Source organism: Mytilus californianus, unplaced genomic scaffold (genome assembly GCF_021869535.1).
Source record: "Mytilus californianus isolate M0D057914Y unplaced genomic scaffold, xbMytCali1.0.p SCAF_6, whole genome shotgun sequence".
Lineage (NCBI taxonomy): Eukaryota > Metazoa > Mollusca > Bivalvia > Mytilida > Mytilidae > Mytilus > Mytilus californianus.
This window is the reverse complement of record NW_026262712.1, coordinates 36,149,524-36,221,612: the sequence shown is the minus strand read 5'-3', so window position 1 is coordinate 36,221,612 and position 72,089 is coordinate 36,149,524. Positions and strand designations below refer to the sequence as shown.

Sequence of the window (72,089 nt, the reverse complement as noted above, 5' to 3'; positions counted from 1 at the left end):
GCGGAGGGGACATTAAGTTTTACCCTTGTCCGTCTGTACGTACGTACGTCCCAAAATTGGTTTCCGTTCTCTAACTTTAGTTTGCCTCAACCAAATGTTATGAAACTTATACACAATGCTTATTACCACAAAACACAGATCAAGTTTGAATTTTGGTGGCGTCACTTTTACTGTTCTAGAGTTATGCCCCTTTACAAATGGAAAATTGCTGAATTCATAGTTTCCGTTCTCTAACTTTAGTTTGCCTCAACCAAATGTTATGAAACTTATACACAATGCTTATTACCACAAAACACAGATCAAGTTTGAATTTTGGTGGCGTCACTTTTACCGTTCTAGTTAATCATGTTAATAACTAAATGAAGTTCAGCGTGGCATATTGCTCTCTCTTAACACGGTCAGCCATTTATCGTCCCCTTCCGACAGACTATCATCGTTATTTGTTTCAAAACTTTAAAGGGGAGGGGATGTATATCCTTCAGGCAACGTGAATCGTTTTATAATAAAGGAATGTGCAAGAAGTTCATATATGAATGTAAGATTAATTTTTTTTTCAGAAGCATGGCACAGCAAGAAAAAGATATAAGACACTACAAGACATTCCAAGTGATTTTGAATAAGACAATTGATTGACTTTTTCAATGTATTATTAAATAAATCAAATAGTGGATGTAAAATGGTGTTTTGTTCTCATCCCTTCAGCCAATTATCAATGATTATTGACTTAAGATGTAACCCTATTAGAAGTGTAGCGTTTTAGTTTAGAAAGAGAAGGTATATTGAAAAATCTGAATTTGGGACACAAGTTTTAGTCAATGTAACTTGAACTTAAAAATGTGTATAATGTTTGCATAATGTCCAATGGCATATGTGTCATGCATGTTCAGGTTGACATATGCATGATGTGTATAAGATAGGTAATAAAAGTTGAGAGTGAAAAACTTAACATTATTCCATTGTAGTTGGAATGTGGGCTTTCTTGCACTGTCTGTCGTCTGTCCACCTATATTTGTCGATTTTGTCCAACAAATATTTTCATCACTGTTTTTCCCAAAACTGCTGATAAAGATGAGTTCATATTTAATGAGCTGCTTGATAGTGATGAACTGTGATGTGTGAACATTTTTATATCTGGCACCTGTTTCCTGTTTGCTTATACATTGTATTTCAAAATGTTGAATGTTCTCAAATTTTTCATTACTTTAATTAGTAATGCTGATGAACAGAATGACTTCATATTTGGTAAGTGGCTTGACCATCATGAGTTGTGTCTGCCATTTTGGATGTGTCAAAATTTGTAGATACTTCTTGTTTTTAGAGACTTTGAATTGTGAATTTCATATGCTTAGCAAAACAACTGATTTATTCTTGTTTGTATATATAGAATTAATCATTGTGTATAAATTAATTTAACTAATGATTTGTTATTTAAAAAAGCAGGAAACTCAATCAAAAGTACAGACATTTTTATATTGATATGATCTAGATATCAACCAAAAACATCTTAAAACATTTTGAAAACATTTTTTAGGCACAGTCTGACTTGCAAGAAAACATCCAAAAAACATTTTTATAACATTATTTGATGTTCATGATGTTTTTCAAACGTTCAGAAAATATTTTTTAAAAGATTATCAAAATGTTTTATACGCCATTGTTTTTCACATTATCATGATATTTCTTTACAACATTTTAATTATATTATGCAAATATTTTAGAAAATATATTAGAAAACGTTTTAGCGATAAATATTCTACCATACATTTAATGTTTTTCTCACGTTTTTTTGTGATATTTTCATGACATTAGACACAACATTTTAAAAACATTTTAAAGATGTTTTTGTGTTTGCTGGGATGCCAGCTCCAGACTTCAATTAAACTGATTGAAAGATTAGGTCTTCATCATATGAATATCAGGCACAATCCTTCCCGTTATGGGTTTAGTATCATACCATCAATATATATGAGAAGAACATAACCCGTGTCATGCCAACAACTGGTTTTTAAATAAATGTGTTATAGTTCCGATGCAAAGACCCTATAAGTGAATCAATATTAACACCAAAATATGCAATCTTTAATGACCTGACAACAGTATCGTAACTATATCCCTTCTTAATAAGTCTATTTAAAGGTTTTGTTAGCTTCTGAGGTGAATACTGACATTTTTGTGCTTTATAAAGAATATTTCCATAAAAAATTGGATGTGAAATACCTGAACGTATAAGAATTCTGCATGTTGAGCTATATTTACGAATGATGTCCTTATACCGATGATAAAATTTAGTAAATGTTTTGACTAGTTTGTGATATCGAAAACCCTGGTGTAATAATTTTTCAGTAATACATAAATTTCTCTCGTTAAAATCTAAAACATTGTTACATACACGAGCGAATCGTACAAGTTGAGATATATAAACACCGTAAGATGGTGACAAGGGAACGTCACAATCAAAAAATGGATAATTAACAATAGGAAATGAAAAATCATCTCTTTTATCATACATTTTAGTATTAAATTTTCCGTTAATGATATAGATATCAAGATCGAGGAAAGGGCAGTGGTCATTGTTAATATTAGCTTTATTTAAAGTCAGTTTAACAGGATAAATTTCTTTAGTATACATACTGAAGTCGTCATTATTGAGAGCCAAAATATCATCCAAATATCTAAAAGTATTATTAAATTTGTGTATCAGATGTTGTTTCGATGGGTCTTTGCTGATTTTTGTCATAAATTGTAACTCATAGCAATACAAAAACAGGTCCGCAATAAGTGGTGCACAGTTAGTCCCCATTGGAATTCCGATAACCTGACGATATACGGAATCTCCAAAGCGAACAAAAATGTTATCTAGTAAAAATTCAAGGGCAGATATAGTATCAAAGCATGTCCAATTGACATAGTTTTTTTGTTTATTGCTACTAAAAAATGACCTAAAAGAGTTTGAACATATATATTCACATTCTGACTGTTTAAATGCCCATTTAATTAGGTGTGTAAATTTTTTCTGAATGAGAATGTGAGGCAATGTGGTATATAGGGTAGAAAAATCAAAACTTTGAACAGATTCAAAATCACCAATATAAGCATGCAATTTGTCAAGAACTTCCAACGAGTTCTTGACGCTCCAAAAGTAATTAATTCCGCTATTTTCGAAGGCCTTATTTGAACAATTTATTATCAGGTTTTTGATTGTACCAAGTGTACTGGTAAGAAAAATAGACAATTTAGTAGTTGAACAATGGCTTGAAGACGAAATAAATCTATATTTGTAAGGTGTTTTGTGTAGCTTCGGAAGCCAATACATAGTTGGTACCTTCATTGTATTTGGTTCTGCTTGTAAAGCGGTAGCTAAAAGTTAATGTTTGTTACAGATGTCGTTTTCTGAAAATGGAGTCAGTTGGAATGTTGGTGAATTGGTGATTTCTTTTTGCAGAATCTCAATGTAAAATTTACGTCAAACAATACTAATATTATTAGCAGCTTTATCGGCCGGGACAAAAACAAATTCCTTGCATGGTTAATTCTTTTAGTTTATGTTTGATACGAGAAATAGGTTTATTATGGTTATTGTTAAGAGTAAAATGCTCTTTAAAATGTTGAATACGTATATCAACTATGTTCATTACTGAATTAAAAAAAAAGAGTCCAAAGATTTTTTGTCAGCTTTTTCCCGTTTTATCCATTTCGAACAGTAAGTACGGAGTGAGTCGTGGATGATATTACGACACTCATTCCAATTGATAATTGACGGGGGACGATATTTAGGTCCTTTACTGAGGAATGATTTTAACTCTCGGTTTTGAACGATGTTAAGATCTCCTGTTATAACATGGGAAATGGGTCCATAAATGTATTCGGAATTAATGCAATTACATGAAGTAGGTGTATTTTCACTGATATTAACATCTTTACACAATTGGCTATAATTAAACACAAATTTCCGGGTAGATTCCTTGTAAATATAACTAAATAAGAGGGAGCTCAGTATTATCAAAATATCCAGGAATTTGTTCTTTAACAGACTGGTCGTTAAAAATACCGGCAATATTTACAAAATCAAAACCTTTATTTACATAATTTATTTTAATGAAATGTTTTTTGTGATCTTCAGGGCGATCAATTTTGGGAAACAGTTTAGAATAACAATATGCCATTATAATTTGAACGATTTCATACTTAGGACTGCTATATGAAATTGTGTTGCAATCCTCTAAAACTTTATTTAACTTATTAACCGGTAATGAACACAGCTTTGTTAACAGATAATGTCTGCCGTTGTTTTTTGAAATAGAAATTAGGTCCGAAATATTAATTGGTATGATTGGTCCGAAATTTTCTTTGATTGCGATTTTTTCTACGACCATGAGTACGGTTTTTACGAACAGTTTTAGAAACTATATCCAAAATGTTAACAGAATCGGTTCTTGATATATAACCAATTCCCATGATATTATCATTAAGACCGAGAGGGTAGACTGTCTGTAATTTTTTAATCCAATTTAATTCAATTATTTTCCGTGATCGTACAAACATTGAATGAGATTCACCAGGCTGCTTATTAACTACTTCTAAAGGTTGACCTGCTAAATATTTAATAGGATGATTGTGCTTCTTAAGGTGTTGATAAATGATACTTTTGAATTTATTGGGTCTTTTAAAACGATACAGATGTTCTTGTCAATGAGTGCGTTTTGATAAATATCGTCCAGTTTCACCTACGTACTGAATACCGCATCCCGGTTTGTTTCATATGAGTAAATAAATAATACTGTTTGTTTTTCAAGTTATATCAGTTTCAATATTTAAATTACTTTTAAAAGAGGCTAGTTACAACCAAACTTTAATACTATGTATGTATGCAATACATGCATGACATGTATATGCAGTTGGCAATATAGAAGATTTATTTCTGCAGAGGATGATGATTAATTCTGATTAAATGGTACATAATCACTTGACTATACATGTATTATTTATAATAAACAAATAATTTAAAAATTGTATGTTTTCGAATATCATAAATATAGTTGTGAAAATGAATAATCAGTCCCTTGCTTCAATGAAAATGAAAAATCTTGCTTTAATAGTGCAGAAAATGAATATTCTGTCCTCTTAGTTTACAAAAATAAATAACCGATCATAAACGAATCCTCCTGCCCCCCCCCCCTCCCCCACCCAGAAAATCAAATGGTCGTCCCCTAACAGGTCGAACAACTTATGTTCTTAAACCCTGCTGACTGCCATTGACGATTGCCAAATAAATGGATTACAAGATGTAACAAAGACATAAGTGGATCTTTATATGCTAGTAATTAATTTAATACAAAATGGAAAACAATAAACTAGCGGCAAAGATGGTAAACCATAAACATGAGGGGCTAAAATTTGTACACCATATCCGGATTTCGACAACTCTTCACAATATAAATACCTGCTCAACTCGTTGATAGATCTTTTAGCAGGAGTACAACTATATTTATTGTATGGAATGATTGTAACCTATAATCAAAGCAATGATGTACTGAACATCGGATGACCGCAAGTTCTTGTGTATGGTCTGACAAGCACTTGTCTCAGAAAAAAATATCACATCTCTATACCAGAATGTGAGGTTAATGTACAGATATAATTTTTTTCTCAGACAAGTATACGTGTGTATGATAAATTAATGACAGGGAATTCAACCTAACCATAATAACTATTATATTGTAGTGATACAAATCAGTATACTCAGGTTTTATGATTTCTGCGTATTTATCATGTTTATAGATCGGTTAAAAACTCAACACGAAAGTTACGTAATGTAAATCTAGGCGACAGCAATACACTGGAATGCCCTCACGGTCATCCGCTGTAAAAATCACTGACTGAGACATTAATTGATCTCTTATCAATACAGAAGAGTTGTCAAATTGTCAATCATACCACGTCTTCTTTTTTGTAAATGGAATGATTGTAAGCTGCATGTATATATGTCTTTCTGGCAGCCAGCATATGATCTTGGCTTCATGTACAATGTTCAAATGTCAGTGTCAAGTTTCCGTAGTTCAGTCATTTTCCAAGATACTATAAGCAACATGTCAACTTTACTATGTATACATATCTGTCTGGGAGGGTTAATCTCATTTTCATGGTTGATTGGTCAATGTCGAGTATTCCTGGTTAAGTTTGTTTCTCAGATATTGTAAGCAATATGTTAACTACTTTTGATATATGGAATGACTGTAAGATGTACATTTATGTCAAGCAGATATTTTTTTACCCCGATCCCATCTTCATGCATGGTTCTTGGGCCGAAGTTAAGTTTGCATGGTCTGGTTAGTTTTCCCCCAATACTATAAGCAATAAGAAAACTAAAGTTAGTCTATAGAACGACTGTAAAGCGTAATGTCTGTCCGGGAGGTATCCATTTCGTGGTTCATTGGTCAATCGGTTAAGTTTTCGTGGATAGGTCCACAACTATATTTATTGTATGGAATGATTGTAACCTATAAAATCACTGACAGACACATTAATTTTTTGGGTGTCGTAAACTAATCATAGACGTGTACGTCTGAGATATCATTTGACCTTGACCTCATTTACATGGGTCATTGCAAATGTTTAGCGCATATGATTATTGTAGTAAAATCTTTCAACTTGTAACATAAAAACAACCACGACCAGTTAAGCAGGTAAAAGTTGTCAGCCTGTGCGCACTTGTTTTACACTTCATACATGTAGATTTAAAATGTCCATTCATATAAATTGTTTACATTCAATCTTTAAACACAGCTTTATTTACAATTCATTTGTCATGATAAACATTCAAGTGTGTGAATTTTTTTTAACTGTAAGCTATATGTTAACTACATATCTGTCTGGGAGGGTTAATCTGATCGTGACTTATTTTCAAAGTTTATTGGTCAATGTCGAGTATTGTCAGTATTCCTGGTTAAGTCTGTTTCTCAGATATTGTAAGCAATATGTTAACTTCTTTTGGTATATGCAATGACTGTAAGATGTACATTTATGTCAAGCAGGTATTTTGTGACCTCGATCTAATGTTCATGCATTGTTCTTTGGCAAAAGTTAAGTGTCAATGGTTGGGCTAGTGATTTCCCGATACTATTGTCAGTAGGTCAACTACTTTTGATATATGGAATGACTGTAAGATGTACATTTATGTCAAGCAGGTATTTTGTGACCTCGGTCTAATGTTCATGCATTGTTCTTTGGCCAAAGTTAAGTTTAAATGGTTGGGCTAGTGATTTCTCAATACTATTATCAATAGGTCAACTACTTTTGATATATGGAATGACTATAAGATGTACATTTATGTCTAGCAGGTATTTTCTGACCTCAATCTAATGTTCATGTATGGTTCTTTGGCCAAAGTTAAGTTTGAATGGTTGGGGTAATGATTTCCAAATACTATTATCAAAAAATCAACTACTTTTGATATTTTATGACCTCGATCAAATGTTCATGCAAGGTTCTTTGGCCAAATTTAAATTTAAATGGTTGGACTAGCGGTTTCCAAATTAAATTATCTATAGGTCAACTATTTTTGATATATGGAATGACTATAAGATGTACATTTATGTCTAGCAGGTATTTTCTTACCTCGATCTTATGTTCATGCATGGTTCTTTGGCCAAAGTTAAGTGTCAATGGTTGGGCCAGTGATTTCCCAATACTATTATCAATAGGTCAACTACTTTTGATATATGGAATGACTGTAAGATGTACATTTATGTCAGGCAGGTATTTTATGACCTCGATCAAATGTTTATGCAAGGTTCTTTGGCCAAAGTTAAGTTTAAATGGTCGGGCTAGTGGTTTCCAAATTAAATTATCTATAGGTCAACTATTTTTGATATATGGAATGACTGTAAGATGTATATTATGTCTAGCAGGTATTTTCTGACCACGATCTAATGTTTATAGATATAGAAAGATGTGGTGTGAGTGCCAATGAGACAACTCTCCATCCAAATAACAATTTATCAAAGTAAACCATTATAGGTCAATGTATGGCCTTCAACACGGAGCCTTGGCATAGTTCTTTGGCCAAAGTTAAGTTTGAATGGTTGGGGTAATGATTTCCAAATACTATTATCAATAAATCAACTACTTTTGATATATGGAATAACTGTACATGTATGTCAAGCGTGTATTTTCTGACTTCGAACTCATGTTCATGCATGGTTCTTTAACCAAAGTATAGTTTGAAAATTGGGCTAGTGATTTCCCAATACTATTATCAATAGGTCAACTACTTTTGATATATGGAATGACTGTAAGATGTACATTTATGTCAAGCAGGTATTTTATGACCGCGATCAAATGTTCATGCAAGGTTCTTTGGCCAAATTTAAGTTTAAATGGTTGGACTAGCGGTTTCCAAATTAAATTATCTATAGGTCAACTATTTTTGATATATGGAATGACTATAAGATGTACATTTATGTCTAGCAGGTATTTTCTTACCTCGATCTTATGTTCATGCATGGTTCTTTGGCCAAAGTTAAGTGTCAACGGTTGGGCTAGTGATTTCCCAATACTATTATCAATCGGTCAACTACTTTTGATATATGGAATGACTGTAAGATGTACATTTATGTCAGGCAGGTATTTTATGACCTCGATCAAATGTTTATGCAAGGTTCTTTGGCCAAAGTTAAGTTTAAATGGTTGGGCTAGTGGTTTCTAAATTAAATTATCTATAGGTCAACTATTTTTGATATATGGAATGACTGTAAGATGTACATTATGTCTAGCAGGTATTTTCTGACCACGATCTAATGTTTATAGACATAGGAAGATGTGGTGTGAGTGCCAATGAGACAACTCTCCATCCAAATAACAATTTATAAAAGTAAACCATTATAGGTCAATGTATGGCCTTCAACACGGAGCCTTGTCATAGTTCTTTGGCCAAAGTTAAGTTTGAATAGTTGGGGTAATGATTTCCAAATACTATTATCAATAAATCAACTACTTTTGATATATGGAATGACTGTACATGTATGTCAAGCAGGTATTTTCTGACTTCGAACTCATGTTCATGCATGGTTCTTTAACCAAAGTATAGTTTGAAAATTGGGCTAGTGATTTCCCAATACTATTATCAATAGGTCAACTACTTTTGATATATGGAATGACTATAAGATGTACATTTATGTCAAGTGGGTATTTTCAGACATCGACCTAATGTTCATGCATGGTACCTTGGCCAAAGATAAGTTTGAATGGTTGGGCTAGTGCTTTACCAATACTATAAGCAGTTGGTCAACTATATAGTTAGGGAGCTACCATTTGATTTGTAGGGGGCTAGCTAGGATGACAAATTTTGTCCTGCTTTTTTTTTAGTTGTTATCTCTGTTCTGCCTTTTTATTTTTTACTGTATTCGGTCCTGCCATTTTTTACTTGTTTATCCTGACTTTTTTTACACAAATTGTCATCGTGACTTTTTTTAACAAGTTGCCCATCCTGCTTTTTTTTTTCTCAAACTCCTGTTCTGCATATTTTTTTCCAAAATTCATTCTTCAATTTTATTGTATGGAATGATTGTCGGATGGATATGTCCGTCTGTAACATTGCTTTTGACCTTGACCTCATTTACATTGGGTCAATGTTAATGTTTAGTGTATGTTATTATTTTAGGTAAGCATTTAACTTTCAACTTCGAACATAAAAACAACCATGGTCAGTTAACTAGGTAACAATTGTCAGCCTGTGTACTCTTGTTTTACACTTCATACATGTAGATTTAAAATTCGTTTCATATATATTGTTAACATTAAATCTTTCCATACAGCTTTATTTACAATTCATGTGTAACAATAAACATTCAAGTGTGTGAAAAGTTTTTTTTACTGTAAGCAATATTTTTACTACATATCTGTCTGAGAGTGTTAATCTAACCTTGACCTCATTTTCAAGGTTTAATGCTCAATGTCGAGTATTCCTGGTTAAGTCTGTTTCGCAGATATTGTAAGCAATAAGTTGGCTACTTTTGGTATATGGAATGACTGTAAGATGTACATTTATGTCAAGCAGGTATTTTCTGACCTCCCTCTAAGATCATTTAATGTTCATGCATGGTTCTTTTGCCAAAGTTAAGTTTGAATGGTTGGGCTAGTGATTTCCCGATACTATTATCAATAGGTCAACTAATTTTGATATATGGAATGACTATAAGATGTACATTTATATCTAGCAGGTATTTTCTGACCTCGATCTAATGTCCATGCATGGTTCTTTGGCCAAAGTTAAGTTTAAATGGTTGGGCTAGTGGTTTCCAAATTACATTATCTATAGGTCAACTATTTTTGATATATGGAATGACTGCAAGATGTACATTATGTCTAGCAGGTATTTTCTGACCACGATCTAATGTTTATGCATAGTTCTTTGGCCAAAGTTAAGTTTGAATGGTTGGGGTAATGATTTCCAAATACTATTATCAACAAATCAACTACTTTAGATATATGGAATGACTGTACATTTATGTCAAGCAGGTATTTTCTGACTTCGAACTCATGTTCATGCATGGTTCTTTAACCAAAGTATAGTTTGAAAATTGGGCTAGTGATTTCCAAATACTATTATCAATAGGTCAACTACTTTTGATATATGGAATTACTATAAGATGTACATTTATGTCAAGCAGGTATTTTCTGACCTCGATCTAAGATCGTCTAATGTTCATTCATGGTTCTTAGCCAAAGTTAAGTTTGAATGGTTGGGTTAGTGATTTCCCGATACTATTATCAATAGGTCAACTACTTTTGATATATGGAATGACTATAAGATGTACATTTATGTCAAGCAGGTATTTTCTGACCTCGATCAAATGTTCATGCAAGGTTCTTTGGACAAAGTTAAGTTTAAATGGTTGGGCTAGTGGTTTCCCAATACTATTATATATAGGTCGACCACTTTTCATCTATGGAATGACTGTAAGGTGTACATTTATGTCAAGCAGGTATTTTCTGACCTCGATCTAATGTCCATGCATGGTTCTTTGGCCAAAGTTAAGTTTAAATGGTTGGACTAGTGGTTTCTCAATTAAGTTATCTATAGGTCAACTACTTTTGATATATGGAATTACTGTAAGGTGTACATTTATGTCAAACAGGTATTTTCTGACCTCGTTCCAATGTTCATGCATGTTTCTTTGGCCAAAGTTAAGTTTGAATGGCTGGGCTAGTAATTTTCCCAATACTATTATCAATAGGTCAACTACTTTTGATATTTGGAACGACTGTAAATAAAGGCAACAGTAGTAGTATACCGCTGTTCGAAATTCATAAATCGATAGAGAAAAAACAAATCCGGGACACAAACCAAAACCGAGGGAAACGTATCAAATATAAGAAAACTACGACACAACAGAAACACAACATTAAAATGTAACACACACAGAAACGAACTATAATATAACAATGGCCATTTTCCTGACTTGGTACAGTGCATTTTAAGAAAAAAATGGTGGGCTGAACCTGGTTTTGTGGCACCAAACCTCCCGCTTTAATGGCAATGTTAATTATAACATTAAAATGACAACATTACATGACAGGACTACAATACAAATAAATGGGAGTAAATATAGGACAGAGAAACAAACGAATAATAGACAACAAAAGGTACCAGGTTAAAAATTCAATATGCCAGACGCGCGCCACGTCCACACAAGACTTACCAGCGACGCTCAGATGAAAAAAGTTTGAAAGCCAAAACAAGTACAAAGCTGAAGACCACCGAGGACCAAAAGTTCCAAAAAGTTGTGACCAATACGGCCAGGGTGTAATGTTCATAAATGGTCCCTTGGCAAAATATAAGTTTGAATGGTTGGGCTAGTGCTTTACCAATACTATAAGCAGTTGGTAAACTACATAGTTAGGGAGCTACCATTTGATTTTAGGGGGGGGGGGGGGTCTAGCTAGGATGACAAATTTGGTCCTGCTTTTTTTAGTTGTTATCTCTGTTCTGCCTTTTTGATTTTTTACTCTATTCGGTCCTGCCTTTTTTACTTGTTTATCCTGACTTTTTTTACACAAATTGTCATCTTGACTTTTTTTTTACCAAGTTGCTCATCCTGCTTTTTTTTAACTCAAACTCCTGTTCTGCCTTTTTTTCAAAATTCATCCTTCAATTTTATTGTATGGAATGATTGTCGGATGTACATGTCCGTCTGTAACATTGCTTTTGACCTTGACCTCATTTACATTGAGTCATTGCTAATGTTTAGTGTATATGATTATAGTAGTAAAACCTTTATCTTTCAACTTGTAACATAAAATCAACCATGGTCAGTTAAGCAGGTAAAAGTTGTCAGCCTGTGCGCTCTTGTTTTACACTTTAAACATGTAGATTTAAAATTTCCTTTCATGTATATTGTTAACATTAAATCTTTCCATACAGTTTTATTTACAATTCATGTGTAACAATAAACATTCAAGTGTGTGAAAAGTTTTTTTTACTTTTTTACTGTGAGTAATATTTTTACTACATATCTGTCTGGAAGGGTTAATCTAACCTTGACATCATTTTCAAGGTTTATTGGCCAATGTCGAGTATTTTGAATGGTTGGGCTAGTGCTTTACCAATTCTATAAGCAATTGGTAAACTATATAGTTAGGTAGCTATCATTTGATTTTGTAGGGAGGTTAGCTAGGATGACATATTTTGTCCTGCTTTTTTTTTTGGTTGTAATCTCTGTTCTGCCTTTTTATTTTTTACTCTATTCGGTCCTGCCTTTTTTTAATTGTTTATCCTGACTTTTTTACCCAAATTTTCATCCTGATTTCAATCTAATTAAAATTAAATATCTCACTCGCTCATTTTTTTATGCTTGGTCGCTGCGTGGTGGCACGCAGCGACCAAGCATAAAAAAAATGAGCGAGTGAGAGATTTAATTTTAATTAGATTGATAGAACCTCGATAGAACCCCCTGATCTCCCTCTCCCAACTCAATCACTGGCTACAGTTGTATATGATATTTTATATATGATTTTACATGAGCGATATATATGTTTATATTTCTAATAACGAAGTAAGTCATAAAGGATAACAAAGATCAACAAAGGTTAGATTTTTACATTTCCGGAAATATTTACACATTGCTCGTTTCAGTTTCATTTTTAGAAAATTAACTTCCGGTAATATTAGTTTAGCACTATTGTTTTTCAAAATAGAAATTTGGCAAAACAATTAACTCAAGGAGACCTTTATATAAAACAAATAAGCATTATTCTTACGAAAGAGTCGGGGATTGTATTCAAGTGCATGCATGAGAATCTTCTATAGCAGAAAAGGGTTTCGGTAATTCATTTAAATGGTGAAGGAGGCAGAGTCTGCATGAAGCAATTTGCTGATTTTGGCTAGTACAAATAATTATGACGTCTGGCAAGGATTGTCACTAGGAAGGCGTCCCAGAAAAAAATTAAAATAGCCTTGCCAGACGTCATAATTATTTGGACTAGATTTTGGCATGCATTGATCTGATACTGCAGAGTGCAGACCCAAAATCCCCCAAAAGAACTTGGTATCAAAATTAAGAGTGTGAATAATTTCATCTTCTATCCAGATGAAATTGGTTTATAAAGTTGGTCTGTTTCTAGAAAGAAAAAAAAATTCTTGTCATCACAAAAGAGTCATTTTCCTATCCCAGTAATAGATTACCTAAGCCGTGTTTGGCACAACTTTTTGGAATTTGGGTCCTCCATATGCTCTTCAACTTTGTACTTGTTTGGCTTTATAACTATTTTGATCTGAGCGTCACTGATGAGTCTTACATGTATCTTGACGAAACGCGCGTCTGGCATATTAAATTATAATCCTGGTACCTTTGATAAGGCCAAATAAAAATATATGTGTGGTTCCAGTTACCCGACCGACCCTAGTCTAAACCGCCCGACCCTAGAACCTTTTTTTTCATTTCTAAAAAATAAATTTTCAAAACGATCAAATTTTGAGGATTGTGAATTTATATAATTAAATTCATAGATTTCTGTCATCCAGAATGCAACAAAATCAACTAAAACATGACATGACTGTTTATTTTACAACCAAACACATGTAAAAATGGCAAACTTCCAGTAGGGGCGTGTATAATACTACAATCAATTTCGGTAAACACACAATTTTTTTCCGAAATTTGGAAATCCAAAATAAAAATTAAAAAAAAATTTATTTTGGATTTCCAAATTTCGGAAAAAAATTGACATTTTATTGCCAGTCAATAATTAAAATATCCCCTTGAGCCATCGGTATAAATGAACTAATATATTTTCCCCCAAATCCAACATTTCACGAACTTTTATTCCCAATTGCATGGGCCCTGGCCAGGATATGGGCCCCTTCCCCTAAATACTAGGAAAATCACGGATTTTTTTATAAAAACTGGATTCATTATTGTTCATTGGACAACAATTTCATTGGTATATACTGCAGGTAAACCATGAAATTAACTGATCAATGAAGAAGAAATTTTAAATTGGCATTTATACAGACTTTGTCAAAACCATGAAAACAAATATCCACAAAAATGCAATTTAAGGTAGATTCATGGTATACCGCCATCTTGGATTGTACAATCCCAGTACAAAATCGGTCTAGTTATTTGCCTAAATCTGCAAATTTGGAGACAGATTTACAATTTATTGGTTAGACTGTTTATTTATGTAAATAAAAATTGGTGATTTATTGTATAACTCAAAATATTTAAACAAATATCAAATATTGTGTTTTTAGAATCAATTTTTTCAAATAACCCATTTCAGGGAAGATAACTCTTTTAGTAAAAAATATATACTGGACTGATAGGGAAATTTTTACTTGTAGCAAGAAAACAAGTTCGGTGACACCATTTTTTCTTTTTATTTTCTTAAAACATATTATAAAACCTATCTTCTCACAATTTATTTCAAAATTCTATCTCATAGATTTTTTTTTATGCACACAAATGTGTTTTTTCATGAACAATCTAACCAAATTTAGGCAATTTTCAACGACTCAAAGCTTGGAAAATAGCACAGTGACCCATACTTTTTATTATATTTTTGAAAAAAGCATAGTAAAATCTTTATTTTGGCAAAGTATAAGAAAATTCTATCTCAAGAAATATATACCTATGATCTACCTTAAGCTCAATTCACGAAAAAATTGAAATTCACGAAAATAAATGAATCCACTGTAAATGATCGATGAAAGAAAATAAAATTGCTACCAATAAACAAACATACACACATGATTTTAATGGTTCCTATCTCCTGGCAGAAAAAAACGGTAATGGCAGGTAAAAGTGTTTTATTTTATAACACTATATAACATGTACAATTCATGGAGAATTTTGGGACTTAATCATTGTAAATTGTGCTCAAACAATAGAATGTTCATAATATCTGTTAGGGTCAGCATAAAAATTAAGGGAAGGGATAGCGAGGCAGATAATATAATTATATTTTGTTCAGGCCTTATCAGGATTTTAACCAGAAATGCAAAATGTATATCTTCTATGACTTGTAATAACTCAAGACTAGATGAATCTGATTGATTTATTAAAGCTATTTTCTACATTTTTAATTGCAGATAGACACAAAAGATAGCTACAATGTAAATAATGGCTTAAAAGAACGGAATGGAGATGTTGATGTAAATGTTGACGAAGATACTGAAGATAGAGGACAATGGGGCTCCAAATGGGAGTTTATTCTGTCATGCATAAGACTTTCTGTAGGATTAGGAAATGTATGGCGTTTCCCTTACCTGGCCTATGAAAATGGAGGAGGTATTACTGTTATTCATGTTTATAGCTGTTAAAGCTTATGTTAATTAAATGATAAATAGAACTATACCATTGAATGACACATTAATGCGTGATTTAAATTAACATAGTTAAGTGAAATATATCTGAGCGCTTATTTTACAATACAAGTTGATAATCAATGATCTAGATAGTAAGATATTGCATGGCCACTAGGCTGACTAGCCCAATGTTCATTTTTACGAACAAGTTACCACAGTTGACTGAAGGTCAATCAGGGTAAATTGTCATTGTCAATTTGAAGAATCTACTCTTACCTATTAATTACAATCATTTTAACAGCTGAAATGTATGGGAAAAATTAATGAATGCAATAATAGTTTATCACTGCATGTATCTCATATACATGTAAGGACAAATTAAAGGAGTTGAATATTTTAAAGAATAAATGTACTGGCAATAGGTAAACGGACAGAAAGTCACAGGACAAAAAGTCACAGGACATAAAGTCACAAATTTGATAGGACAAAAAGTCACAGGACAAAAAGTCACAAATATTTTTTTGACAATTGTTTAAATATATTTTGAAATATTTTCTTTTTATTACATATGTTCATTTTTAAGTTGAGGAAATTACTCATAAACCTTGATAAATGAGAATTTTTTTAATTTTAATCATGCCAATGATATATTTTTGGCAAAATGAAGCCAATTTAAGTACCAAGCCACTTTGACATTTTGTTTTCATAACAATTATTTGATCATTATTGATATTTATTAAATAAATTTTAATTACAAAGTTGCTTCATATATAAAACTTCAAGAAATATAAAAAAAAATAATTTCAAAATAAGTGTTTTCTGGTTCAAAGAAAAATAATCTCAAAACTGAATTGTGACTTTTTGTCCTGTGACTTTTTGTCTGTGACTTTTTGTCCGTGACTTTTTGTCCTGTGACTTTCTGTCCTACATTCTGGCAATAACTGGTATAACAGGTTTTGTTTGACTAAATCATTTAAGTTGATTGGTTTTTATGGCGTTGTTTTTTAAAAGACAATCATGTTTTACCCAAATATTTAAAATCTGATCGATCTTTACTGCTTCTTAACTGGCTGTATATTTGTACATTGTATAATTATGACTCACTGAAAGAAATCTTTGGAAATGATTTGTAAATTGAAATGTAGACAACTTAATGACATGTCTTTCAAGTACATGTGTTACCAATGTGAAAACTGATTGAATTTAAACATGTATTAAAATTATTTCATATGTTATAATGTAAAGATTAATTTTAGTCTGAAATTTAGCATAATATTAAATGATTTGACAAGAAAACAGTAAGAACATGTAGACTAGATGCATGTATGTAAATTATGGTTAACACCTTCACACTGCAGGTTTTTCATTAAATTTCTAGCTTGTAATAGATACATAGACAGAATCAAGTTATTCTAACCAAAAGTCTGACTCAAAAGTTTTTATTGTTCTGAATTAGTAAATTGCAAATTTACATTGTCTGACATAACTCTTTTTAACCCTTTCACAAAGCCAAAATTTAAAGAAGAAAAGATTTACTGTTAGTCTGCAGAGATGGGTCCGATTACTTTCAATGTAATTGATTTAATTACAATTACTTTGTCATTTGTACGATTAAATTAAATTAATGATTACATCATTTCTGAAAGTGTCTGATTAAATTAATGATTACATCATTTCTGAAAGTGTCTGATTAAATTAATGATTTCATTGGCAAAGTAATCATGATTACATCTGATTACAATGAATTTAAAAAAAAAAAAACATTTTGAATGATGTGAATGAATTACCGTTTAATATATCAAGAGCATTTTAGAAAGGATTTTGTTTGATATATTATAAAATGATAACTTCAAACTTCATCTATTTAATAAACCACAAAAGTTCACTACATACATACATGAACATTGTGTCACTGGTTATGACCCATTACACTTTATCATCATTGATCTCTGAATTATTTTGACTTCAATTGAATATAGCTTTATAAAGAGTTTGCTGTTTACCTTCTGACCTCTTCCAGACTTTATATGTATTTCAAGGTGCTGTTTATGGAAGTTAAAATATGGATGAAATAAAGTTGCCAGATAAAAACTATGTAAAATGTTAATAGAATTGTTAAATCAAGTTGTAAACATAAACAAGTACTAAAATCATTGAATTTTACATGTCCAGTCCAAATACATACAAAAATTTGCTTGTTTGAAACAAAATATTTGTCCAACTTTTAATTTAGTTTGTGCTAATGAGATAAATTTCCACCATGTCCACATGTCTGATTAATCTCTTATCATATATATTGTCCTATAGCTATACTCAATTGGTAATTGCAATTAAAAAAAACCTTAATTGGTTTCCTACCTGTCAATTCAAAGTTGACAAATATCACAATATTAACAAAAGATTATAATTCAGGGTTAAAGAAAAGTATACTTAAATATAACAGTTATTATCAAATATATATATGTACATCTTTAAATTGTGAATATATGTACAATATCTTTTACTAAGGCCAGAGACATATAATTGTATTAAATATCTGTTCTTAGGCTTATGATGACTTTTCAATACTGTAACAGTTTATTTTTTACTGAAGTATAATAATCAATTAACATGATTTATAAACATGATAAAGTAAACCAAACTATTTAAACGTATTAAATATTTATTAAATAAGAATAACAAAAAGGTTCATTTATTGACCATAAACACAGTTTAAGATTTTTTTCATTGTAATCAGAATGTAATCAAAAAGTAATCAGGATTACAGGGTATTTTGAAAAGTAATTGATTAAATTAAATTACATGTAATCAGATTTTTGGCTAATTAATGATTACAATGATTACTTGAAAAATTGTAATCAATTACAGCTGATTAACAATTACCCCAAGTCTGTTAGTCTGTAAGGAAACTAAACATGTTAAATGATTAAAGTGTCATAAGCTGCCAGATTCATGCTAAAAAAATAGAAATTTATACTCTAAAATTTTTATTTATTAAGTATTTTAAGTTTTTTCTATAGGCAACAATGCATAATGCATGGAATCATTATAAAGTATCAGCATCTCCTGTTTATCATGGTATTGTATGCCATTCACATATTAAATGTCTAATTAACCATCATCACAAGTCGCATCACACCTAAATATTTCTAATGAGAATGTGACACAAATATAAATAGAGACAAGTTCTAGTTTTGGATTTCATATCATAGATAAAACTATATTGTAAATTGTTTTATTGTTTTATAAGTAAAAAGATTTTGGTGGAAGAATTCAATCAGTCAATGAAAAAATCTTCCAACTGCTTTAACTGTTGCAGATGACAATCTTTTCAATATTTGATCTCTGCACAAACGGTCCACAACTGTGGCAGCAGGGTCCACAACTGTGGCAGCAGGGTCCACAACTGTGGCAGCAGGGTCCACAACTGTTGCAGCAAGGGTCCACAACTGTGGCAGCAAGATGGGTTACTTGCATACAAATTTTCAGTCCAATAAACCAACAAACAATCATATATCTTAATATTTGAGAATTTTATTCATATTATTTTTCTTAATTTCAGCTGCCTTCCTGATTGCTTATTTAGTCCTACAGTTCCTGATAGGAAAGCCCATGTACTTCATGGAGTAAGTAATGGGTCAATTCTCTGGTTTAGGACCAACAGGGGTTTGGAAAATGAACCCAAGTGCTAAAGGTAATAGTGTTTTTGTAGTAGTATTTGTTAACTGATATTTCATGGTTTGAAGAAAAAAATCATTGGTTTATTATTTGTTTAATTTATAATTAGTGTTTCAATCTTTGAAGTTTGAGATAATGATGGAGAGACATTTTTCAGATATGTGATGTTTGAAAGAAATAAAAATAGGGTTTTAATCCACCTACAAAAAACGTTTCATTGTGGAATTTGGCAACCTAGAATTATTTTTTTTTATTTTGATCTTATTTTGCCTAATGGTCCGAGTACACAGTTATTTCGTAGTGCATTTCTTTTAGACAATAAATGAAAATTAAAAAAATCCCACCTGCGCTTTCTCAATAATATTTTTACAGTGTGTTGTACTACTTTTGGGACAAATTATATCAAAATTATAGAAAACTTCATCGGCTCTAACTCAAAATATGGACAATTTTATGTTAAGGGGGTCTTCAAATCTTTTGACAGCTTCTGAAGTGCTAATTTTTAACATTTTTCAGCTGGACCAAATCACTACTTTACTTTAAAATTCATGACCCAAATTTTTTTACAGTGTCATTTCACCCCCCTACTTGCTATTTGAGTCATAAAACATGGAGAAATAAATTTGGAAGGGGTAAAAAAAATTGGCAAGTAACACACTGTCCACACTAGGGACTATATTCGTGGACAACGAAAAATCAAAGGACGATAACTGTGTACTCGGACCTAATGGTATTAAACACTTATATTGTTTTTCCACATCTGATGAGAAAAGTTTGCTGGTACATGTAATATTGAAGTATATCTGAAATACATTTACAATTTTCATTTGTAAATGTGAGAAAACTATAGGTGTAGAATTTTATACAAAATAATTTTATGCAGGTTTAATGTATTGTAAATGATGAATTTTGTACAAAGATTTATTACATAATACAAAATATTTTCAATTTCTTCATGTTATAAAATAATTTATTTCGTATTAAATATAAATAACACAAATGTATTAACTTTGCAGGTATTGGTATATCTATGGCTCTAATATCGTTAGTAGTCGCAATCTACTATAACGTGATCATGGCCTACATGTATACACTAAATATAAATCTTATACAAATGTATTAACTTTGCAGGTATTGGTATATCTATGGCTCTAATATCCTTAGTAGTTGCAATCTACTATAATGTGATCATGGCCTATACACGGATCTACTTCTTCTCCTCCATGCAGAAAACTGTACCTTGGACTGTTTGTGAAGATGTAAGTATGGTCTAGACTAGTGATTTGGAACAATTTCAAGATGGACATTATAAAATGAGGAAACAGTTATTATTCAAAATTTTGCTCAATTTTCCATATACTGTGGATTCATTATTATTCGTTGGATACCAATTTTCGTGGGTTTTGTGGGTACAGGTGAACCACGAATATAAATGTACAACGAATTACACATTTTCTATAGGCTTTGCAAAATCACGAAATCAAATATCAACAAAAATGCAAGTTTTCCTCAATCCACCCTAATTGATACCCAAGAAAATAAATGAATCCACAGATTGAAATGAATTGTGGTATGATGATTGCCAATGAGACATAAAAGCTTTTTTCTCATTATGGGAATTTTCGAGAAGTAACTAAACTTGACTAAAATTCAGTTAGTTTCAAGTATATGCACTCGAGTCTCATAAAACATAATGGCCTTTTTCTGAACATTTGACTAAAATGAATGCCTGAAGCTGACCTAAAGCTGCCATTTTGAGCATTTATACAAAACACTGCTTACTAGGGACATACTAATCAATTCATTTTGATTATTGATGGTATGAAAAATATTACAACATGTGAATTTGCAATATTGTGTAACTGTATATAGCATATAGCAGGCATGTTTTGCACTAAAATGTCAAAACCTTATTTAGTTATTTTTTCTAAGATATATTTAAAAAAACTGTTCAGATCCCATTGCCACAACCATATATGTTCTAAACTGCCATGATAAGTCCACCATAAATTTTGACAGGGATTGTTAAACCACTTGGCTCAAAGAGTTTCAGCCAAGTACTCATATAAAAATAAGTAGATGAAGTATGATTGCCAATGAGACAACTATCCACCATATAAATAAGTATAATGTGGATATATGCAATTAAAGGTCACCCGACAGTCTTAAAAAATGAGAAAAAAATACTTTATAGTCGACTATGAAATCACCATGAAATATTTTATAAAACAATTAAATGAGAAATAAAACCGGGTTTATAGATATCAATTCATATACATTGGTGTCTTCTTCTAAATAAAAGTTATTCATGTAATATTTGCCACTGGATGTTTAATTATTATCACAATTGTCTTTTAATATATAGCCATTCTTGTAACAAGACCTAGATGTAGTTAACCTTCCAATGTTTGTATTGTAGGAATGGTTACCATTAGGATGTGTGGAGCAGACGACACAGAGATTAGACTATTGCTCTATGAACATTACACAATTATTGACTGATAACAAAGCGTGTAGATGTTTTTTGAACGGTACAGATTCTATATTGTCTGACCAGGGATTTAACGGTACTAATGTCACATACCAAGGAGATGTCCCAGTACCTGTAGCACAGCTGTATTTTGAGTAGGTAATAGTAATCAAGGTCATAAATTTTATGGAAGGATGTTTGTTAAGTTTATAAATTTTACAGTAGTATATATAAAATCTGCTTTTTAAAAATGAAATCAGGTTAAAAAATTGACACGTCTTTCAACCTGAAACTTTATTTTTGTAAAGAAAGATATAATTATATACTTTGGATTCTTTAATTTTCGTGGGTACCAATAGTCCATTTGCCAATTACCGATTTGATTCTGTTATTACACACTTTTTAAACAAATTACTTCCCTTTGTCAATCGTCGACTGGTTCCATACCGGACAAAATTGGCATTTACCAATGCAAAGCATGATGAATTGAAAGTGATGTATCCTCGGTTTAACTAATTTTTCATTAAAAAAAATTTCTAATGTCAAAAGTATTTAGCTGAACAACAAATTAATGTAATCATAAGATTTAAAAACCTTAAAGATTACTCACATTACGCACAGGTAAATTTGCTCTTTCTGCTGGCTCTCCATTGTAAATAAAAGTTAATGTACCTCATAAGGGAGACAACTAAAAAAGGAATCTTTAATTACAGGGTCAATTACGGGAATTGGCAAGTAGCCTATTTACGTGGGTATTTTATTTCATGATTTTACCAATGTCTGTGTTCAAGGCAATAGAACATTTGTACATGTAATCGTTAAGCATTTAATTTCCTGGTTCACCTATTCCAACAAAACCCAGAAAATTAATATCTAACAAATAAAAAGGAATCTACAGTAACAGTTGTCTTTTGTACAACTACAACAATCCAAATAGTTTAAATATGAAATGGATGTTATCTGTAAGATTAATACCACCCCTATTCTAAGAACAATTTCTTTTTCAGTAAAACTGTAATAAACAAGGCTGATGATTTCTACCCAGACACAGGAAATCCACAATGGAAGTTAGCACTCTGTCTGCTGTTGTCGTGGATTGTTGTTGTTCTCTGTTTAGTAAGGGGAATTAAGTCATCTGGAGAAGTAAGTTTTATGATATATATGTATGCAAGTCAATGTCTAATAATATAGAGCACATTCATTTATATTTTGTGTGTTTAAGACAATATAATTTGATAGAGCACCTTTGAAATGGAAATGTGTGTGATCTTATTTATATTTGTTTGATTAACCATAATTTGCCTTGCAAATTTATACATCATATGTTTTGAAATGAATAGATTTTTAATCGGCAGTGATTTGCTCATTCCTAAGCTAACAAGATTTGTTTATTTTTGCCAGACAAACTATGTTTTACTTTACCAAGACAGATTGAGTAATTGTTCTGTTATTACCATTGATACTGTCAATATAGCCTTTGAAATTGTTACATTTGGAGATAAAAGTTCTGTTAGAAGCTATTGACGCATTTTTAAAGTTTGTGCAGGATGCCATTAAGTCCATTTTACAAATATTCAATTTGGATGCATTCCGTAAAGGGGGATTGTTTTCGATGAACTTAGGTGGCTTTTGATATAACTTAGCATTTTAATATATGAATTTATTTGTAGGTTTTCAACCCATAAATCTTTTTTTATTTTTTGCTGGACTGGAACTTTTACTTCTTATCTTTTCAGGTTGTATATTTCACAGCCACATTCCCATATGTTATCTTGTTGATTTTGTTGATCCGAGGAGCTACACTAGATGGTGCTATTGATAGAGTAAAATATTTTTTGATACCTGAATGGTCCAAACTAGCAGATCTAAAGGTATATATATATGAGTCATGATTGTAAGATATACTTACAGAAATAGTGGTCATTATCATCATAGACAATTGTACTGAATTTTGTTTTAAATTCAATTCCCTGTGTTTGTCAATTAATTATAGTGTTTTTTTTTATACCATGGGTACCTAAAATTTGAGAAGTCCTATATTTGATTTGTAACTCTTTCAAGTTGGTACCTAACACTACAGGGAGATAACTCTGTAAAAATCAGCTGAGTGTTTTAATAATGTTGTATTATGTTAAGGAAATATTAGCTTCTCAATGATCAGAATTAGTGTTTGTCTAACTGCTATATATCCAATGAAATTTTTTAATCAAGGTGTTTGGTACCACCTTAAGATTAATTTGTAAATATTTTTAAATTAAAATTCACTTCTAGGCTGGGGAAATTTGTATTTCAGCTTGTGAGTTTCAATGATACCTTATGAGGGGAAACTAAGGAGTTTGATATTCCTGACTGCAGACTATTTACTATGAGATATATTGTTAAAAGTTCCTTTACCCATATCTGTCTAGTACCACAATATGTTTTAGGGCCTTCCATTGCTTTAATAGCCCTGAAAAAATTATAAAGAAAAAAGTTTTACTTTAATTTGAAGGACATATTTATTTTATCTTTAAAATTATGTATTACAACATATATATGTAAGACTCAGATCGACGTCAGTTCCTCAAATCGACGTCCAAAGCTGACGTCACAATAAAATAAGATTCCAAATCGGCGGAAATTATATCCCCCTCTAACCGAGGTCCAATGTTTGGCTCCTCTAATCGACGTCCAAATTTAAACTTCTCTAATCGCTGTCCGTTTTAATGGACCTATGGAAAGATGCAAACGCTGAGACATTTTTGGCCAACATGCCGTATTATACGGAAATAAATCTAAAACAAATGAACAAAACTGCGGAAATGGGGACAAGCAAAGTTTATAACAGAACTGAAACGTGGATTGTCCGAGAAGAATAAATATAAAAAAAGTAGTAAAGACAGTTCTAGGTCAATATTTTTACAACCAAAACATAGGTTATGTGACAAATAAAATATATTTAAAATTCTTTTTTTTTAAATGTATTACCAATGTTTACAGGTTGTGATATCAATTTTTATGTAATTTAAGAGCTTATTAAAAACAATGAGATGTGGTGAGATTGCTAATCGGACAACTATACACCAGAGTTCAAATGAAGTGAATGTAAGCAATTATATAGCCCTTTACCTTTATAGCTTGCTGTTCGGTGTGAGCCAAGGCTGCGTGTTTAAGACTGTATTTTGACCTATAATGTTTTTTGTTTATAAACTGGGACTTGGATGGAGAGTTGTCTTTTTGGCACTCATACCACATCTTCTTATATCTATACCGTACGTCCTTCAACAATGAATCATGGAATGATAAAGTCTGCAATTAAAGGTCACGACATGAAACATATAAAACAATTATTATAGAACTAAAAACTAAACTATAACAAAAAAAATTCTGAACAACAAATATGCAAGACATAAACCAACGACAACCACTAGACTACAGGCACATAAAATATTTGGAACATGTTTGTGAGCGCTTAAGCCTCCCCTAACCTGAAACAGTGGTGTAATAGCACAACATAAAAACATAATGCCAATTTATTTTGTATATTTTTCACTCCAGGTGTAAAACAAATGAATTTGTTGAAAAAATTCTTACATAGTCCAAATTATAATACTCTTACAGTTGACATTTACTTCTTTATTTTGTCCATTGTTGAAGACTGAGTGTTGCCCTATATATATGTCGTTTTGTTTTCTTTGTCGTTGGGTTCTTATTTAAGTATACGCATATGCCATTTATTAATTTGCATGTACATGTATAAGTGTAAGTGCAGCAATTTCTTTTTTTATTATTCATTGATATTGAACATCGATAAGAGAAGACTACAATAAATCGGACATCGTTTTGGCAATACATGACGGCACATTGGACGTCGATTAGAGGATCAAACATTTGGACGTCGATTTGAGAATGTGACGTCCGAATTGGACGTCAATTTGAGGAAAGGACGTCGATTAGAGACCGAACGTCGATCTGAGTCTAACATATATATAATTTATTTATTATAGGTATATGTTGCTGCAGCAGGACAGATGTTTTTCTCTCTCAGTGTATCGTTTGGTGGAATTATAATGTTTGGAAGTTACAACAAATTCAGCAACAATGTATATGGGTAAGATTAATTTTCCTTGACAGAAAATTTAAGTCTTTATTTATATTTATATGATCAAATATGATGGGATGTAATGTAATTAACATGGTCAGTTATTTTTTGGTAATTATTTTTATTATAGTTAATTATTACCTTCTGTCTGTCCAACTTTGTTTCTGCACTCTTAACTCTAAAGCTTGGCTCATCCAATTTTAATGAAACTCATACACAGTGCTACAAACTAATGAAATTCATATGCTTACAGACAGTTTGAATTTGGGTAGTGATTCATTTACCGTTCTAGAAATAGATCCCTTTTAACTCGAAAATTGCAAAGCTTGAGCATGGCATTTGTGTGACAAATTCTTTTATTTCTAGCTTCATCTGTAGGGCCTTTATAGTATGTTTTAATAGTCATGTTTTATTATTTAAACACTGGTTTATATTTATAGTGATGCCTTGTTAATCGCTGTAATGGATCTGGTTACCAGTATAATAGCAGGTTTTGTCATCTTTACAACATTTGGAGGATTAGCTAAGAAAACAGGACTTCAAGTCTCAGAAGTTGCAAGGGGAGGTAAGCAAGGATGTTTTCCATTTTTAATCAAACGTTGAAGAAATAGTTTGCCATAAATTACTTTGTAAGTTTCTTGTAGCATGCCTTGGGTCTTAATTTGTAAAGCTATTTTAAAATTTAAATTCTAATATGACAACCTGTTATCGTCAACCAGTATAATCATAGTATATCTACTTTTAGCGCAAGCACATAACTACATAAAACTAGCTGTTCCGTGTTACGCCCAACTTAATTATACTACCATGCAGGTATTCTCAAATTTTGACATTAAAACCCACAGATTATAGTCCAAGATTCAGATACCATTAGTTATATCTATTCTAAAGCAAAATAAACATATCAGTCCATTTCAATTTATTTTTTTCGTGCTGAAATTTCATCAAAGGAAAATTTCATGAAATATTATCGTCTTTGCATGGCAATGAAACAAGGTGACATCATATGTATGTTTTCGTAATCAAAAAATCAAATGTAAACACTCAGTGTTTTAAAGCTTCTATACATCTCAGAATGCAATAAAATTACATTAGAAGAACATATGTAGGTGAAAAATACGATTTAAATTTTTTTGTTTTATTAAATTATATAATATTATCATATGGGGGTAAAATGGAACAGCCAAAACAGTATCTTGCGTATAGGGCTACCACAGTTAACAAAATTACTGAATTTGTCCCATTAGAATCCAAATAATTCATGGCAGCCACAAATCTACAGCTACCATTTTCTTTTAAGATTTTAATCAAAGATGATATTTGATATTGAATTTGATACCACTGAGACTATCACAACAATTCAGAAATGATCCTCTGTTCAGAATCTGTTAAAACAAACAAAAAAAATCTCTAGTAGAAAATACAATTCATTAATTATATTTTTTTCTGTTACAGGTTATGGATTTGCCTTTGTAGCCTACCCTGAGGCATTGTCTAACCTACCTCTACCTCAATTATGGTCTGTTTTGTTTTTCTTCATGTTGTTTACACTTGGACTTGACAGTGAGGTAAGACAGATAGTTGTACATTTTATTTAAAGGAAAAGGATTATCTCCCCTTTGCACCTATAAATCGTGTTTAATGGTAATATAAACTACAGGAGTTCTTTTCTAATAAATTTTGTAAAAGACCAGGACTTTTTTCTAATTTTTGACTGGAAATAACCCATCTATTACATTAGTATGATAATTTCGTCTTATACTCTTAACAAAACTTGAATATTATTCCCAACATTTTTTTTTTAATTTGTGCAATGATAATAATACTGTGGATTCTTTTATTTTTTATGGATTTAGGAATAATTATATTGTTGTGGACTATTTCTATGCAAACCTATAGGCAAGTTTTATTTTATAAAGCATTGGTTCCCTATGAAATACCAACAAGTCCAGTTTGTAAGATAGTCATAGATTAGTATGAAACAGAATCAACTGTTACAGCCGATTCCATTGAGTATGTAGGCAAAGGTAATATCTTTGGTTAGCTTGCTTGCTAGCTGAACCATGAAGTCATTATAAGGTAAGGTATACTACCCTCCTTTCAAAGTAGCTTAGTCCTACAGACAGATAATCTATCAGACTAGTCTACTCTTAAAAGGAGGATAGTTTACCTAACCTAGTCTTCACGGTTCAGCTAGCAAGCAAGCTAACCAATACTTTTACCTTTGCTTTCACACCCATTGAAATCGGCTGTAATTCTTTGAGTTTTGTGATATGTAATGCCTATTTTTATTTTGCAGTTTGCTTTATTGGAGACAGTTTTGACATGTATACAGGATGAGTTCCCAAAACTTAGAAAATATAAGAGTCACATGGGTATTGGATTGGGAGTGATATGTTTCTTTATGGCTTTACCATGTATAACACCAGTAAGTATAAAAGTCATATGTGTATTGTTGAATTGTGTGTTTCTTGGCTTTGAGGTGTGTTATGCAAGTGAGTATTATAGTCGTGCTCATATGTATGTTTTGGTGCACATGGTGGGTTTCTTCTTGGCCTTGACATGTTACACCAGTAGCTTTAAAGTCTCATGTGTATTTTATTCTTCTTGAACAGTAATAATTTTATTTTCTGCTCTTTAACAAAATGTCTATTTTATCTAAATTGATATTAAATGTATCATTGAAAATTCTAAAAAAAATAGTTACAATATAAGGGAAATAACTCTGGTACTTTTTTATTTATACTATACAAAACAGAATCTACTTTTATAAGCAATTGTGAATAAAATAATGTAAAGAAGATTTAAACAAATTGTAACGAAATTGATATGGTTTTGAAGGACAATGCAAGATGTTTTTTACTGTGGCAAAGGGTAGAGGAGTACAAAATGTTTCTTGATAAAATTTAAAAAGATACAGAGAACACCAAAATGACAATCACTATTTTAGTTTAATAAGAATACTTAAATGGCTAAGAGTGCATAGTATGAGGTAAAATAACAAAGAATTTGACAAAGAATAAAGTCTTTATTATATTTTTATATAGTTGTTAAAATATATAGAAGTATTTGTGCAGAGTTTTAGATATTAAGATATTGTTTAGTTCCAAAATTGGAGACTAATGCAAATTGACTTGAGATTATCTCTAAAGAAATTACCGTAGTCTAATTAGATGAAGTGGTTTGCATGCATTGAACTCCGTCTTGTTTGTAAATGATGTTTTATTATTTTTACAGACAGGAGATTATATAGTAGGATTGATGGAGAGTTATGGCGCTGATTTCTCTGTATTGTGTGTAGCCACATGTGAATGTGTATCCGTACTATGGGTTTATGGTGAGTGATTTCTCTGTATTGTGTGTAGCCATTTGTGAAAGTGTATCTGTACTATGGGTTTATGGTGAGTGATTTCTCTGTATTGTGTGTAGCCACATGTGAAAGTGTATCCGTACTATGGGTTTATGGTGAGTGATTTCTCTGTATTGTGTTTAGCGACATGTGACTGTGTATCCGTACTATGGGTTTATGGTGAGTGATTTCTCTGTATTGTGTGAAGCCACATGTGAAAGTGTATCTGTACTATGGGTTTATGGTGAGTGATTTCTCTGTATTGTGTGTAGCGACATGTGACTGTGTATCCGTACTATGGGTTTATGGTAAGTCAGTCGTATTTTCTTTGAACAAGGAAGTTAAAAGGGTTTTAAATGAAGATGAACATCATGTTTCTTTATGAACATATGAATGAACCATAAACTTTAAATCAACAGAAATATTCATGGCCAAATGAATTTAAGATGATTGTTTTTTTTTAACAATTTTCATGATTTATCATAAATCAAGCAGCTAAACATGAAGATCAAGAAATAAGATTTGGTATGAGTGCCAATGAGACAACTCCCCATCCAAGTCACAATTTGTAAACCATTATAGGCCAAAGTACAGCCTTCAGCACAGAGTCTTGGCTCACACCGAACAGCAAGCTATACATGAGCAGTGCAAAACCATTCAGACATGATTGTCTAGTCGAAGTAGGAATGTTCAGTCCATGGCACAATTTAGAGAATGCCATGCTGTTACACGACAACACACTTGATGTATACAAAGCTATCCGGTTCTAACTCAAAAATTCTTCCCTAACGTATATTATTTGTTTTAAAATTTCAGTTTGAGTTATCTGCCCTTTATTCTTATCAACCAACTTTTTCATCAGATACTTTAAATTAATTATTATTCATACCAAAAAAAATTGTTCTTTTTACTTTTTTTCACAGGAGTGACAAGATTTATAAAAGATATTGAATTTATGTTGGGTAAAACCCCAGCACCAACAACATATTGGTTGTTTTGTTGGGTGTTAGCTTCACCACTTCTTATTGGGGTAAGTAATATACTGTTCAGAAATTATTGCAAGGACTGGGTGCGATTGCAATAATTACATGCATTATGACACCTGATGCATATATATTTATGCAGATTAGACTTAATTACAATAAATTTCAAATTTTTATCCACTTTTAAAAAATCGCAATAATAAATGCATGCAAAAATTTATGAATATACAGAATTTCAGGTTTAATCATCTTTACTCTATGTATAAAACTTTTAGGTATTTTTAAAATAATCTGTATATCAGGAAATATAAAAAAGATGGGGTATGATTGCCAATGAGACAACTCTTCACAAGAGACAAAAATGACACAGAAATTAACAACTATAAGTCACTGTACGACCTTCAACAATGAGCAAAGCCCATACTGCATAGTCAGCTATAAAAAGCCCCGAAAATAATGTAAAACAATTTAAAAATGTTGTTATGAGTATTTGAAATATACTCTTCTTAACATTTTTATACTTCCTATTTAATTGTATTGTGCATAGCTATAGGTAGTGCACAACAGAGATCAAAATGCTCAATTGTCCAAGGGCCTATATTGTGATAAAAATCAGCACAAAATTCCACAACATGCTGTGAACAGTACAAAATACCACAACAACCAACAACATCCCACTTCTCTGGAAAAAAAGAAAGGTTCAAGCAAAAGTAAACAAAAACATATAGTTAACTATTACTAAATTAAACACCATGCATCTAGGAATAAAAGAAAAAAGGAGGTCTTATATAGTGTAAAATAATATTTTAAGACTATTCTATATTTCATTCATTACTTGTTTTCACTGCTCATACTGAATAAATTTTACAGATTTTTGACAATTTATGTTGTTGGGAAAAGCTACATGGTCTGTTTGTATACTATGAGATTGACTATGTACCTAAATTAAAGTAATATTTTAACCATTACTTATGTATCATGTTGACTTTACATTACAGGGTCTGTTTGCATACCGTCTAATCAAGTATGTACCACCTAAAGTAAAAGATGGAGTATTTTTCCCAGAATTTGCCCAGATTATTGGATGGTGTGTATCTGCCATAGTGTTATGTCCTATACCTTTGTACTTTGTTTATAAATTCATCATCACTCCTGGGAAAGTCACTGATGTGAGTATACACTGAAATATTCAATTATTTAATTAATTGTTTTTTGGCAGTGTTGCTTTATAAATATCACAATGTTGGATTTAAAAATTAAGAATTTTATTCAATGAAACATTGGGTACATGTGCTAAAGATTGCAATTGAATTTGCAAGGTAACTAAGTTGTATTTTGAAACAGGACAGAGACAGAGACCAAAAAGGTCTTCTTTGTGAGAGTTGCTCACTGTGAAATGCATTATTGTTTTCAAAGAATTTTTGGTTAAACTATCCATACAAAACTCATGAAAATTAGTACTCCATGAATTATAATTGATTCACAGTAATCTACATTTTTGATAACCACTGTAGATAACATTGCACCAAACATCAACTTAACCACATATTATTGCACCAAACATCAACTTGACCACATATTATTGCACCAAACATCAACTTGACCACATATTATTGCACCAAACATCAACTGGACCACATATTATTGCACCAAACATCATTTTAACCACATATTATTGCACCCCGAACGTCAACTTGACCACATATTATTGCACCAAACGTCAACTTAACCACATATTATTGCACCCCAAACGTCAACTTAACCACATATTATTGCACCCCAAACATCAACTTAAACACATATAATTGCACCAAACGTCAACTTGACCACATATTATTGCACCAAACGTCAACTTAACCACATATTATTGCACCAAACGTCAACTTAACCACATAATGTTGCACCAAACGTCAACTTGACCACATATTATTGCACCAAACAAATGTCAACTGGACCACATAATATTGCACCAAACAAACATCAACTTTACCACATATTGCACTAAACGTCAACTTAACCACATATTGCACCAAACGTCAACTTAACCACATATTATTGCACCAAATGTCAACTTAACCACATATTATTGCACCAAACGTCAACTTAACCACATATTGCACCAAACGTCAACTTAACCACATATTATTGCACCAAACGTCAACTTAACCACATATTATTGCATCAAACATCAACTTAACCACATATTATTTATATTTACAGAGACTTATAATAGTAACAACGCCAACAGCTGACTGGGGACCTAATACCAAGGAAAAATTATACAATGCTGACTCACAGTTAACAGACATTGGAAAGGCAGCTTACGCTTATGACAATCCAGCTTCACAATTATAAACTATAGCAATATTAGAATCATAAAGATTGTTTCTCTTTGAAGTATATTTAAAAATGAATTTATCACACATAGTTTCAGGGTACTTGTATAACAAAGAAATGCAGAGCTATTTTTAATTTTTACTCAATAGTGGAGAATTTTGTGAATATGACAGAAAACCATCACAAATATATTGTAAATAGGTTTTCTCCCTGACTTTTTTCAGTATTTTAATCAATTCCAACATAATTTTAGTGCTTAATTTTGAAGTGTACATAGTTTTACATCTTTTTACTATATAAATGCAAGATTTATAAAATGTTTTTAAAGTGAATTTATGGATTCAGTTTGAAAAATTACATTTCTTTGATTCTCTATGACATTATTTTTTAACTTAAAACTCCTTCATTTTTTATAAGTGATTTTTTTAAAAGGGATGAATTGAGAAATTTTATGATTTTAAATTTTGTTTTGGTTAAAGACTGCTTTTTTTTAATATTAAAGATAGAATTGTTATAAAACTAAATACAAAAATCTGCCTTTCTGAAAGTAGAATGAAGTTATAAAGTAAAATAATGTTTTTGCTAATATTTCAAATGTTGCATACAATAGATACCTCATTTGTGTTATTTATTTTTAGGAACCAATTCATTGAAATGTTGTAATTAAAGAGTTGTCTTCTCTTGATTGTACTGCATTTTCAATACAGAATAAACTGTGTGTTCAATGCAGGTTAACTTTGCATCTCAAACTTTAGTTACACAAATTATTAATCATCCAGATTTACCTTAATTGAGAAATTTTAAATTTTGGAAGCAACGAAACAATATTTTCTTTTTTAGTTTGAATCATCAAAAAGATTTTTTTACAAAATCAATGAAATTTATACCAGAAACAAGGGAGTATTTAATAATCATGTCTGCATTAGTTTGATATAAAGATGTTCACACTTTCATGACATTCCTTTAAATTATGACTTTTTATATGTGTATAATTTCCCTTCTACAATTTTATAGTTGTTAAACATATCAAACAAGATTTTTTTACAAATTATATATATCTACATTTGTACATATCATGTATATCATTTCATAACGAGGAAAGATCTATGTTTTGCTGATTAATACATATTAGGTCTGAATCTGTCTAGTTTTATTATATAGATTGGGCAACGGATTCGTGTGGTAATTTTCTTGTATCCGTGTTTCCAAATATTACATTAACTATTAAAAGTAGATTGAAACTAAAATTCATATTAGTCTATATATATAACTTGGTTTGGTATGACTTTACATGTTACAAAATCATTCTTTTACTGAAAAGATAACCGTCCATAGTAATTACACTAAACAAGTAACTTAAAAAAGATGTAACAAAGCAGAATTTAATTGATAAAGTATTTTATTTTTTACTTGAGACAGAAATTGTTGTATTTTTTAAACAGAAATATTTTTAAGATAGTTTCCGTATTTTTATTATCATCGACATGTGATTTGTTGGTGATATTTTATTGTTATTGATATTGTTGAAATCCATGAATCGATTGTTTGTACAGTTATCTCATTAAAAATAAATAGATACAAACATTTGTACATTTTTTGTTTGAGTTTGCTGTTTCATAGATATATACACCCATTATCTCTATTCAATTGTATACAAACTAGATGTAATTATTGTCCTTTAAGTATCGCCTGCATCTGATTTGGTAGAATGTCGGACATAAGATGCTTAAAGGTTTGAAATTTCCATGTGGCATAGATAGTTTTACATCATTATCATAAAACAATACCTGCATAAAAATGACAATTTTTTTAATTTTGTAATTTTTCAAATTATTAGAACATATTAACTTTATTTGGAGTATAGAATCATTGCGATGTATAAATTGGACATGATTTTAACCTCGCCTGGCCAAAAGGCCTTGTGAGCCTTCAATGCCACCACTTTGCCTCCATTGTCTGACCATTAGGTTATTGTTTGTTGTCTTTGAAATTTTGTTTAAAACCTAATGCCTGACACTAGTATGTGGATTGAAGTAAAGTTTTCTGCTTCATTTATAGGATGGCTTTGAAGTTTTTAGACTCATCAACAAACATGGCCAATATGGCTTAAAATAGAATATAATGGTGAAACTGAAATATAGATAACTAGAGCAAGGAGAGAAAAAATTAACAAGGTAAAACTGTTCATTACACAAACTGTTCAAACCTGGATATATTAGAAAAACATGTTGATTTGTTTGGAATTATTGCCCCTGAAATTAACTTGGGGGGGGGGGGGGGGGGGAAACAAGACAAGGGCATGCTGTTTCCAGAGTTGGCGGGAGCAGTGGCATCAACAATGTTATTTTTGTGATTAGCTTACTTGATGAAGAACCTGCGTTATAGGTATGAACTATGGCACATCTCATTTCCATGGAGGTACTTTGGCCACATTCCCCTCAGTGAGTCTTTAGGTTTGCACTCCGTCTGTCTGTCCATCTGTCAGTCCACAAATCAATTTCCCACACTTTTTTTTCTTTGTGCTTGAAGATATTGGTTAAGTCCATATATCAGATACTATAAGCAGTAGGTTTACTATATTTGGTATATGGAATGATTGTAAGGTGTACACGACTAACTGGTAAGGGTCATCCGACCTTGAACTCATTTTCATGGTTCAGTGGTCAAAGTTCAGTTTTTGAGTTTTGGTCAACTATATTTGTTGTAAAGAAATATTTTATGATGTACATGTCAGTCTCAAATGTTTTATTTGACCTTGACCTCATTTTCACGGTTCATTTCTCAGTGTTGAGTTTTTTGTGTTTTGGTCTGTTTTTCTTTAACTATAAGCAATAGATCACCTATATTTGTTAGATGGAAGGATTTTAACGTGTATGTGTCTGTCTGGCATATATCATCTGACCTTGACCTCATTTTCATGGTTCATTAGTCAATTTTTAGTTTTCCTGGTTAAGTTTGTTTCTAAAAAACTTTAAGCAATAAGTTAGCTATATTTACAACTTACAATCATTCAATACACTAAATATAGCAAACTTGTGCTCTTGGATTATTCTAGGTCTATTTAATTTCATATTATAGATGAAAAATAAGTGTTTATCATCGTTTTTACCTGTGTAAGAATGATTTTCTGTGGATTGAATCAGTCAATCAAATCTTAATGATTTACCTTTGTTTAACTTTCAATGTTGACATTCTTTTCCTTTAAATAACTTTACACATACAATTCACGTGTTATCCATCTCAAGCTAAGGGGTTAAATTGAAGATCACATGAATATGGATTCAATGAGGTCGAATAATTCACTTGCAAGTGAATAATTTATAATCAATGTATTTTAGCTTATTTTGACAAAATTGAAACATACTGGCTGCTAAAAGCGAAATCTTATTTCACAATTTGCATTTCATTAATGATTGAGCAAACAAAATAATATATTAGATTTTTTATATATCTCGTAGCTAGTGCCCCTTTAAGTCTATGTAATAGTTGTAGTAAAGCTTTCTATTTAGGACTATCAACATAATATCAATGGTAAGTAAAGAAGGCGAGACATTTCAGCGTGTGCACTCTTGTTAGGACAAGTTACAAATCAAGTTCGAATTTTGGTCCAGTATAATGATTTAGTGCATAGTTATGCTCCTATGACTTAAAAAATTTACTCCATTAATCAATTTTCGACTTTTTTTTAATCATCATGCTTGAAGATATTGAATGGATATTTGTTATATAGTCAGGGGCGGATCCAGGATTTTGGAAAGGGGGGGCGTAGTATTAAAGTTCGCCGAACGGAGCGAGGCGAAAAAAATTTTGGACCTCCTTTTTTTGGCAAAAAAACATAAAATAAGTGGAAAATGCATTTTATAGTTAAAGTGTAGGGGTTGGACATTTTTGGTGCCGTATTCTCTCCATTAATTGTCTATTATAAAATGATTGGATGGATCCAAAGCTATGTACTAATTAATATATTTGATGTGGGATTTGTCAGTAAAAAATGGACATGGAAAATTCTCGTTTGTTGTATGGTTAGTTAGCATAACCTCATAGATTTCTTGTTGTAAACAAGATATACGGCTATTCAATGAAATTTCATATACGACCGACACGAAGAAAGAAAAACAGGCAATTTTTATCCAAATGTTTGGTTGAAATGTTTCAACCAACAAGGGAAGTGAGGGGTTCCAAATCAACCAAAGGCTACGAATGAGTCGGAAATGACAATGAAGTTGTGAATGACGGTCGACACATGGAGACATATAGGCCACACCCAGCAGGCAGGTTGCAGTCGGGCCTTGAAAAAAGTATTCAGTATATCAGTTCGGCGAAACAGACATTCCGGTCAGATATGGGATTCACATGCAACCCCCCCCCCCCCCCCCCCCCAAAAAAAAAAAATTACGCCCGTTTTTTATTCATCATGTTTATTTAATGCTAAATAATTTTGTTGAAAATATTTTTTTCTAATAGCAAGAAAGTGGACAAGATTAGTGTTTTCAATCCAGATACGGCCAGAATTTTGTTTAAGGCAAAAATCAGGGTCAGAAATCTATATCTAGAGCTTTTGACTGGGGATCACCATTCAGCAATGTTATTAATGGGCTGGGGCATGTGGGGTTAAACATGTTTTCGTTGGTAAATAATATTGCTGTGGAACTTTTTTTTTCATGAGAGTGTAATAGAGTATTACTTTTTGTTGGGCCCCCCTTTTTTGGGAAAAATTTGGTTGATTATTTAGGGAATCACTGATGCATGACTAAAGCGTGCCCCCTCTTAGGCAGTCAGTGGGCCCCACTTATGAAAATTTCTGGATCCGCCACTGCTAGTCTGATTAATCATTTTACAAAAAAAAAAAAAAAAAGTGCAAGCAAAAGGGGGGGGGGGGCGTACGCCCTCTACGCCCCCCTCTGGATCCGCCACTGATAGTTTACACCATGACAAGGTATAGCACTTTGCTCTTGACAATGATTTTTTAACGGGTAAGGGACTATGTGTTTTCAGGGCGGGCAATACTCACAGAATGCTTGTTAATATGTAATTGTATAAGAACGGGATCATCTGATTTCTTACTATACAAATCCTTGTTATAACCCTGTCACATTTTTCGCAATAATAAAAACAATAATTTCTGAATTTACAGTAGTAAAAGGTAAAAATCACAAAAATACTGAACTCTGAGGAAAATTCAAAAATCAAAAGCTCAATCACATCAAACGAATGGACAACAACTGTCATATTCCTGACTTAGTACAGGAATTTTCTTATGTAGGAAATATTGGATTGAACCTGATTTTATAGCTAGCTAAAGCTCTCACTTGTTCGACAGTCGCATCAAATTCCAATATGCACATCCCATTTCCATGGCGATTACAGGTATATGGTTCAGCCTCCACGTTATTGTTCTTTTAAACTTTCACATAGTTTGTGTTCAGGTATATTTAAAGGTAACATTGCCATGTGTTATTTCCCGAAGTAATTTTGCCCTACAACTTTAGTTATAGTATATGAACCTTGACTGGTTTGCATAGTTTCCTTGTTAAAGCAACAATTTATTAACTTATCTTTCTTAAAACCAAAGCAACCTAGATTAAAAGTGAAGATTGCATTAATGATCCACATGACCAGATATATCTACTCAGAAACAGGGAAAAAATAATCAACTTGTTTTGGAGTTATTGCCCCTGAAAAATCTATTTTGATCGACACACCCCAGTTTTGAAAGTTGTCATGAATCAATGTTGTAGGACTTAATAGTTAATAGTAAAAGTTTGTTTTAGGAAAACAATATGTATCTAATTTGAGAGTTTCAGAAAAAATCAGTTAACCTGTTGACGTTATTGTCCCTGAAATACCAATTTTCCAATTTTCATTTTTTTGTGTGCTCAGGATAGGGGCTCATTTAAACTAGGGCTCATTTAAACGAGTAAAAAGCTGAATTTATATTCTTTTAAAAATTGCATAAATTTGTCCAACTGTTTTGGAGTTGCTGCCCCTAAGATGTAAATTTTAACAGTTTTTTTTGTGGTTATCTCGTAAACTTAAGGATCTGGTTTGAGAGTTTCAGAAAAAATCAGTTAACCTGTTGAAATTATTATCCCTGAAATACCAATTTTCCAATTTTGTCTGCTTTTTTTCTAGAAAGGATTAGGGCTCATTTAAACGAGTAAAAAGCTGAATACTGTTTTGGAGTTGCAGCCCCTGAAATGTAAATTTTAACAGTTTTTTTGTGGTTATCTCGTAAACTTAAGGAACTAGGTTGAGTGTGAACAGCAAAAGATAAGTACATGTAATATGTGTTACACAGTAATTAGAGGGTTTATTTCCATTTTTCTCCAGGTAGGCATGATCTCGTTTGTACTTTTCAACAATAGCGGATGCATAAATCTAGACTTAATTAATACTTCATACTGTATTTTGTTTTAGTAATTTGACTTTTGGTTTGACTAAGTCCGCACTTTTTTCTGTTAGCAAAATGATGCCTTATATATCTCTGCCAAACAGGGTTCACTTCCTATATACTGGGTTCATTTTTCCTTGTACACTGTACATTTTTAACTAGGATCTTACCTTGACTTCAGTTTCATGGCTTAATCTTTTTATGAGGCCAGTTTTTCAAAAACTGTAGATAATTGATCATCTATATTTGGTTTATAGAATTATTTTACGATATACAAGTCCGTCTTATAGGGTTCATCTGACCTTGATCCACTAGTAAATATTAAGTATGAAAATAAGGAGATGAGGCGTGATTACCAATGAGACAACTATCCAAAAAAGTCAAAGAAGAGAGATGATTACCAATGAGACAACTATCCAAAATGGTCAAAGAAGAGAGATGATTACCAATGAGACAACTATCCAAAATGGTCAAAGAAGAGAGATGTGAACAAATACATGCAGGTCAATTTACCATCTCCACCAAAACCACACCGTATGCGAGTTATAAAAGGCTCAGGTATGCAAAATATCAATTGTTCCAAAACTAAACCACCTGCCTGATTATATTACAACAATGTACTCCAAACAAATACGTCTGATAGCCACGAAACACAACCACTGGATTGCAGGTTTCTGAGTTGGGACAGGCACGTATAGAATGTTACGGGGTTCATGTTGATGAGCACTCAACCCTCCCTTAGCCTACTAAGGCAATGGCGTATCAACACAAGTACAAACTGTAAATATCTGTTTGACAGAGCTTGCTTTTTCATTAGATTTGTGCTAAATTACTAAGCCAACAAGCAGATCACAAAAATACAAGATTCAAAGCTTTGGCCAACTGTCACGGTACTTGGTTACTAAGAAGTAGTTCAAAGCCAAATTTCAACTACTAGTAATAGATACACCATATATATAAGAATAACAATCTAATTAAAATTAAATCTCCTCACTCGCTCATTTTTTATGCTTGGTCGCTGCGTGGGACGATTTAAGCTTAAACATCATATAAATCGTAAAAAACATTATGAAATAACTTTTCGGTGATCGAAGAGGGGTGTACGCCCTTTACACCACTGACTATTAGAGTCGAGCGCACCTGGCACTGCTGATTTCGAACTCGCAACCTTAGTGATGCCCATACCTTAAGAAATCCTTTATGCGCATTCCAGGATTGCTAACTGTATGCAAAAGGTTCCCAACGATTAGGGATAACAGATCATTGAAAAGACAAAATTAGATAATAATCTCCTGAAATGCCTTCGCAAAAGACAGATTAAACTATAACAAACAATATTGAGCCAAATCTGTATATACCGAAGCAATCAGTACCACTTCAATCTCATGTGTTTAAATACACGTCTATAAAATTAAGGGGAAAATCAAATCCAGCGGTTTTAGAAAAGAGTAAAGACAAAACATATGATTCTGATCTTAATTGCTTGATTTTAATTTGTATGATACTGATGTAAAACAAGTGGAATCGTTAAACGAAGCACAAGAGTAATTCTTGAACGTTATATTTGTCACTTTGTGTGCCTGAGAAAGTCCATTAAAAATAACAATACACTTTGACCTAACATGACGATGATGTTGAAGTTCAAATATTTTTAATATAACTAGATGATAATTAAGGCTTTTTGATAAGGACACTACTGCCGGTTACATCAACCAGAGATATATAATACAATTAGTATGTCTCTGCATCAACCGACCAGATAACATAGTCCAATTGTACTTGCAGTTTGTGTTCATATAATTCAAATTAAGTATCACCTGAGATCTCCTCGAGTGTTTTTGTATGGTTCATGTTGCTCAGTGTCTTGTTTTTTGTGGGCTGTTGTTTGACTTTTGGTCGTTTTTCCTATTTGCAATGGCGATTTCATCTTTTGTTTGAAACTTCGATTCTCGTTTTGCAAGATGGATACCTCCGCGCACAAAATGCCAGACATACTTAACTTACAAAATGGAAAGAGACAGCAACATTACCAAGCCCCCCTCAAAACACCAAAAGAAATTCCAAACAAAACAAAAATGTGCACCATTATAACAAACGAAACCGCTAACTTGAAAAATGAGTTCTATAGACAGACCTTACAGGTATTCTCTTTCCTGTCAAAACTAAGTTAGTTTTGTTGTTGTTTTTTTTTTTTTGGGGGGGGGGGGTCTTCCTGATGTTCTGCTCTTTACTATACTGATTAGATTATGATTATCGTTCTTGCATCTTTCAAGCATTTAAAAAAAGAAAAAAGAAATAAGAGTCAGTCAATTTCTTATGGTTACTCCGATCCTTTTAAAGCAGTGAACTAGAAAATCGGAGTATATGCAGTTTCTGAGTTATCAAACAAAGTTCAAGGTCAACTGCGATTGAGACAACCCATTTCTTTTAAGTTGTTTGCAAACAGGTTGAAATTAACATTTTGATTAGTATTTCTATTTATCATGATTGTTTGTTGATTTTTTTAGTGGAATTTGAACTCTGTTAATTGTGTATATTGTTAAGTATACACTTTACGGTCCAAAACTGAATGTTTTGGTCATGTGATCTCGTAGTATAAAAGAGATTTCGCGCCCGGAAATCATTGCAAATTAAAATAGGTTAGTTGAAGTGGTCAGATGATCATTTTTTTGTTGTTGATTTTATGCTTGCGATTTCGTAAAACTGATTTAGATGCAAAAATGAACATTAATATGGTTGATGTGTACATGTGTTGTAAAGAGATGAAACTACAGAGATGTGGACATCTTCATGATTCTAGACTGCTGACTACTTGATCCATTTCATGAGTATAGCTCTATATTGTTTTAAATGCCATACAGAGGAGGGTTTTTTTTGTGTGTCAAAATCAATAAACGGAAAAATATAACACACATGAAAATAAAAAAAATATCAAATCTAACTGCTTATTTGGTCTCATGTGGGGAGTTGTCTCATTGGCAATAATACCACATCTTCTTTTTTATATTAACTTTGGTGGATAGTTGTCTCATTGGCAATCATATTTTTACCACTGTAATCTCCTTATTTCTTTATCTGTAAATTAATATATTTAAGTATACACATTTATTTGAAAGTACATTGTATATAAATAATAATTTAATTGGGGATGTGTATATATTTCGGGGGGGGGGGGGGGGGGGGGGGGGACAAGGAAAAGCAAATTATGCAGTTCTAATATTTCTGATGCTTAATAATACTTTGGCACAAATTTGCTAAAATTTGATCTCAAGCAACACTTTTTCATATTAATGTTGTTTAATTAAAGAAATATTTTAATTATAAACACAGAACAGTTCTTTGTCAGTAATAACGGAAATTATTTTACTCTTAAGACCCGTCTTTTTGTTTCCCTTCTCTGTGGTATTTAAAATTTCATTGAGAGTTGTGAAACTTATTTTTATGCAATTATTATTAATTTTCAAATTTAAATGAACAGTTCGTTTACTTTTAATTTGTTTTGTGCAATTTGGACATAAATATTTTTCTTTAATTTCTGGCTTCACAACCCTCAACAATGATTAAAAATATATTATTTGACAAGTTTTTCTTTAAGACTGATCAAATATTGAGCATATTCAGATTTTGTACACAAAATTCATAAAAAAAAATGAAATATACATATGTAATGTTGTTGAGAGATATATATGAGATAACTGTTATCGTAAAACATAAAAAGGTTGAAGATAAAGGGAGAATTAAAACTCGACAAGTCAAAGAGGAACGGACAAAATAATGTAAAATCACCGACCACTAGCCGAAGAGAGACGAGACAAATTATATGCAAAATCACTGACCACAAGTCGAAGATGGGCAGACAAAATAATGGCAAATTCACAGAAATATTAAATCAATACATAACAAACATAAATCTATGCAAAAGAAACCTCTTTAAAACACACAGTTAAATGAAATATACACACAAGCAAAATACTTCTATTTATTTTTCGTTGTCTTTATAATTTTTTGTATAATGCATATTAGCAGAATAACATGTACATGTACAACTACCACTGGCTGGAGATGTTTCCAGCTGTTGTAGAAAGTTTGGAGACCACTGACAAGCTATGTGAATGGTAGCTGCTGTCCATGGCCTACATATTCATCAAAGAACTATTGCATCAGTTTTAGGAGGAGGAATATCTCATTTAAAAACTTCTTTTATAAATAATTTGTATTATTAAATCCTTTATTTTATGCTTGAAAATAAAAACAGAAATTGTAAAAAATTAAATCTCCCTATAGGAAAATTGATAATTTTGATATTTATAACAATCTGCAATTGTTTTCAAAAACAATGTATTCTTAATTTTCTAATTTTGTGGTCATTGAATTGGTAATAAAATAGTTTCTAAATTTTATTTAACAATTGTTTCAGTAAATATGTAGACTTTGGTCAATAGAATTATTGGAAGACATATTTTTATTGGTATCTTTTTTTTAAGAAAATTACATTTTTTTTTTGGTGTAAACAGAATTCCTCTCCTCCTTAATTCTTCAGTTACTGTGGTTTTGGGTAACAAAACAGGATGGACTGCCATATGATTGCTTGAATGCAGTGGTCAGGTGGTCAAATCTTAAGAAACAATCCTTGAGTTTAAATCATTTTTTGTTTCTTTTCAATTTTGCTCTTGTCACATTTATTTTTTTAATATCTAATATTTTATTTTGGTTAGGAAGATTAATTAATTATCTTTTTGAGTTTGAGAAAATTAGTATTTTTATCAATTTTTAAGGGTGGTGAATGGTGGGAAAATTATGTTTTAGTTGGGATGAACAGTCAATAAATTGGTTATAAAAAAGTAAAAACTTAACAATAAGTGGTTACATTTAAGGATTGTTTCATATTTTTTTTAAGATTGTATTTTTTTGTAAACAAATTTTCACCATTGGTTTCAATTTTTGTTTTCAGCCCACATAGAGAAATTATTAATACAAAGCGAATAACATAAAGACATGGCAATCAACGCATTAGACGTAGTAGCAGTAGTTCAGGGGAACCGCCTACCTCCAGTTGCTCCACGGTAAGTTATATTATTTTACAATCTCTTTTCATAGAAACATAGAAAAATGTCTCAATGAATTAGTAAACAAGTAAAAAGTGGTACTGACCAATAGATTATTGGACATTTATTATGACAAGCTGAAATGAGTGCTACATTGTATGTAAGGTCTCTTGATACATAGTTCAAGGGTGCAAAATAAACTCCCTAGAGGAACACACAAAATGTATACAGTGTAACCTGACTTATCCCACACCTGAGTATTACTACATCCTGCCTTTAACTGACACATTGTCTAAATCATGCCGATCCTAGCAGAAAAAACCTGAGTATTCCACCACACTACTTAATCTGACATTTTTTTCTGGTCCCCCAGTTTGTCAGATAAACACAGGTTACCCTGTACTGGAAGTTTGGACCATGGTCATTCTCAGGTTAAGTTCTACAAGAAAAGGAGACCTTTGTATTTCGTTTATTGTTGTATTTTGCCAGAAAAAAAATAGCTTCACATGTTCCTGGACAAAAAAGTTATCCATATATACATGTAACAGTCTCAAACTTGTTCATTTCCCTGCAATGTGTCCACAAAATGGTATCTAGACCAAACATGTACAATTTCTTTTCCCCAAATGTGTCCTACAATTATCTTCACTCAACTTTGTCAGATTTTTTCTTTGCCCAAACCAGTCTAATAATTGTTTTCTGCCAAAGCATGTCCACTTTTAAGATGCCGGATCGTCCAAAAAATGTTGTCATGTGTAATGTGGCATCAGTAATTTCTATAGCAAATTCATGATCTGTAACTTGTCATAGTAGACTCGCATACTAATAATCAGATCAATATGTGAAAGCATTTAGAATAAAAAAAATGTCTAATTGTTCATTTGGGGAATAACAGTATGACAGATGAGGATAACTCTATGTGGTCACAACCTAAGTCAGTGGGGCCTGAGGTCCAAAAAGTGAATTGAAGCTATTTCAAATTGTCAACTTTTGTCATAATTTGATAAACAAAAGAATAATCAATATTTGTGGTGTGAGCCTAGCTGTGGAAAGCATATGGTGGCCTATAATTGATTTACATATCCACTTCATTCAAACTCTGGTGAATAGTTATCTGATGAGCACTCATACCACTTCTTCTCGTTAATATATTGGTAAAACTTGAGATGAAAAAAAAATAAATCGTGAACTTTGTAATACAGTGTTATATGTCTTGGCAGTGCCCACACTTTTTATTTGACCTTCTATTTTACTTCAAATTCAAAAAATCCCTTAAAAAGCTACTGTCCTTAATTCTGCCCCCTTTTTACAAAAAGAAATGCCACTACATGGCAGTACTTGCATCCGCAAAGTGGAAAGGGATTAATATAAGTTGCAACAACTTGTTTCCCAATCCACTCTAATTAAATATGTTTAAACTAAACTTAGAAAAGAGCACCTTTTAAAATAACACAAAAAAAGAACATTAGATAACCTAATCAAAAAATATTTCGTTTTGTTCACTTTGAGTCTTGACTGGCATGTCCTGTGGTTTAATCTCTACTGAATTGGATTTCTAAAAACTGTTATAACCAACACTTTTAAATTAAGGTAGACACTCTTGGATGTTTTTTAAATATGTACATGATTAGGCGTTCATGAAAAAAACCCACCTCAAAACAGAGACAAAATTTACAAATCTATTTTACCACCGTTAAGACTTCTGAACTTATTTGACAAATCCACCCAGCCTCACCACAAAAAGCATTTATTACTTATGTGTAGGCAGTATTGAGTGAGAGAAAAAAGTTTTGACATGTTTTCACCATCAAACTTTTTCTTTGATGTAGATATTTAATTTAAGAAGCAATATAGGTTACAATTCGACAGTAAAAGTTGAAAAAAAATCAAATGTTTAACAAAATGTTTTAAAAGATTTAAAGGAATTTCAGACATAAATATGTTATTTTGCTAGGACTAGAAAATAAGGGGACTTAATTTGTAAGTTTCATTTGTTGTCTCCCCTTTAAACAAAATATTGCTTTAACTAGTCATTTAATTTTAAACAAAATATATTTGACCTAAATAAAAAAGTTGCCAGTATGGACTTATTCAAGTCGATAATTTAGCAGCATTGGCTAATTTGATGACTTGTGAACCAATATAAAAGTTTGAATGTTTCATGGGTTGTCTTCCTAATAACTTGTCAATTAATGTTGAACAAAAAATATTTGACATGGAAATATTGACTTAATCCAGTCAATAATTAGTTTCCAAAATTGGCTGACTTCATGATCCAATTGTATGGTATATAAAAAGCTAAAGAACTGCATAAAGTTGTGACGACTTTTGTCTTCTAAAAAGGAATCTGAAAATATACAAAAATGGACAGTCAGTATTCTACTTAGTCAAAATTATCTCCCCATTATGCCAGCTAATTTTTACAATCGACAAAACGGAAGCCATTGTAGGAATAAATTTGGGATGCTAATTTAGCTCCTGAAAACCCATAAATTTATCCACATAGCACCATTATGGTATAGAACCACTAATTCAGGCCCGGTCGGAAAGAACATACAAGAAAGTAGTACATATTTTAAACAAAATAGTTCCTACGCATAGCTTTATCTTTGTCAATAGTGGGAATATTTGGGTAGTTTTAGTATCAAATGAAAGCTTGGGGACTTGGGAATACTGTAGAACCCTTGTTGAAAGTTTTTTTTTGAATAATAAAGAAGTATATGAAATTTTAATAGGAGGGCTCATTTGGCCTGTTGTTCAGATCAGAAGTTCCTGTTTTTGTACTATCAAACTTCCGGGAACCAGTACGCTCTAATATGCAATTAAAGGTATGTTGATTTTTTCAGCACAAGTCAGCATAAGGTACAGTTTTGACATGAAATAACTGCCACTTTATTTGAACTTAAGACAAAGTAGCCATTTATGCTTGAAATTGCAGAATTTAACATAGAAAGCAATGGGGCTATGAATTAGTGGTTTTATACCTTATGATCCTAATATATGCCAGTATTATTTTATGCTGCATAATCACACGTAATTCAAATTCGATTCGCTGTAACTAATTTGAATTAGTATAATTCGCAATCGAAATGTTTTATTTCCAAACGAAAATTCTAATTCAAATTGCAATGGATATCAAACTCGCTTTACTGTCTGAATGACGTTACCTTTTAATTCGTATGAACAAAACTGCATTTCTACTGCGAATTGGATAATGTAATTTAGCCAATTTGAATCAATTCAAATTAAAGAAAAAGAGTGTGAACCAGATTAGCGAATTATATTCGCATTCGATTTGAAATCGATTCAAATTAAATATACGTGTGAAAGAGGCATCAAAAGACAAATGTATCTATTAGCATCATTTAATGTACTCTTCTACAATTAGTCAATAAAGACTTGTCTTATCGGTTGTTAGGTGGAATTTTAGAAAGTTCAAAATCATTAATTTTTTTTAAAAATATTTGGTGAAAAAGGCAGACTATAATTTCAGAGGTTGAACACTAATATCCCTAGATAACACACAAGAAATAGAAGTGTTTTTGATGTTATGTATTTTTAAGATCCAATTGTAATGTTTGTCATCTAGTACTTTTAGTAAAAAATGGTTATACTAACACACCTCAGGGGTTCAAATTAGCGGTGGTCCGAGGTCCGTGACCTTCCACTATTGCAATCGGACTTTCGTTTTGGTTACTAGCTATACCCGACGGACCTTCGATTTGAAAGAAAATAAAAAATAACTTTGCCGACCTTTTTAACCATCAGTATCGTCATGTCAAAGCCATATTACTATTGACATGGTATACCCCTCGAGAGCTCATTCAACCATTTTAACTGTCGGCAAAATAAGTTTGTTAACCCATTAGAAGTGATGAAAGTTACCTTAAGTAAATTTGTAATCATTCATAGCATTAAAAACGTCCTATTCCCTTCCAAATAGCGTTTCATACATCGTTTATTTTTGTAAATTTTCTCGTCCGCCATTGAAATATTTGTACAAACTACTGATCGGAGTCGGGAAACGGACCGGCTATGAATGAAATCCGGATTCTAATGACTAATGAATGGCACATCTGATCCCAAAGGGATTAAAATGCTCCGCTAGGCGCACCTTGATACGACCGCAGAGGTCGAACCCTGAATAGTTTGGGCAAGTATGGACACAACATTCAAGCTTGATACACACTGAATTTGGATTGTGATTAAATATTTGACACAGCATAGGTTTCTGACACAGAATGAATGTGTTCTAAGAACTTATAAATTTTGAATTTACTTATTCAAACCATATCATTATTATTTGCTTATTATTTGCTTTTATATATAAATCAGAAATAACCAATTTGAATTTTAAAGAAAAAAAAGGAAAAAAAAGGGGAAAAAAATCCCTCCCCCCAAATTTTTTGAACCCCCTTATGATTCATCACCCCCAAACTCAATCCCAGCCTTCCCTTTGTGGTATGGTACCTTGCAGTACAATTTCAGAGAGATCCATACACTTGAACACAAGTTATTGTCTGGAAACTAGAAAAATGCTTGTTTTTGTGCCCCTTTTTGGCCCCAAATTCCTAAACGTTTAGGGCAATTACCCCCAAACTCAAACCCAGCTTTCCCTTTGTAATATGGAACCTTGTAGTACAATTTCATAAAGATTCATACACTTCCACACAAGTTATTGTCCTGAAACTAGAAAAATTCTTGCTTTTTGCCCCTTTTTGGTCCCTAATTCCTAAAATTTTGAGGCAATTACCCCCAAAATCAATCCCAGCATTTTCCTTTGTGGTATGGTCCCTTGCAGTACAATTTCAGAGAGATCCATACACTTGAACACATGTTATTGTCTGGAAACTAGAAAATGCTTATTTTCGGTCCCTTTTTGGCCCCTAATTCCTAAACATTTTGGGCAATTACCCCAAAACTCAATTCCAGCTTTCCCTTTTTGATATGGAACCTTGTAGTACAATTTCAGAAAGATCCATACACTTACACACAAGTCATTGACATGAAACTAGAAAAATGCTTTTTTTTTGCCCCTTTTTTTGCCCCTAATTCCTAAGGTTATGAGGCAAGTACCCCCAAAATCAATCCCAGCATTCCCTTTGTGATATGGAACCTTGTGGTACAATATCAGAGAGATCCATACACTAACACACAAGTATATGTCTGGAAGTTACAAAAATGCTTATTTTTGGCTCCTAATTCCTTAACTGTTGGTACCATAACCCCCAAAATCAATCCCAACCTTTCTTTTGTGGTATTAAACCTTAGGGTAAAATTTCATAGAGATCCATTCACTTAAACAAAAGTTAGAGTGCGAAAACCAATGTGTCTTCGGACGACGACGCCAACGTCATACCAATATACGACCGCAAAATTTTTTTGCGGTCGTATAAAAATTAAGCATTCATCACTTTCTTTTTTTTTATGTAAAAAAAGTTTTTTCTTTATTAGTGCTCGATATTTAGTTGGTAGTTTCTAACAAGAAAGGAACTAATATAATTGTGCAACATATGATGAACTGAATCCGGGTCCGTTCGCCCAAAAACACATTTGCTCCCATTCACGTTCGCCCCCTTTCACGTTCGCACCCTACACGTTCGCACCCCGAGTCCGTTCGCACCATTTTTATTGGTTTTGTGTTAAATAATTTTTCGATCGTTTTTTGGTTAGTGTATTGCTATAAATATTTGTTTGTTCAAAATGAAGTGACTTTCTAAAAACGATTTTTGTGTTGAATAATTTTTTAATCGTGACAGTGTTTTGGTTATTGCATTGCTATAAATAAGTTTTTTTTTCATTGTTTCAAAATAAAGTGACGTTTTTTGTGTTGAATATTTTTTAATTGTGTTTCGGTTAGTGTATTGCTATATTTTAATTTTTGTTTCTTCATTGTTTCAAAATAAAGTGACTTTCTAAAAAGTTTTTTTGTGTTGAATATTTTTTTTAATGTTAAGATACTAAACCGCTATTAAACTCAACAACAATATAACATTTTGGATCTTCATTGTTTTTGTCTCGCCTTGACGGAGTCAAAAAGCGATACATAGGTATGCTGTTTCCGGCGTCGGCGGCGTCAACAATGTATTAGTTTGTGATTAGGTCTAGTTCATGGTGAACCACTAGTGGGAGGTCAATGATATTTGGTATGCAGTTGTATTAGCATTGGCACATCTCATTACCATGGAGATTATTTGGCCCCGCCTCCTCAGTCAAGGTCTATTGACTTTGAAACTTTTCATAGTTTACATGTATTAGTTTGTGATTAGGTCAATTTATGGGGAACCACTAGTGGTAGGTCAATGATATTTGGTATGCAGTTGTATAAGCATTGGCATATCTCATTACCATGGAGATTATTTGGCCCCACCCCCTCAGTCAAGGTCTATTGACTTTGAAACTTTTCATAGTTTACATGTATTAGTTTGTGAATAGGTCAATTTATGGGGAACCACTAGTGGTAGGTCAATGATATTTGGTATGCAGTTGTATAATCATTGGCATTTCTCATTACCATGGAGATTATTTGGCCCTGCCCCCTCAGTCAAGGTCTGTTGACTTTGAAACTTTTCATAGTTTACATGTATTAGTTTGTGATTAGGTCAATTTATGGGTAACCATTAGTGGTAGGTCAATGTTAATTGGCGTTCAGTCAGAAATAATTATCGCATTTGCTACAATAAATATAGCTTTTGCAGTAATGATTATTGCATTTGCCACAATTAATGTAGCATTTGCAATAAATTAGTGCTTTTGCATGATAAAATTACTTTTGACCCTAATCATACACCATATTCAGTTGTATAAGCATTGGCATATCTCATTACCATGGAGATTACCCTGATCATGGTTCATTGACTTTGAAACTTTTACATAGTTTACAAGTTAATGTTTGTAGTTAGGTTTATTTAAAGGGAACGACTTATAATAAGTCAATGGTTTTTGGTATGCAGTTGTATTAGCATTGGCACATCTCATTCCATGGAGATTGTTTAGCCATGTACCTTCAGTCATGGTTCATCGACTTTGAATATTTACATAACTTACATGTTAAACTGTTGCTATTTTATAATTTCAACATTTGCATTATCAAAATTACAAAAAGGCGAGACATATCTCTGTGACAACAGTTTATTACTCATACCAAGCTAAATACATGCTAACTAGTCTACATGCAAAATTTACATGAAAGCTATAGTTAAAACAACAATCACGATTTTCAAAAACATAACAATAACGCCAAGTTTAGCTGTGTAAACACCATGTTAACAGTTATCATACATAATTAACATATAACAATTAATCATCAAATCAATTTAAAACAATATTTCATTTAAAAATTCCCGAATTTTTATTTATGAAAATAAAAATGTTTTGATTTAAACATCTACAAAACATCTAAAGATTCATCTGCAGGTTTTTGAATAAAAAAAAGGGTGCGAACGTGTAGGGTGCAAACGGACCCAGGGGGCGAACGTGTTGCCGGGTGCAAACGTGTAGGGTGCGAACGTGTATTGGGCGCAAACGGACCCGATACCTCATGAACTTAAACAGCTATGAATTTGAACTGTTACTTTAATTGTATACTTGGTTACGAATTGAACAATATAAAAAAGATAATATATATAATTAAACAAGCTAACCTAAGAACAAAATTAATTTTGTATCTTACTGAGTTATGAAATATTTCAAATAAAGTAGGACCTGGGATTTATGTTGTGGACCTTTCAGTTTGGAGTGTCAAAGGTCCTGGACCTTCCTATACCAAATGTTAATTTGAACCCCTGACACCTACTCTGTAACGTTATGACTCATTAGAAAGGTATTTCACATGACCCTTAGTTGACCCATATCTTTCAGTTTTTAGTACTGGGGAATTTTTAATATTATTAAATCAACCTGTAGTCTAAATATGTAAAAATAAAGGAATCTGAAGCAAGATGATGTATCAAATATTTTTGCTTTATACATTTTCATTACAGAAGAGTCAACTCAAACACTCCCGAAACATAAACAGGTGCTCTTGACTTCCTCTTTTCTATGAAATAACATTTTTAGGATTTTTTCCTAAAAAAAACTGTCGCCGGGTCTAAGATGCAAATTAATTTCTTTAAAAAGATCAATTGCAATCTATTATCTTTCTGTGAAATTGTTTTTGGTGGAATTTATGTTTCTGCACAAAAAAAAGATTTGTATTTGCACCCACAACAATTGACTGTTTTATGAAAATTTTATATAATATAAAAGGTTACAAAATATCTGGAAGCTCCATACTATAATTTAAGTAAAAACATGTATATGCAATTCATAACATCCTAACCTCCTAAATTATGCACCTTTATTAAACTTTTAAAGCCCATAGAAACAGATGTAAACAATTCAAATATACCAAGTTTTTTTTTTATACACCTGTCAAAATTTTGACAGGATGTATTATGGTATATAAATAAATGTCCGGCATCAGTCTGTCTGTCTGTCCAGGGTGGACATATGTGGCAGCACCCTAACTTGATAACCACTTATCCAGATGTCGCGCCGTATCTCAAAAACGATTCATGATTATTGCTTAAAACTTTACACACTTCTTAGTTATATTATTCTTAAGATTTGTATACTTTTTTGTGATGATTCAAAATTTTATTTTAGAGTTATTGGGTTTTTTGTAAAAAAAAAGGGGGGGGGTTTTCACATGTCTTGCAGTATCTCAGAAATTATTTATGATTATTGAATTAAAATTTACACACAAGACACCGGGCGTATCATGCACTCGTGGTGCAGCTGTTTATTAATCTCTCTTACAAAGAGTTCCATTTCTATTTTTTGCCCTATTTAGGAGCATTATGTTTTCTGGTCTGTGTGTCCATTTGTTCGTGACTGTCCGTTCATTCCTCTCTTCACCCATCTGTCTGTCTCGCTTAATGTTTTTGGTCAAGGTAGTTTTTGATGAAGTTGAAGTCCAATCAACTTGAAACGTAGTACACATGTTCTCTAAAATATGATCTTTCTTATTGTACCGTAGAAAGGCTTGTATAGTTCGCAGTGGTACATAGTCCGCACCCCCTTCTCCCCACGAAATTTTAGGTAAAAAAACTTTTTGTAACTGTTAGAAAAGGTCTAATGAAACTCCGGTAATTTCAAATCCTGTGCGGTCGTTTGCGGTATTTTCTTGGAAAAACCTGTTTTCCATCATCAAACAGAAGCTGAAACTGCTTGTTAATGATTCTAGAACGCTTCATGATTGTTAAAATAAGTTTAATTCACTTAAAAAAACAATTTAGAAACTTGTGTATGTTTAAACAGGAAGTTTAAAAAGCACGTGTAAAAGAAGAAATTAACCGGTGAGAGTCGAAATCCGTACATAACAGATATCACTATAATACGACTTTGAAAGTAAAACAGTTCCATCCTTTTGTAAAACAGTCTTTAATATATCTATCACATTAATGTTTGAAGGGTCTTAAGCTAATACAAACCATATTAGTCAGTATGAAACACCAAAACGGAACGAACAATAACCGATTTCGTTTTGTAGTTTACAAATTCTAAGCTGGTTTACGGTTGTCTTTTTCACTATGTTTGTATCGTTTCAATCGAGCAGATACCAGTTTATTTCAACCAATGCATTGAAAAGAAACGAGAAATTTGTAATGAAAGGTTTAGTTTTTATATTTATCAGTATTAAATTGATATTGAATAGAAATAACTTATTAATATGGATGAGTTAAAATTATTAGTTTGAAAAATGATAAGAGCGCCCTCTACAATAGAAATAACAAAGATGGCGGAACGTAAACAAACCACCTCGACCGCGAAATTGAAATTTTTCTCTTATTTCTTGCTTATTGTACTCTATAGTCCGCACCCCGTCTGGAAGGTCCAATTTTGGAGAATAAAACCGCGGACTATACAAGCCTTTCTACGGTAATGCCAAATTGGAGTTTTTACCCAAATTTCACAGTCCTCTGAACATAGAATTTAATGATCGTGCAAGTGGGGCATCTGTGTACTATCGACTCATTCTTGTTTAATTTCAACTGGGTATCCGCCTGTGGAGACAATTTTCATTCACTTTCTAATGCAACAATTTATAAACACTCACAATGATAAAAACTTAATGGTGAGAAAAAAAAATGTTCATCATATTTTAATTTCAAATTGTTTAGGTCCTTGTTCATGTTGTTTATTCGAAGATTTTTTTGTTGTCATAAGTGATGTACATTAGCCTGTTTTATTGAAACATGAATTGACTTTACAACAAATCTTTAACTTGACACTTTTATGTCATGAGAGCGTCCATAGATTCTTTTGTGAGAAGGGTCAACACTTAGGTTTCGATCAGCCTGTGGTTAAAAGTTTTTTTCAACATCAATAACTCATTGCTTCATGAAATTTTAGAAATATGGACAGATGCTTATAAATAAAGTATCTAGAACAAAATTTAAAAAAGATGAGCTATTCTCATCACTTGACGTACTTCGTCCGTGGTCGTCGTCGTTCGCTTTTTACATTCTGAACTTCTTCAAGAGAACCACTGAATGGAATGGAACCAAACATGACATGAATGTTCCTTATGAGGTGCTGACTAAGTGTTGGTTATCTTTGTAGCCGATCCATCATCCAAGATGGCCGCCAGCAGGGGACTTAGTTTAACATAGGACCCTATGGCAAATACATACAAATGTCTTCTTTTAGAGAACCACAGAATGGAATAAAACCAAACATATTATGAATGTTCCTTATGAGGTGTTGAGCAAGTGATGTTACTTTGTAGCCGATCCATCATCCAAGATGGCCACCAGCAGGGGACTTAGTTTAACATAGGTCTGTGGGGAAATGCATACAAAAGTCTTCTTCTAGAGAACCACTGAATGGAATGAAACCAAACATAGCATGAATGTTCCTTATGAGGTGTTCTCCAAGTGTTGTAACTTTGTAGCCAATCCATTTTCAAAGATGGCCGCCAGCGTGGGACTTAGTTTAACATAAGACCCTATTGGAAATGTATACAAAAGTCTTCTTCTAGAGAACCACTGATAGGAATGAAACCAAACATAGCATGAATGTTCCTTATGAGGTGTTCTCCAAGTGTTGTAACTTTGTAGCCGATCCATCATCCAAGATGGCTGCCAGCAGGGGACTTAGTTTAACATAGGACCCTATGAGAAATACATACAAATGTCTTCTTTTAGAGAACCACAGAATGGAATGCAATATTGAACCAAATTTGGCCTCAATCATTGTTAAAGTATCTGTTATGATTTTTATCTTTTTTTATATGATTTCAAAAACCCAATTAGAGTCAGGTGAGGGACACAGGCTCTTGAGAGCCTCTAGTTCATTTTTGTTGAGCCTTCGACTTTAGTCGAAAAAGCGAGACATAGCGATCCTACATTCTGTCAGCGGTGGCGTCCACAAATATTCACTCTGTGGTTAAAGTTTTTGAAATTTTAATAACTTTCTTAAACTATCCTGGATTTCTACTAAACTTGGACAGAAGCTTGTTTATGATCATAAGATAGTATCCAGAAGTAAATTTTGTAAAAATAAAATTCCATTTTTTGCGTATTTTACTTATAAATGGACTTAGTTTTTCTGCCAGGAAACATTACATACAGTATGCAGTTAAAGTTTTTAAACATTTATAAAATTTATAAACTATTCTGGATTTTTACCAAACTTGGACAGAGCCCTTCCCTAGATTTTCCATCAAACATGATGGAATTTTGTGATGGAAAAAATGCCATCACATTCCATCATGTTGATGGAGTATTGGAACAACTTTCCATCAACTTTCCATCAATGCTGGAAAATGGTTGATGGAAAAGGTTTGATGGAATTTGTGTTCATGATGATGGAAAATTGATGGCATAATTTCCATCTGATGGTATTTTTGCCATCTGATGGATAATTGATGGTATTTTTGCCATCTGATGGAAAACTGATGGTAATTTTGCTATCAGATGGAAAACCAATGGAATATTTCCATTACATGTAAAATGCATGGAAACTTGATGGAGAATTGACCATCAGATGGAATTTGATGGATGAGTAAGGAGAATGTCTTTAGAAAATCTTTCCATTTATGGCATTTTCTGTGATTTAATAAAACAATATTTGTTCTCTGTGACGTCTATAGGTAGTCCTGTTACATGTGTGTATCTTTTCGTTCAGTGTCCCATTGAACTCGCTGTCCTTAAAGTTGAATTAGTTGATGGCAAAATCTGCAAAATAAAAGTAAAAGAATCTAGCATATAAAAGAATAAGTTAACATTGTACAGATATAAAGTTAGTTAGTTACATTTGTTGTCAGTTCTGAAATTATCAAATGAAAATAACACTTTTTGAAAAGATTTGTATTAATGTGTCACTTGCAGGGTCAATTTCTAAGAGTGTCAAATCCTTCTAGAAATTTAATATTCAGAGGTGGATTTAGGAAAGTGGGCTCCCCCTTTCTGAGCTTTAGAGCTACATAACTTATTAAATAGAATTTTTATAAGTCTTACTCCTAATGTTGACTTATTTGCCACCACCACCACCCTGGTTCAGCAGCTGATATATAAGTGTACAATACATTAAACCTCATGTCAGTACTAAATTATCATCATTATAATAAGTGACTGTCCCTAGAAATGAAGAGGTTGTCCTTTCTTTTTTGTTTAATATTTGCATGTTTTTCATAATCATTGTACTATAACATAATAGGTCTTGCCCATGTTTTATATCATACTTTTGGTGGGTAGTGTACATACTATACATGTATATATAAAGATATATTATTTTACCATTTGTGGATACATAAATGTCATATTGTCAGTCACACCACAGATCTCTAATTTTATAGCAAAATTACTTTTTCAGAAGTACTATTTTATAAAACAAATAATGTTTTAAAATGATACAAAATATGACTCATGTCCTACACAATTTTATGATATGTATATGCATATTTTTTGTGTCATTTGGTCTCTTGTGGAGAGTTGTCTCATTGGCAACCTTACCACATCTTCTTTATTAATACTTTTTATAAATCTATGACCTTCTTTTTTTCTCGACTCTTAAAAGTTAATAAAACACTTTAAATGTCACTACTTTGAACTAAAAGAGCATGCACATATATTCAAAATTGTGGAAATTCTAATACATTGTACTTACCAAAAGATATAATCCAAAATATGTTTACACCCGAGAAGTCCCAAAAATATATATAGGCGGTGCTCCTATCATTGGCGGTAACACTACACAGTTTTGTACATACACATGGCGACACGAAACACAATCGGAAATCCATTTTACGATATCAAATGTTTCATAATGGAGTGGAAAATATCGTGCGCCACGTGGGCGCTTACATTTGTCACTCTATGCATCATTTCTGGTCGAAAAGGGCAATTGGCGCAAGGCGGACGTCCTTCCCGATAACTTTGTTTAATAATTTATTTAAATGGCTGTCAAGTTCCCATTAAAAAAAAATTGACTTGTATTTATTTTAATGTCAAATCCTTAAACTCCCATCAAAATTAGATACTAGTACTTACTACTAGCAAACTTGTTGGCCATTTTTAATGGCTGCTTAGATTGTTAAATTACCAAAATTATCAAAATGGTTCCCAACCCTGCCCCCTCCTCCTCATGTTCACTAATACCCTTAAGCATTTCATTGTCTTAATTCAATAATTGTATTTAGACCATGGCTTAACGATGCTCGCTGTTCAGTTTCAAATATTATATTAGGCCTAAAATAAAATATTGTCTGTTTCCCCAATCCCTACTGACCCTGCAAAAACGGGTCCAACTCATAAAAATTTATTGTCAAAACTAAGTCAAATATTATTTTATTCAGTTCCAATTTTCAGGCTTGCCAGATCGACCAATATTGTTCCAGCTTTTTGGAAAAAATAAAATTATTTCCCTACCTTGGCTACCTACCCACACCTGGCTTGGCGGTGTCGGATTGGGGAAACAAACAATATATTAATTTAGGCTTAATAAAAATCAGATATAAAGGATACATGTTAAGTTCTTATCCTTTCTGTAATTAAATTTGCTGTCTCTGTACTTCCAACTAGTATTGCTGAGTAAAGGTAACTGGAATCTGCATGCAATCTGTTTACTATCAAAATTGGCAGCTCCATTTTAAAATCATTAGATCCCCTAAAAGTAAAAAAAAAAATCCACAAAGAATCAAATGTTCAAGACGTTTTGAAGCAATAAATTCAATAGAAATATTATTGCATGTTTATACAGTACATTGAAAGCCATTTGGATTCAAATTAATTACCCTCCCCCTTTTTTAATCCCCTGAAGATTAAAAACCGGCGACTTATTATTTTCACCAAATAACCATTCACACAACTCAATATTTTTTTACATGTCTACCAGTTATGCCTGTTATGTGACAACAAGATTATTCATTGTCAAAAACTCATGTTAAAAATTAATATTATAATTTTCAGTTTATGATCTCAGACTTTCTGATGTTGATTTGCTCAAATAAAAACAATAAAAAAATCATAGTTCTTCAATGAATTATAATTTATAATCATAATATACACATGTTGAATTAAATTTCTAATGCACTTATCTGAAAACATCAGCATCGGATTTTCAAGTTTGATCTCCATATCAGCGTAATCACATTTTGATGACGTGTTTCTCAAGTGCGCTAACGTCGAAGTGACAATCTCGCCCCATATTATATCGACCAGAAGTTGATCCGTTCCCGTACCGGTATTATGAAAATAGATCAAGGGTGTCGCATAAAAATATTACAACTGGCCAGTTTTAAATAAAAGAAAAAAAACAACGTTAATTTAATCGGCACAGGGTGCATGCGGATGAACTATTGGCCGCATTATCTAGAACGGTATTTTCTAGGGTCGAACTGTTCAGTACAATTACAAAAAACACGTGGTCATGATTTGTTTACATTTTACACAAGTTGAGAAACCAATGTTTCACGATGTCGATCATTGATAGAAACGCACTTATGTGAACTTGGGAGAAATTCAGAAACGCTCCAGCTTGTCTGGCAAAACAGCCCTTGGCGTTTCTGGAGTTCCCTGTCGTTTATATCGCGAAAATCTCGGCATTTTTCTTACTTTGAAATACGGTCAAACTGAAATTCGTAATTCTTCCATGAACAGGAACTTCAGCTAGCTGTGTAAACTGTAAAATTAAGTGACCCATTAAGTGCATGGCTTCACCTGACAGCTTTGGTGTCAAACACATTGTTTATTAAACACCAATTATCTTTGCTTTATGTCAAAAACAATTTGTCTCTATCAAAAATGTTTGCCAAAAAAAAAGAAGAGTTACTTCCCCTTTTTTATCAACTTTTCACAATATATTCCGTTTATTTATGGTTTTTTTTTCGCAATTAAATAAATATAAAACAAATTGAATGCAAATGCATATTAGAATATTTCTTTGAATTATTTTTAACCTGAAAACACTTAGAATATAAATATTTTGAAAACTGTTTTTTTCATCTTTACCTCCATTCATTAGCTCTATCAAGTGCTTTAAAATAATAATTCAAATTATTTTATCGTAAGTTTGCATAAGATCCTAAAGATGAGTAACTACCAGGTTAACTTTATGAAACTCATAAGCCACTAAATAATTAAATTCAGCTGCAGTGTGAACATGTTATTAGTCACTATTAATGACCCGAGATTTTTAAAGCTAAACATAAAAAATTGTGCCAAAAGTATTGAATTTTATTACTCCCCTTCAACTGAAACTTGATTTTACCTTAGTGCCTGAGTTTTATTTTAGTTTAATTGCCCTTTTTTCAATGACATTTTACAAATAAAATTGTCATTTTTTGACTAGAGCACCCTGCCCTTTTTAAATCCTGGCTAGAACACTATATCTTCATGTGAATGTGAATATATATATATTTAACAAACAATAGTTAATTTCAGTCCCAAAGATTTTCTTTTTTATTTGGTTGAATTTGTAATACAGATTATATTTTTTCTTAAGTCCCAATACCAGGAATCATCCAGGCCCTTTTTTTTTTCCATTCAGATAGAATTTGTAAATGTCCTAAAAGTTGGATGAATGATGATCGAAAAGTCCTGATATATTCTGGTTTATATAATATGATTTTTGAAAGTCTTGAGATATCCTGAGAATTCCCCCAGTTTTAAGCTGCTTGATTTGAAAGTCCTGACATTTTCTGGAATTCTCCCATTAAGTTTTTTTCTAAAAAAAGGACTTATAGCCTAACAGGATATTTTCAGGATATCCCAGGATAATCTTGAGATATCCTTATTATAAAAGTTGTCAGGATTTATTTCTGCAAGGGGTGTATGCATCATTTGATGGAAAATGTAAAAATAAAAGTATTGGTTACAGAACAGTCATATAAATGTGACAAAAAGTAATTTTAACAAACTAGAGGCTCTAAAGAGCCTGTGTCGCTCACCTTGGTCTATGTGTATATTAAACAATGGACACAGATGGATTCATGACAAAATTGTGTTTTGGTGATGGTGATGTGTTTGTAGATCTTACTTTACTGAACATTCTTGCTCCTTACTATTATCTCTATCTATAATGAACTTGGCCCAGTAGTTACAGTGGAAAATATTTTGTAAAAATTTACAAAAATTTACAAAATTTATGAAAATTGTAAAAAATTGACTATAAAGGGCAATAACTCCTTAAGGGGTCAATTGACAATTTTGGTCATGTTGACTTATTTGTAGATCTAACTTTGCTGTACATTATTGCTGTTTACAGTTTATCTCTATCTATAATAATATTCAAGATAATAACCAAAAGCTGCAAAATTTTCTTAAAATTACCAATTCAGGGGCAGCAACCCAACAACATGTTGCCTGATTGGTCTGAAAATTTCAGGGCAGATAGATCTTGACCTAATGAACAATTTTATACCATCAGATTTGGTTTCAGAGATATGAGCCAAAAACTGCATTTTACCCTATGTATTATTTTTTTGCCATGTCGGCCATCTTGGTTTGCGGGCAGGGTCATCGGACACTTTTTTTAAACTAGATACCCTAATGATGATTGTGGACAATTTTGGTTAAATTTGTCTTAGTAGTTTCAGAGGAGAAGATTTTTGTAAAAGATTACAAAAATTTACGAAAAATGGTTAAAAATTGACTATAAAGGGCAATAACTCCTTAAGGGGTCAACTGACCATTTTGGTCAAGTTGACTTATTTGTAGATCATACTTTGCTGAACATTATTGCTGTTTACAGTTTATCTCTATCTATAATAATATTCAAGATAATAACCAAAAACGGCAAAATTTCCTTAAAATTACCAATTCAAGGGCAGCAACCCAACAACGGGTTGTCCGATTCATCTGAACATTTCTAGCCAGATAGATCTTGACCTGATAAACAATTTTACCCCATGTCAGATTTGCTCTAAATGCTTTGGTTTCAGAGATATAAGCCAAAATCTACATTTTACCCCTATGTTCTATTTTTAGCCATGGCGGCCATCTTGGTTGGTTGGCGGGGTCATCGGACACATTTTTTAAACTAGATACCCCAATGATGATTGTGGCCAAGTTTGGTCAAATTTGGCCCAGTAGTTTCAGAGGAGAAGATTTTTGTAAAAGTTTACGGACGATGGACGCAAAGTGATGAGAAAAGCTCACTTGACCTTTCAGGTCAGGTGAGCTAAAAATAATATGTCACATTTAATAAGTTTACACTGGTTGAAATAAAAACCAAAGTATTCTTGAAATCCTTTCCTGTTACAAGATATATACAAGGTATTGCACAGTTTAGGAAATTGTTTGTTGCAACTTTCTAGCAAACAAACTCTTTCTTGCAACATTGCAGAAAAATACTGCAACTTTCTCATGAACAAATATTATTTCAGTAACATTGAGAGATTATGTTACAAGTTACAGCTGCAACAACATGTAACTTTCTTGCTAGTACTTCTTGTAAAGAAATTTGTTTGCTCCAATATAATAGAAAACTTTTTACCTCAGTAAGGGATGTTAAATTTTCAGACACAATTATGCTGAAATTTTCTAACTCTTTTTCCATCAAGCAAAATGACAGAGTTTAAATACCATCACACTTTCCATCAAAGAAAATGTTTAAGTCCAATTTCCATCAAACTTCCTTCATTTCCATCCTATTTTCCATCAGGTGGAATAAATGCCATCATATTTTCCATCAGAGGGTAAAAATGCCATCCAATTTTCCATCAGGGGTTAAAGATGCCATCAAATTTTCCATCAAAAGAATGGGGATGGAAATAAAATTCCTAATTTCCATCATCCTTTGATGGATTTTTTTGGTTTAGGATGGAATTCCATCAAGTACCATCAACTTTCCATCAATTGTCCATCAAGTGTTGATGGAAAATGAAGAAATTGATGGAAGATCTAGGGAAGGGAAGGTAACTGGAATCTGCATGCAATCCGTTTACCTTCAAAATTGGCAGCTCCATTTAATCGTTTAATCCCCTAAAAGTATAAAAAAAATCCACAAAGAATCAATTGTTCTAGACGTTTTGAAGCAATAAATTCATCAGAAATATTATTGCATGTTTATACAGTATACATTGGAAGCCATTTGGAATCAAATTAATTACCCTCCCCCTTTTTTTATCCCCTGAAGATAAAAAACTAGCTACTTATTATTTTCACCAAATAACCATTCACACAATTCAATTAAATTTTTACATATCTACCAGTTATGCCTGTTATGTGACAACAAGATTATTCAATGTTGTTAAAAATAAATATTTTTTTTATATTTTCAGTTTATGCTTTCAGACTTTCTGATGCAGTTGATTTGCTCAAATATTAATAAAAACCATAAAAAAAATCATAGTTCCTCAATAAATTAATATTTTATAATTTCATTATATACACATGTTAAATTTTAAATTTTAAATGCACTTATCCAAAAACATCTTCACATCTTCTATGTTTTCGATTCTGCAACAGCGTAATCACATTTTGATGACGTTTTTATCAAGTACTCTAACGTCAAGGTGACAATCTCGCCCCATATTATATCGGCCAGAAGTTGATCCGTCCCCGTAACGGTATTATAAAAATAAATCAAGGGTGTCGTATAAAAGTATTTATTACTGGCCAGTTTTTATACGCCCGTCAAATTTTTGACGGGACGTATTATGGTATACAAATGTCCGGCGTCCGTCCGTCTGTCTGTCCGTCTGTCCGTCTGTCTGTCCGGCGTAAACATGTCGCACCGTAACTTGAGAATGACTTATCCAAATTTCATGAAACTTAACATAGTTGTTTCTTATGATGGTCAAACGATCTGTATACTTTTTGGTGAAAATTAGATTAAAACTTTTTGAGTTACAGTACTTAGTAACTAAAACAGGTGTGTGTTTTTTTTCACATGTCGCGCCGTATCTCAAAAACAATTTATGATTATTGCTTAAAACTTTACACACTTCTTAGTTATATTAATCTTAAGATCTGTATACTTTTTTGTGATGATTCAAACTTTTATTTTAGAGATATTGAGTATTTTGTTAAAAAAGGGGGAGGGTTTTTTCACATGTCGCGCCGTATCTCAAAAACAGTTTATGATTATTGCTTAAAACTTTACACACTTCTTAGTTATATTAATCTAAAGATCTGTATACTTTTTGGTGATGATTCAAAATTTTATTTTTGAGTTGAGTATTTTGTAAAAAAAGGGGGAGGGGTTTTTCACATGTCGCGCCGTATCTCAAAAACGATTTATGATTATTGCTTAAAATTTTACACACTTCTTAGTTATATTAATCTAAAGATCTGTATACTTTTTGGTTTTGATTCAAAATTTTATTTTTGAGATATTGATTTTTTTTTTTTTAAAAGGGGGGTTTTCACATGTCGCGCCGTATCTCAAAAACAATTTATGATTATTGCTTAAAATTTTACACACTTCTTAGTTATATTAATCTAAAGATCTGTATACTTTTTGGTTTTGATTCAAAATTTTATTTTAGAGATATTGAGTTTTTTGTAAAAAAAAAAAGGGGGTTTTCGTATGTCACGCCGTATGTCAGAAACTATTTATGCTTATTGCATAAAAATTCACACACAAGACGACGGGCGTATCATGCGCTCATTGCGCAGCTGTTTATTAAAAATAAGAAAAAAAAAACTTTAATTTAATCGGCACAGGGTGCATGCGGATGAACTAGTGGCCGCATTATCTAGGACGGTATTTTCTAGGGTCGGACTGTTCAGTACAATTACAAAAAAACCACGTGGTCATGACTTGTTTTCATTTTACATAAGTTGAGAAACCAAGGTTTTAAGATGTCGATCGTTGGCCTATCATTGATCTGATAATTTTTCTAAATTATTTAAATGCCGGACAACAGGTAGAAAATCAGAAACGATCCAGCTTGTCTGGCAAAACAGCCGTTGGCGTTTCCTGGGCGCCCTGTCGTTTTTATCGCGAAAATCTCGGCATTTTTCTGACTTTGAAATGCTGTCAAACTGAAATTCGTAATTCTTCCATGAACAGGAAGTTCAGCTAGCTTAGTGTAAACTGTCAAATTAAGTGACCCATTAAGTGCAGGGCTTCATCTGACAGCTTTGGTGTCAAACACATTGTTAATTAACACCAATAACTTTGCTTTATGTCATAAATAATTTGTGTATTTCAAAAATGTTTCCGTTACTTCCACTGTTTTATCACCTTTTCACAATATATTCCTTAAATTTATTGGTTTTTTTTCTAAAAAAAAATAAAATAAAACAAATTGAATGCAAATGCATATCAGAATATTACTTTTAATTATACCCCACGCAACGAGTGGCGGAGGGTATAATGTTTTTGACCCGTCTGTCCTTCCGTCTGTCTGTCCGTCCGTCAGTCCGTCAGTCCTGTTTCTTGTCATCGCAACTCCTCTCAAACCACACAACAGAATTTAACGAAACCTTTTTAGATAATAAGGACATCCCAAGAGAAAATAAATCTGGAATCCCACTGAAATCCCAGCTGGAATTTTGATGGGATTCCAAGTGGGATCCCACCTAATTCCACCGGGATAAAATTTCGGGAATCCCGCCAAAAGTCCGGGAATTCCGATGTAAATCCCGGTTGAAATATACTGGGATCCCACTGGGATATTGTGGGATTTTGATTGGAATATACTGGGATTCTGATTGGGATCCCGCTCTTTTAGCGGGATTCCCGAAATTTTATCCCAGTGGAAATATACTGGGATCCCAGTATATTTCCACTGGGATTTACATCGGAAATCCCGGACTTTTGGCGGGATTCCCGAAATGCTACGATTTTGCATTTTCTGAGGGAATATACACATTTATTACTCATTATAAGGTAGATGAATATTGCCTTGTTGTATCAAATCTGTCACGTATATATAAACATTGCGGCATGAATTACATTGTATTGGCCATGTTTAATATCTTATTTCAATGGCTGTCAAGTTCCCATTCAAAAAAAATGTACTTGTATTTAATGTCAGATCCTTAAACTTCCATCAAAATTATAGATACTAGTACTACTAGCAAACTTGTTTGCCATTTTTAATGGCTGCTTATATTGTTAAATTACCCATTAATTAAATATGGTACTCACCCCACCCCTCCTCCCCATGTTCACTAACACCTTCAAGCATTTCATTGTCTTAATTGTATTTAGATACGCAGTTTTCACCATGGCTTAATGATGCTCGCTGTTCAGTTTCAAATATTATAATGTTAAAAATGTGTGTCAGATATAAAGGATACATGTGAAGTTCTCCTCCTTTCTGTAATTAAATTTGCTGTCTCTGTACTTCCAACTAGTATTGCTGAGTAAAGGTAACTGGAATCTGCATGCAATCCGTTTACTTTCAAAATTGGCAGCTCCATTTAATCATTTAATCCCCTAAAAGTATCAAAAAAATCCACAAAGAATCAATTGTTCTAGACATTTTGAAGCAATAAATTCAATAGAAATATTATTGCATGTTTATACAGTATACATTGGAAGCCAGTTGGAATCAAATTAATTACCCTCCCTCTTTTTTTATCCCCTGAAGATAAAAAACTAGCGACTTATTATTTTCACCAAATAACCATTCACACAATTCAATTAAATTTTTACATATCTACCAGTTATGCCTGTTATGTGACAACAAGATTATTCAATGTTGTTAAAAATAAATATATTTTTCAGTTTATGCAGGAACATATATATATTAGATATATCTGCATGTTCCCAGGTTTATGCTTTCAGATTTTCTGATGTTGATTTGCTAAAAAAAAAAACATAAAAAAATCATAGTTCCTCAATAAATTATATTTTATAATCTCATTATATACACATGTTAAATTAAATTTTTAATGCACTTATCTGAAAACATCTTCACCATCACATGGAATTTTCTATTTTGCTACAGCGTAATCACATTTTGATGACGTTTTTATTGAGTACTCTAACGTCGAGGTGACAATCTCGCCCCATATTATATCGGCCAGAAGTTGATCCGTCCCCGTAACGGTATTATAAAAATAAATCAAGGGTGTCGTATAAAAGTATTTATTACTGGCCAGTTTTTAAAAATAAGAAAAAAAAACCTTTAATTTAATCGGCACAGGGTGCATGCGGATGAACTAGTGGCCGCATTATCTAGGACGGTATTTTCTAGGGTCGGACTGTTCAGTACAATTACTAAAAACCACGTGGTCATGACTTGTTTACATAAGTTGAGAACCAAGGTTTTACGATGTCGATCGTTGGCCTATCATTGATCTGATATTTTTTCTATGTTATTTAAATGCCGGACAACAGGTAGAAAATCAGAAACGATCCAGCTTGTCTGGCAAAACAGCCGTTGGCGTTTCTCGGGCGCCCTTTCGTTTTTATCGCGAAAATCTCGGCATTTTTCTGACTTTGAAATACTGTCAAACTAAAATTTGTAATTCTTCCATCAACAGAAGTTCAGCTAGCTGTGTAAACTGTCAAATTAAGTGACCCATTAAGTGCAGGGCTTCACCTGACAGCTTTGGTGTCAAACACATTGTTAATTAACACAAATAACAATGTGGGGACGTGGGGTATGTGAGCGCGCTCACTAAGGTTCTTTAATTATTTTTAACCTGAAAACACTTAAAATATAAATATTTTGAAAATTATTTTTTTCATCTTTACTTCCATTAGTGCTTTAAAATAATAAATCAAATTTTTCCTTTTAGCGGATATCTTTCATTTAAAGAGCAGCAGGTGGAGGAGAAAGATAAAAAAAAAAGCAGGTGGTGGAGAAATATTAAGAAAAGGGCATCCAATTTTTCAAAGCAGCAGTTTTAGGGTGGGGTCATTGAAAAACCCAAACATAAGGGCTTGATGTCACATGAAATATTCATGATTTTTTTCATCAGCCAAAAAATGTCCAAATAAACAACAAAATCCTAGAACAAATTACATTTTTTATCGGTAATATTAATGCAGTTGGTCACACATAATTCTGAGTCATTTTCATGCAGCTTTATAAACGTATTTACACTTTTGGTATTTAGCTATATTTTGCCTCCGAATGACCTTAGATCTACTCCGAATCACCTTTTGACTTCAGGCAACAATCACTTTTTAATTGTGACGTCAAATGTTTTGAATTATGATGTCAAAGTTTACGGGAACCTGTGTGATTTTACGTAATGGCGGACAAATTTGCATACAAGTGTAAATACGTCTATTCATGCTTATTCATGTTTGTCACACAGTCGAGAAATATTTTAAGTCCAAATTTCATTCATCCTTATTCATGTTATATGTATTAGAAAAATTCTAAGTCCAAACATTCAAGTTTATTCATGATTATTCATGTCCCAAAAAAAGGTTTCTTTTGTCCCCAAATTAGTTTTAGAAAGAAAAAAACTTCATTATAGTAAGCTTTAGGCTTTTTAACAATTTTTTTGGTTGTCTTCATACAGTTATTAAGAATTCATGTATATTCCAGTTTATTCATGCTTCTTATTCATGAATAAATTTGACACTGGAATAGAACCCATGAATAAAACTGGAATATTCATGAATATTCATGAATATTCTTCCTAATTCATGAATATATAAATATCATGAAAGCAGGGTACAATATTTATCCACTCTTGACAGTTAAATTTTAAATATTAAAAACGCTCGGGCAAGCCTTGCATTTTAAATTTGAAAATTTAACTGTCTCGAGTGGATAAATATCATATCACACTCAATGATTTATCATTATAGCTAAATCAATGACCAGATTAATGAAATATGTCAATTTCGTAAAACTTTATGTATAAGTGTTTTCATGACATCACAAATAACACAAATTCAGACTTTCAACAAACTTGAATGAAAACTTGTCAATATTAGATAGGAGACAATACAACTCGTATGTTGACAATAGAGAACTTTAAACATTAAATTGATCTTTCTGACTTTGATATTAAGTATGTTGAACCCTAAGCTCTGTTTTCAATAATGTCTTAATGTTGTGGAAACCCGGCCGATTTCTCAACTTATTTTTATGCCCCATTTATTTTTTCTGGTCTGTTCATCTGTTCCTCTGTCTGTCCCTCTTCAGGTTAAAGTTTTTGGTCAAGGTAGTTTTTATACGACCCCAAAAAAAAGTTTGTGGTCGTATATTGGTATGACGTTGGCGTCGTCGTCGTCCGAAGACATATTAGTTTTCGCACTCTAACTTTAGTTTAAGTGAATGGATCTCAATGAAATTTTACCATAAGGTTCAATACCACAAAAGGAAGGTTAGGATTGATTTTGGGGGTTATGGTATCAACAGTTAAGGAGTTAGGGGCCAAAAATAAGCATTTTTGTAACTTCCAAACATAACTTGTGTGTAAGTGTATGGATGACTCTCTGACATTGTACCACAAGGTTCCATATCACAAAGCAAATGCTGGGATTGATTTTGGGGGTAATTGCCTCCAAATTTTAGGAATTAGGGGCCAAAAAGGGGCAAAAAACAAGCATTTTTCTAGTTTCATGACAATAACTTGTGTGTAAGTCTATGGATCTCTCTGACATTGTATCACAAGGTTCCATAACACAAAGGGAATGCTGGGATTGATTTTGAGGGTAATTGCCTCCAAATTTTAGGAATTAATGGCCAAAAAGGGGCAAATAACAAGCATTTTTCTAGTTTCATGACAATAACTTGTGTGTAAGTGTATGGATCTTTATGAAATTGTACTACAAGGTTCCATATCTCAAAGGGAAAGCCGGAATTGAGTTTGGGGCTAATTGCCCAAAAATTTTTGGAATAAGGGGCCAAAAAGAGGCCAAAAATAAGCATTTTTTCTAGTTTCCAGACAATAACTTGTGTTCAAGTGTATGGATCTCTCTGAAATTGTACTGCAAGGTACCATACCACAAAGGGAAAGCTGGGATTGATTTTGGGGATAATTTCCTCAAAATTTTAGTAATTAGGGGCAATAAAAGGGCAAAAAAACAAGCATTTTTCTAGTTTCAGGACAATAACTTGTGTGTAAGTGTATGGATCTTTATGAAATTGTACTGCAAGGTTCCATATCACAAAGGGAAAGCTGGGTTTGAGTTTGGGGGTAATTGCCCTAAACGTTTAGGAATTTGGGGCCAAAAAGGGGCCAAAAAACAAGCATTTTTCTAGTTTCCAGACAATAACTTGTGTTCGAGTGTATGGATCTCTCTGAAATTGTACTGCAAGGTACCATACCACAAAGGGAAGGCTGGGATTGAGTTTGGGGGTGATGAATCATAAGGGGGTTCAAAAAATTTGGGGGGGGGGATTTTTTTTTCTTTAAAATTTTCCATTTTAAATTGGTTATTTCTGATTTATATATAAAAGCAAATAATAATGATATGGTTTGAATAGGTAAATTAAAAATTTTTAAGTTCTTAGACCACTTTCATTCTGTGTCAAATATTTAATCACAATCCAAATTCAGTGCTGTATCAAGCTTGAATGTTATGTCCTGCATACTTGCCCCAACTGTTCAGGGTTCGACCTCTGCGGTCGTATCAAGCTGCGCCCCAGCGGAGCATTTTATTGATGAAGTTGAAGTCCTATCAACTAGAAACTTTGTACACATGTTCCTTATGATATGATCTTTTTAATTTTAATGCTGAATTAGAGTTTTTACCCCAATTTCAAGGTCCACTGAATATTGAAAACGATAGTGCGATTGGGGCACTTGTGTATTATGGACACATTCTTGTTTTTGCCTGTTTTGTAAATGTCCACACTTAAGAAAACATGCATATAAACTTGAAAAAAACCTGTTCTTAACTTGCTTCTTATTTGGCTATAATAGCTTATTTTCTGAAACTGAATTATTTCTATTTATTTTCTTTGTTACTGTAAATTTAGAAATTGTTAATATTTTTTTAAAATGAATAATTTAGTACTTTCTTAAAAAATCACAATTATAAATTGATGTAATAATTTCTGAATTTACAGTATCTCAATGATTTAAATTCATAATCAAAGTTTGTATAGTTTGACATGTGAATGTTATGTTAAAAAAAAGCAGAATATGTATTATATTCAATTTATTATATTTCAGTGTGAGGACCTACGTGGACAACCAGATGAACAGGCGTCTCCGACGAGTTGGTATGCCATACGGCTATGTGGCTCCACGAGTAGAGGCACCACGATGCTCTCGTCGTCTTTTAGGGTTGGAGCCTGAACCAGTACTTGTCCCAGTTGCCTCTCCTGAGCTGCCAAGAAATGATCAACCTGAACATTTCGAAGCAGTCGTACCTCGTGCACGATTATTCTCCGTCATGGTTCCTGAAGCAGCTATACAAATAGCTGATGAAGTTATCATTGACGAGGATGGTATGGTCGAGGTGGAGTTAGCTGGCGAGGAGCTCTCGGTTCTGGAGTCAACTCTGGAGGAGGAAGAGGTCATTGAGCTGTCTGTGGAGGCCTCTGTGCTGTGTGGTATGGACACAACGGTGGAGGACCCAGCCGACTGGTTCCTGGAGGAGACTGTGTCTTTCCTGCCAACAGAGGAGGAGACTGTTGTGTTCGAGGAGGTAGTGGACGAGGATGCAACAACCAACCACGCTGAAGAGACTGTCTGGTATGGTCCTGAAGAGGTTGAGGTTCCAGCCACTCCAGTCACACCGTATGTTGTTATAGGTAATGATGTAGGTGTTCCTTTGGACTGGGAGGTGATCCCTGATCCAGTGGTTGAGGTTGCTCCTGTCCCTGAGGCAGCTGGGAGGTTTGCTGGGTGGAGACAGGTGGCTAGAGTGCTAGGCTGCCTTGTTACTTCATACCAAACTATCTCAGCTGTCTAATTTTTTGGTTAATTTTTGATAAATACATATACATTTTGTATATTTTCTTTAAAAAAAAAAAAATGGAAAAGTAAAAATTTTTGCTTTAAGTTTAAAAAAAAGTTTGGAAAAGTTTAAATTTTTGTTTTAGTTTAAAAAAAAATGTTTGGAAAAGCTAATTTTTGAAACTTGAAATTTTTGTTTTGATTTATGGTCATTCAGTTTATTTTTGAAAGATTTTCATTCTTTGCTAAGTAACACAATTTCTTCAAAACTTCAGAATGAGTGTTTTTATAATTTTGGCTATTTAATCATTAAAGTTTTATGAAAATATTTTGTTTTAATTTAAATGAAAGTTTTTAATGTTTAATTTACTTAACTTGGAAATTTATAAAGAGTGTGTCTGTCTTTTTGTAACCACTGTTCTTTTTATCCAACACACGTTAAACTTTCAGGCTGGACAACTGTCAAAATGGATCACCATAATTATCAGTCAGGTCAAGGTCAATCAGTATAGATATCCAATCATTTCAGGTCAACATTTTCTTTTAAAGTTTGGTCATAGGTTAGAGGTTTAAAGTTCAGGTCAACATTGACAAGAATAGAATGGTCATTACTCCTTTAAAGGGTAGAGGTCTACTAGATTTAAGATCAAACTATTTGTAAGAATGGTTATTTGTAAGGTCAAAGATATG

General features: G+C 32.4%; 1 protein-coding gene across 1 annotated transcript; it reads left to right on the top strand.

The window, feature by feature from the left end:
* Positions 1-15,590: 15,590 nt before the first annotated feature.
* Positions 15,591-32,721, top strand: LOC127705621 (sodium- and chloride-dependent neutral and basic amino acid transporter B(0+)-like). Its single transcript, XM_052209949.1, has 14 exons — positions 15,591-15,788; positions 19,368-19,499; positions 20,615-20,742; positions 21,903-22,108; positions 22,961-23,096; positions 23,690-23,824; positions 25,940-26,043; positions 26,475-26,599; positions 27,490-27,602; positions 28,334-28,462; positions 29,272-29,371; positions 30,307-30,413; positions 31,365-31,535; positions 32,587-32,721. The coding sequence occupies exons 2-14, from the start codon at positions 19,439-19,441 to the stop codon at positions 32,719-32,721; spliced, it is 1,650 nt and encodes a 549-aa protein (XP_052065909.1). The 5' UTR covers positions 15,591-15,788; positions 19,368-19,438.
* Positions 32,722-72,089: the final 39,368 nt, after the last annotated feature.

Excerpts from the sequence above, each read along its gene's own strand:
- LOC127705621 (XM_052209949.1), top strand. The coding sequence starts at position 19,439 with ATGGGTCAATTCTCTGGTTTAGGACCAACAGGGGTTTGGAAAATGAAC. Across the intron at positions 27,603-28,333 it reads CACTTGGACTTGACAGTGAG|TTTGCTTTATTGGAGACAGT; the intron begins GTAAGACAGATA and ends TTTATTTTGCAG. Across the intron at positions 29,372-30,306 it reads ATCCGTACTATGGGTTTATG|GAGTGACAAGATTTATAAAA; the intron begins GTGAGTGATTTC and ends TTTTTTTCACAG.